Source organism: Triticum urartu, chromosome 4 (assembly GCF_003073215.2).
Source record: "Triticum urartu cultivar G1812 chromosome 4, Tu2.1, whole genome shotgun sequence".
Classification (NCBI taxonomy): Eukaryota; Viridiplantae; Streptophyta; class Magnoliopsida; order Poales; family Poaceae; genus Triticum; species Triticum urartu.
This window is the reverse complement of record NC_053025.1, coordinates 141,450,047-141,522,135: the sequence shown is the minus strand read 5'-3', so window position 1 is coordinate 141,522,135 and position 72,089 is coordinate 141,450,047.

The window sequence follows — 72,089 nt, the reverse complement described above, 5'->3', positions numbered from 1 at the left end:
TAGTACTTGCTAGTATAGCCCTGTAAATCGGAAAGGAGTATTTGCCTTTCTAGATATTTCACCGCGTGCATTACTGGCTCAAATCTCAAACTCATCAACCAAGGCATTTTGTGATTGGAGGAATGTATCTCGTACTTTACAAAGAGTTGCTAGTGGTGTGGCCGTCATGACCCATCATATCACAAAACCCACCTTTACCAGCAATGGTAAAGTGGCCTCGAAGTGGCCACGAAGTTGGACTGGATGAAGCAACCATCATTTCACTGGAACGCTCATTAAAGCCCTTTCTCCCATGTCTTGAAGAAAACCTCACTTCAGGCTACTCACTTCTGCCATTTTTCTTCTATACCGACGAAGGAAAGGTGGGCGAATCAATGGTGCTGCTATATTTTCATTCCAAGAATCTTCTTTTTGCGAAGCACTGACCGATTCTCATAGCCTATTCTTTTCCCGTTTTCATTGTGGTTGTGGTTTCCTTTCGATTGCTTTTTGTTTGTCAGTTCATTGATGGATCCTGGAGCACTAGCCAAAGAGTTGCCGGCGGACAACCCATTGGAGACAACGATCTCCAGGAAGCGAGCACCGACCAATGAGTTGACCATGTTGGCGGGCCAACCCATGGAGACGAAGAACTCCAAGAAACAAGCACTGGCCAAAGATTTGACGACGTTGGTGGACGAACTCCTCAAAGAAAGTTGGAAGAACAGCAAGGGCCCCACCATGCCTACCCAGAAACTCTAATGGCCACCTATGCGAGGCTCAAGGCCGAGTTTGAGGAGATAGTCGCCGTTGAGAAGCAGTATTCCCCTGGAAAGGTGATGGCCCCCATTGAGGACGAGGAGATGGCCCCCGGAGGGATGGGATCCCCCGGTGAGTTGCACAACGTAAAAAATAATGGCTTACCATAGTTGTGGTTTTTGATTATTTGCAATGTGCTTGCTAATATGTTAGGGTTGTGCAGGTGCCGGTGGACGTCCTTGTTGATTCCAATGTCGCGGCCTGTCCTATGGACAACGCCCCAGAGATCGTTTTTGATGTCGCGGTCCGTCCTGTTGACATCGACCCGGAGATCGATTCCGTTGCCGTTGTCCATCTTGTGGAGAGCGCCCCAGAGATCGATTCCGATGTCGCAGTCAGTCCTTTGGACATCGCCCTAGAGATCGATTCCCATGGCGCCGTCCGTGATGTGGTCATTTCCCGAGAGATCGATGACAAGAAATAGTTGGTCACGCTAATCCTTCAGGGTAGTTTGCATTGCCCTGTGTTTAATTACCAGAACGATGCATGTTATCAAACCATCTTAGGGCTAGTGCACTGTCTTGTGTGGGCGGTACTTGCTACTTTTGTTTGATAGTGAATCATGCGAACCCTCTCCGAGTTATGGAAACAGATGTATCCTCACCAGCTTTTGATGTAATATATCGCATGCTTAGATGTAAGTTCGAACTGTTTATCATATCAGTAGGGCTTGCTTGATGATTCTTGGTGTTAGGAGGCTAGCTACTGTGCCAGCTATAGTACTTGCAAAACACTCACCAAAGAGAAACGTTGGGGCTGATGAGCTCGTGGTACGCTTATACTTATCTGTCATCGATCGGCCAATAGCCCAAGCTCCTAAAATTGTAGGCTTAGCGATCGATCAGACAATAGTCGACACAGATACATTCAGGCCTCATTTGGTTCATAGGGTAGGAAAATCGTAGCAAAAGTACAGAGACGTACAACACAAAATCATAGCAGTACAAAGACATACACCCTCCATTCCAAAATAGATGACTCAACTTTTTACTACTAACTTTGAAATGGAGGGAGTACAAATCCTAGTCGGGCTAGTTTGGCCTAGTGGGTTTCAGTGATATGACGTGGTACCGTGTTGTCCAGTCTTCGCGTGTGGTAGCAGTATTGCGGGTACGTACAGTAAGTTTTCTTGAAGAAGCGGAATTCAACGAAGTCATGATGGTTCCTTCGTCCGACCAATAGCGGGAAAGGTTGGGCTTGCGCTACGACCGGGGTGGACCAGGATAATTTTGGGCATGGCAGGTGGACCAGGATGGTCGACGTCCCACATGTCAGCGAATGGAAAGTATTCTTTTCTGATATAGAGGACGAGCAATGAGTATTCATTGTTTATTTTTTTATGGAAGCTATTGTCTCCACTGTTACGACGGAGGAGTGTGAAACACGGTAGCCCAGTGAACTTGGCATGTGCACCACTCCCTCCTTCCTCATGTAATACTACCATAGTGTTGACTATAAGGTTGGCTATAAAGGTTACAACTTTTTCTCACTTTCTCTCTATCTATTTCCTCTCAATTTTTTTTACCTTTCTTTTTTAGACACAATTGTTTTTTATGCCTCTTTTTTAGAATTAGTTCTTTTATACCTAGGAGCACGTGTAGAGACGGGCTCTTGCAGAGCCCACTCCTTGATTTTGTCAATGCCTCTCTCTCCTCCACATAAGCAGCCTTATAGGCCAGTATTTTACTGGTACTACTTGCTATGAATGCGGGCAGCTGGCGTCTGAGGGGGAGGGCTTGGAAGCAGTCCAGACTCCCGCATGGCCCACCTCACATTATCACCATATATTTCTTGGAGTCCGTGTGTGGCGGGCGGGCGATCTCTCCTCCCTCCCCAGTCTATCTCTTCTCAGCCGACGCCCGCCGAGCAATTAGATTTCGGCTATCGACGGTTTATTCAATTGCAGTCCCACATGTCAATGAAATTGCAAGACAACGCATGTCCCTTCTGCTGAGCGGTGTGCGAGCCGGACTGTTGGGGGTGCGACGCATACGAGTCGTAAGGGTGCCGCCTTTTCTTTTGAACTTGCAAAGCAAAACATTTTTGTGCGATCGATCGATAGAAATAGAGAACAAAATAGCAAGGGCGATGCTTTCCCGCGCGTTAGGCGAGATAGTTTGAGTGATATGACGTGCTATAGTGCCGTCCACTTGCTCCATTTTCATGTAAGCAAGAGTTTACACTCTTACGTGGGAGGAGTGCGAAACACGGCGGATCTGATTTTGATCGAGGGATAATTGTTCCCTGCTAAATAATGGAGCACTATTAATCTCCAGCGCTGGCCCACAAATTTACATCGGCATATGTCCGAGGACATGACGGATGCCATCCAATGCTACCCGCATACCTTTCGACAACTATATGAACTAACCGGACGAAATTTGTGCAAACAAAGCAAATTTCAAATTAACCAGATGAAATTCATTACATTTCGAAAACTTTTTCTATAAACTGGACGTAATTCATTACATACTTCGCACAAACCATACTAAAACCTAGTGTAAACCTAATCTAAACGATCGCCGGCGCCCGACCACCATGTCCGGCCATGAACCCGAGAAAGCCGGCCATTGCCTTTGCCTCCTCCTCATCCGCCTTGATAACCTCCTCCTCTGAAGCACAAGGTTCTGAACATTTCCGCCTCCACGTCACCGTCAAGCGGCTAATCGGCCGCCGATGTTTATCCCACAAAGCTTGGCTTCGACTGAGTGGAGGAGCGGTGGCCTTCCTGGGACCAGAGCGGCGGCGACCTACCATGTACTACTCTTCCTCGCTGCCGCTGCGCTCGCGCACTCACACCGGCTTTGTGGTAGTGGCGGCGGAGGGTGGCCGGGGGGGGGGGGGCAATCTACTTCGTCTGCTCCTGCGATAGTACGTCCAAGAGAGCTTTGGAGCGCGCCCGGAGCGGAGCTGCCGATGTCCTTCGTCTGCTCCTGTAACAGTACGTCCAAGAGAGCTTTGGAGCGCCAGGAGGCCATGGTTGGAGTGGTGCCGACAGAAGGAAGGGACCGGAGGAGAATGAGTGTGGGTCTTTGGCTATGGCTGGGAGCTGGGGCTCAAGTTAATACTAGCAATGTGCCCGTGCATTGCAACGGATCCAAAGTAGAATAGTACTTGTTCACAAACTTGAAATAAAACACTCTTGTTTTGATATACATATATACCACTAAAAATATGTTACATTTCACTCAAAATATATTTCTCAGGTTGTTTTGATGAGGCAAGGGAGGGACGTGGTTGCTTTCAAGATAATAAGGGGTTTTCTTCAAATTGGAGCAGAGAAGTGGGCTATTGTTGCAAAAATTCCACAACTTACCTCACAGCCATTAGATGTAGATCTAATGGTCAGAAATGACAGATGGCAGACACACCATCATCACCAACTAAGTCTTTTATAGGAGTAGAGATAGCGGGCCAATGTGAAAGTGCAACTATCCCCGGGTGGTTTTGGTAATTCCTAACAACATATAGCTCATTGAGCTAACATTATTCCAAGATTAATATTTCAGGAAAAGCTCAATGAATGGCATGGCATGGATGAGGAAAGTGGATCCCTCAAAATTCTAAGGACAAAAAGTTTGGCTCAAGCTTCAAGATCAAGACTCTACATTTTATATTTTAGTGATCCAAGATCACATTGAGTCTATAGGAAAAGCCAATACTATCAAGGAGGGATGAGGTGTTGCTTAATGGCTTGCTTGCTCAAAGTGCTTAGTGATATGCTCCAAAAACCCTCAACTACCTTCCCACATCCACATATGACCTAAACCAAAAGTCAAACTCGGCCCCACCGATTCTTTCTATCTGGCGCCACCGAGTTTCAAATGTCATAGCCACTGCCACAAACCCTAGCAATTCGGTTTCACCGATAGGGATCTCGGTCTCACCGAGATGGGATTGTAATCTCTCTGTTTCCCTTTTGTAACATTTCGGTCTCACCGAGATGAGCGAATCGGTCCCACCGAGTTTACATGACCAACTCTCTGGTTAGCTTATTACCAAAATCGGTCCCACCGAGTTTGTGTAATCGGTCACACCGAGATTACGTTATTCCCTAACCCTAACCATATCGGTCCTACCGAGTTGCATCTCAGTCCCACCGAAAATCCTAACGGTCACTAGGTTTGCTGAATCAGTCCAACCGAGTTTAACCATTCGGTCCCACCGAGTTTGGCAAATTGTGTGTAACGGTTAGATTCTGTGTGGAGGCTATATATACCCCTCCACCCACTCTTCATTCGAGGAGAGAGCCATCAGAACATACCTACACTTCCAATACACATTTTCTGAGAGAGAACCACCTAACTTGTGTTGAGGTCAAGATATTCCATTCCAACCATATGAATCTTGATCTCTAGCCTTCCCCAAGTTGCTTTCCACTCAAATCTTCTTTCACCAAATCCAAATCCTATGAGAGAGAGTTGAGTGTTGGGGAGACTATCATTTGAAGCACAAGAGCAAGGAGTTCATCATGAACACACCATTTGTTACTTCTTGGAGAGTGGTGTCTCCTAGATTGGCTAGGTGTCACTTGGGAGCCTCCGACAAGATTGTGGAGTTGAACCAAGGAGTTTGTAAGGGCAAGGAGATCGCCTACTTCGTGAAGATCCACCGCTAGTGAGGTAAGTCCTTCGTGGGCGACGGCCGTGATGGAATAGACAAGGTTGCTTCTTCGTGGACCCTTCGTGGGTGGAGCCCTCCGTGGACTCGCGCAACCGTTACCCTCCGTGGGTTGAAGTCTCCATCAACGTGGATGTACGATAGCACCACCTATCGGAACCACGACAAAAACATTCGTGTCTCCAATTGCGTTTGAATTCTCCAAACCCTTCCCTTTACATTCTTGCAAGTTGCATGCTTTACTTTCCGCTACTCATATACTCTTTTGCATGCTTGCTTGAATTGTGTGGAGATTGCTTGACTTGTGCTAAGATAGCTAAAATCTGCCAAGAACTAAAATTGGGAAAAGGCTAGATTTTTATTTGGTCAAGTAGTCTAATCACCCCCCTCTAGACATACTTTCGATCCTACAAGTGGTATCTGAGATTTGGTCTCCATTTACTTTGATTTCCATAGCTTTTGGTGGTCATAGCCTTGGTTTCACAACCTTGGAGAGTATGGCGTCTAGTGAGGGAAATTATCACCGTAGAGGTCCTTACTTTGATGGTACTAATTTTGCTAGTTGGAAGCATAAGATGAAAATGCATATTCTTGGACATAACCCCGCCGTTTGGGCTATTATGTGTGTTGGCTTGCAAGGTGAATTCTTTGATGGGAGAGAACCGAATCGTGAAGCTACCGCGGATGAGTTGAAGATGCTACAATACAATGCTCAAGTTTGTGATATCCTCTTCAACGGATTGTGCCCCGAAGAATTCAACAAAATCAGCCGTCTTGAGAATACAAAGGAAATTTGGGATACTTTGATTGACATGCATGAAGGTACTGACTCCATCAAGGAATCCAAGTTGGATGTGCTTCAAAGTCAACTTGACAAGTTCAAAATGAAGGATGGTGAAGGTGTCGCTGAAATGTACTCTAGGCTTGCTCTTATCACAAATGAGATTGCCGGCTTAGGGAGTGAAGAGATGACCGATAGATTCATCATCAAGAAGATCCTAAGAGCCTTGGATGGAAAATATGATACCGTGTGCACATTGATCCAAATGATGCCCAATTACAAAGATCTCAAGCCAACGGAAGTTATCGGAAGAATTGTTGCTCATGAGATGTCACTCAAGGATAAAGAGGAACTTCACAACAAATCAAGTGGTGCTTACAAAGCCTCATGTGAAGCCTCCACATCATTGAGTGAGAAACAAAACTTCAATGAAGAATTGAGCTTAATGGTGAAGAACTTCAACAAGTTCTACAAGAGTAGAAGCAAAGAGAGAAGCTCCAAGTCAAGGTCCTACAATGACAAAAGATCTTCTAGTCGAGAGAGAAACTGCTACAATTGTGGAAGGCCCGGAAACTATTCCAATGAGTGTACGGCCCCCTATAAGAGAAGAGAAGATTCTCCCAAGAGAATAAGTAGAAGAGAAGAATCACCATCTAGAGAAAGAAGGAGTAGAGATGATCGTTATGAACGAAGACCCTCACGGAGAAGCAAGGATTCGGAAAGAAAGGACAAGTCATCAAGGAGCTACACAAAACGAAGACACCAAGATCATGTTGGTGAATGGGTATCCGGCTCACTCCGACAACCACTCCGAGAGAAGCTATCACTCCGAATCCGAATATACTCAAGATGAAGGTGTTGCCAGTCTAGCACTTGTGACAACCAACTCCTACGACTTATTTGATTAACCAAATGAAGGAGTTGGAACATGCTTCATGGCTAAAGGCCCAAAGGTATCACACCCCGAGTATGTTGATTTCAATAGTGATGAAGATGACTTTTTAGGTGATGATTTACTTGTTGACAATTCTAGTGATGAATACTATGATGAAACGTCAATTAATCATGCTAATCAAGATAAAACGAATGACAATGATAAGGAGAATATTGAGTCTCTAACTAAAGAACTAAACACTCTTAAGTTAGCTCATGAAACTATCTTAGCAGATCATTGAGAACTTTTAAGGACTCATGAGAAATTACGCTTTGAAAAGCTCAACCTTGAGCAAGAGCATGAGTTCTTAAAAGCAATCAATGATGATCTTCGCAAGAAAAGTTCTTCTTACATTGCCAAACGTTTACTCTTATCCACTTACATGCCTCAAGTCAAGTCTAGTAACAAGAAAGATTCTTCCTCTAGTAGTAACAATAATCATGCTAAATCCAATATTGTTGCTTCTAGTAGTTCTCTTGATTCCACTAATGATTCTCTTAGCCAAGTCACACTTGAGCAAGAAAATAGCTTATTGAAGGGAATTATAGAGAAAGGTGTTTACAAGAGCCTTGCCGGAAGTAAGCAATTCGAGGAAATTGTACGCAAGCAAGGAATGCACCGGAAGAATCAAGGTGTTGGTTTTGAACGAAAGTTCAATGCCAATGGAGTGGAGTGGGAAGAAGATCAATACCCCAAGACGAAGTTTGTTCCTCAACAAGAGAAGTATGATCCTACTTCTCTCAAAGGGACACAAGCTCAAGATGATCTTCCACCACAAGATCACAAGCAAAAAGGCAAGGATATCCTTGTTTGTTCCTTGTGGGACTAACCCGTGTAGGTATTGAAAGTGCAACTCACTCCAATGGATAGCTCCAAATGATCTACATCAACATTGAGCATCCACATCTTCAACATCTACATGAAGTCATCATCGACAAAACCCAATGAGGGAGTCTTGGATTAGGGGGTGTCCGGATGGCCGGACTATACCTTCAGTCGGACTCCTGGACTATGAAGATACAAGATTGAAGACTTCGTCCCGTGTCCGGAAGGGACTTTCCTTGGCGTGGAAGGCAAGCTTGGCGATATAGATATGCAGATCTCCTACCATTGTAACCGACTTTGTGTAACCCTAACCCTCTCCGGTGTCTATATAAACCGGAGGGTTTTAGTCCGTATGACAACATACACATCAACAATCATACCATAGGCTAGCTTCTAGGGTTTAGCCTCTCCGATCTCGTGGTAGATCTACTCTTGTACTACCCATATCATCAATATTAATCAAGCAGGACATAGGGTTTTACCTCCATCGAGAGGGCCCGAACCTGGGTAAAACTTCGTGTCCCTTGCCTCCTGTTACCATCCGGCCTAGACGCACAGTTCGGGACCCCCTACCCGAGATCCGCCGGTTTTGACACCGACACCCAAGGTTAGTTCATCCCTCTTAGGGGGTATCTCACATCTAGGGGGAGCTTTACTCTAAGAATTGAGCTAAAGCAACTCTAATGGTGTGAACACAACAATGCTTTATGTAAAAGTGGTAACCCCACTTGTGCTTAAACGATGAGTATGACCTATGATCAAATGTTCTCATTTGACTCCTAAGTCAATATACTCATATATAGATGACCTAGTCATCGCAAATTGTTTGATAGATGCTAGAATTGGTTGTGCATGCTTTGCCACATATTTCAATTGCCAGTTTATTATGTGAGCATGTTGATTGCATATTTTACTCATTCGAGGACATCCACTTGTTGTTTTGATTGATTGGTTTTCTTTTCTTTTGCCAAGTGGATGGACAAGAATGCCTAAGAACCCTCTCTAGATATCTATGCTTTTCTCGTCTCAAACTCTATTCATGCTACATCACAAAATTTGATCAAGTCAGATTCGAACCACTCTGTGTGAGGAGCACTCGGAGTCCCCGATTCGTCATAGACTTAAACTTCCAAAACTTCTTTGTGCTTTTCGGTCTGACCCATTCCTCCATTTTGGTCATACCAAGATCACTAAGTCGATCTAGGTTTTCAATCTCGGTGCAACCGATTTGAACCTTTCGGTCACACCGAGTTGTTCCACTCGGTCACACCGACAGGGTCGGGCTATATATACTCACGGGATTTTTTTTGGAAATTTCTCCGAAACCCCTTCGCCCGCGCATAGCTCGCTCTGCCTCCTGGGTCTCCGGATCGTCTTCCTCGTCGCCAGCCGCCTCCTGTCGCTGGTCTCCGCCGCTGTCAACGGAATTCTTCCCCCCCGTTGCCGCCATAGCGAGTTCATCGCCGAACTAGGGTATGGACTCGATCACAGTGCTATCCCCGTCTGATTCCTAGCACATTGTGTTCATTATGATTCTTACCATGATTGAAACGCTTCTATCTAGTCAAAACACTCCGTAGATTAGAGTTGAATCGAAAATTTAGGGTTAGGTTTCCTTCGAAACCATCTCGGACCCACCGGGTTGCAGAACTCGGTTCCACTGATTCGGCCAAGGCCATTGCACATGTGGTTCTCGGTCTGACCGAGAATTGCAAATCGGTGTGACCGAGTTTAGGACTTTGTGAAACCCTAGCAGTCTCTGTGCCACCGAACTGTGACTCGGTCTGACCGAGTTCACTAGTTTAGGTTCCAACAGCTGCTTCGGTATCACCGAGTTTCCAAATCAGTTGATCCGAAATGCTTTCTGTGGAAAACTAAAACTAAGTTTTTGACTCATTCTTTTGCAAAAATATCTATATTTTGTGATGCTCATCCACTCTATCTCATCTACAATCTATTCACAGGGTCTACAGTTAGTGTTTGCAACATGTCTGACCAGAGTGACAGCCAGAACAGGTCAGAGGAGCAGGTTCACCTGAGTGAGGGCACTAGTCCCTCTAGCAGTTCAGATGATGGTAGCAGGAGCACCCCAAGCAATTTGCCAAAGGCTGCCACTAGAGCAAGCAAGAAGAAAACTTCAGAGTCTGAGGATGAAGACTATGTGGCCACTGAGGATGAGGCCACATCAAAGAAGAAAGTGGTTAAGAAGGAGTACAGCTCACCTACAATTAAGCCAGGGATGAAGATCAAAAGGCCAGCAGGAAGACAACCAATGTCTAAGGCCAGAGCATCCACTCAAGCATCTTTGGAATCTGAACCCAAAGAGCCTGCTACAGAAGGAAAGAAAAGGAAGGAAAGGGTCAAGAAGACCATGGCCAGAGTGATTGGAAAGGCTTCCATGATGGAAGAAGAAGAGGAAGAAGAGGTTGGTGCACCAGCACCCAAGGCATAGAAGCTTATGGGTGATGCTATCAGGACAGGGGCTGCATCATCAAAGCCCAAAGAAGCAGCCAAAGCTGCCTCCAAGCCCAAGACTGCACCAAAGAGGAATACCAGGAGTATACCAGCTGCTGAGAAGAACAAGGCCCCAGTGCCTGAAGTTGCTGCTGATGAAGATGATGAAGGACAAGTCCTGAGGAAGCTCAAACCCAAGATTCCAGACCACAATGATGCTCATCCTGTGGCTGAGAACATGAAGATCAGGAGAGACTCTAGACTGAGGAAATGGAGATAGACAGATCCATATGCTACCAGGAGAAGGACTGTTGTTGATTACAGGTTCCACACAAAGGAACAACAAGATTTCTATGAGACAGTGCTGCTGGACAAGAAACCTATAATGTGTGATATGAGGTGGGTCAACTGGACCTACATGAAGGAAAATGAGAAAAACTATCCTGGTGTGTTTGACAGCTTCCGTGCTTGTGGAGTTGCAGACTTTGTTGGGCAGAAGCTCACAAAGTGGAATGAGGAGCTCATAATGCAATTCTACTCCACAACACACTTCTATCCAGATGGCAGGATAGTATGGATGTCTGAAGGTACGAGATACCAATCAACTATTGAGGAATGGGCCAATCTGATCAATGCCCCAAAGGAAAGTGAAGATGACTTGGATGTTTATGCCAAGAAGAAGATGGATCACAACTCTATGGCAAACATGTACAAGGAGATTCCTGAAGAAGCTCTTGAGACTTTCAAGTTTGGGTCCGTCCATTTTCTTCTGTGAGGACTGCCAACGATCAACTGGATCCTAAGGCACACTCTTTTTCCCAAGTCAGGTGACCACAACATGATCAGAGGGCATGCAATTAACTTGCTACATATATTTGATGTGCCATAGAAGTTCAAGGTCATGAGCCTTATAGTTGAGACTATCAAGAGGACTGCAGCAGACCAGAAAAGAAGTTGTGGATATGCCCCACAGATCCAGGAGTTGATAAACTCAAAGATGGGCACAGGCACATACTTGTTGGATAAGGAACACTTGCCTATCTATCCTGACTTCAAGGACAACCAAGTTGTGATGAATGAAGATGAACCCTCCTCAGTGCAAGCACAAGCAAAGAAGGAGAAGGCAAAGAAAGAGAAGGCTGCCAAGATGCCAACTCAAGAGGAGGCATCTGAGTACTTTTTGAAAAGAAAGCAGGACCAGCTTGGTTACTTGATAGCATCATCTCTAAGGATTGAGAACGGGTTGGCCACCCTAACTCAAAACCAGGAGAGCCTGGAAAGAATCGTGGAACAAAAATTCTATGATTTAGATGTCAAAGTAACTGAGATTCAGTCTGTTGTGGAGCAGCTACAGGATGACATGTAGGAGAGGAAGGGCAAGTGTAGGATCAAAAGTATGTCTAGAGGGGGGTGATTAGACTACTTGACCAAATAAAAGCTTAACCTTTTCCCAATTTTAGTTCTTGGCAGATTTTAGCTAATTTAGGACAAGTTAAGCAATCATCACATGATTCAAGCAAGCATGCAAAGAGTATATAGGCAGCGGAAAGTAAAGCATGCAACTTGCAACAATGTAAAGGGAAGGGTTTGGAGAATTCAAACGCAATTGGAGACACGGATGTTTTTCCCGTGGTTCGGATAGGTGGTGCTATCCTACATCCACATTGATGGAGACTTAAACCCACGAAGGGTAACGGTTGCGCGAGTCCACACAGGGCTCCACCCAAGGGTAACGGTTGCGCGAGTCCACACAGGGCTCCACCCACGAAGGGTCCACGAAGAAGCAACCACCCACAAAGGGTCCACGAAGAAGCAACCTTGTCTATCCCACCATGGCCATCGCCCACACAGGACTTGCCTCACTAGCGGTAGATCTTCACGAAGTAGGCGATCTCCTTGCCCTTACAAACTCCTTGGTTCAACTCCACAATCTTGTCGTAGGCTCCCAAGTGACACCTAGCCAATCTAGGAGACACCACTCTCCAAGAAGTAACAAATGGTGTGTAGGTAATGAACTCCTTGCTCTTGTGCTTCAAATGAAAGTCTCCCCAACACTCAACTCTCTCTCATAGGATTGGATTTGGTAGAAAGAAGATTTGAGTGGAAAGCAACTTGGGAAGGCTAGAGATCAAGATTCATATGGTAGGAATGGAATATCTTGGTCTCAACACATGAGTAGGTGGTTCTCTCTCAAAACATATGAGTTGGAATGGTGTATGTGTTCTGATGGCTCTCTGCACGAATGAAGAGGAGGTGGAGGGGTATATATAGCCTCCACACAAAATCCAACCGTTACACAGTTTTCCAATCTCGGTGGGACCGAATCAATAAACTCGGTCGGACCGAAAATGTAAACCTAGTGACCGTTAGAGATTTTCGGTGGGACTGACATGCAACTCGGTAGGACCGATATGGTTAGGGTTTGGGCATAACGTAATCTCGGTGAGACTGATTACACAAACTCGGTGAGACCGAATTTGGTAATTAGCTAACCAGAGAGTTGGTCAGGCAAACTCGGTGGGACCGATTTTCTCTTTTGGTGAGACCGAGTGGAACTCGGTGAGACCGAAAAGTTACAAAGGGGAAACACTGAGTTTACATTGCAATCTCGGTGGGACCGATTCGCTCTTTCGGTGAGACCGAAAAGTTATGAAAGGGAAACAGAGAGTTTGCAATCCCATCTCGGTGAGACCGAAATCGTTATCGGTAGAACCGAATTGCTAGGGTTTGGCAGTGGCTAATGACAAGTGAAACTCAGTGGCGCCGGATAGGAAGAATCGGTAGGACCGAGTTTGGCTTAGGGTTTAGGTCATATGTGGATATGGGAAAGTAGTTGAGGGTTTTGGAGCATATCACTAAGCACATGAAGCAAGAGGCTCATTAAGCAACACCTCATCCCTCCTTGATATTATTGGCTTTTCCTATGGACTCAATGTGATCTTGGATCACTAAAAAATAAAATGAAGAGTCTTGAGCTTTTGGGCTTGAGCCAATCCTTTGTCCTTAGCATTTTGAGGGTTCCACTTTCACATCCATGCCATGCCAATCATTGAGCTTTCCTGAAATAATCATCTTGGAATAGCATTAGCTCAATGAGCTATATGTTGTTATGAATTACCAAAACCACCTAGGGGAAGGCTAGAGATCAAGATTCATATGGTAGGAATGGAATATCTTGGTCTCAACACATGAGTAGGTGGTTCTCTCTCAGAACATATGAGTTGGAATGGTGTATGTGTTCTGATGGCTCTCTTCTGAATGAAGAGGAGGTGGAGGGGTATATATAGCCTCCACACAAAATCCAACCGTTACACAGTTTTCCAATCTCGGTGGGACCGAATCAACAAACTCGGTCGGACCGAAAATGTAAACCTAGTGACCGTTAGAGATTTTCGGTGGGACTGACATGCAACTCGGTAGGACCGATATGGTTAGGGTTTGGGCATAACGTAATCTCGGTGAGACCGATTACACAAACTCGGTGAGACCGAATTTGGTAATTAGCTAACCAGAGAGTTGGTCAGGCAAACTCGGTGGGACCGATTTGCTCTCGGTGAGACCGAAAAGTTACAAAGGGGAAACACTGATTTACATTGCAATCTCGGTGGGACCGATTCGCTCTTTCGGTGAGACCGAAAAGTTACGAAAGGGAAACAGAGAGTTTGCAACCCCATCTCGGTGAGACCGAGATCCCTATCGGTAGAACCGAATTGCTAGGGTTTGGCAGTGGCTAATGACAAGTGAAACTCGGTGGCGCCGGATAGGAAGAATCGGTAGGACCGAGTTTGGCTTAGGGTTTAGGTCATATGTGGATATGGGAAAGTAGTTGAGGGTTTTGGAGCATATCACTAAGCACATGAAGCAAGAGGCTCATTAAGCAACACCTCATCCCTCCTTGATAGTATTGGCTTTTCCTAAAGACTCAATGTGATCTTGGATCACTAAAATATAAAATGAAGAGTCTTGAGCTTTTGAGCTTGAGCCAATCCTTTGTCCTTAGCATTTTGAGGGTTCCACTTTCACATCCATGCCATGCCAATCATTGAGCTTTCCTGAAATAATCATCTTGGAATAGCATTAGCTCAATGAGCTATATGTTGTTATGAATTACCAAAACCACCTAGGGATAGTTGCACTTTCAACCTAGGGATAGTTGCACTTTCAATCTCCCCCTTTTTGGTAATTGATGACAACATATAGATCAAAGCTTCGACAAATGATAATAAGCATGAAATATATCGTCGCTTTGAGATGTATGTGATAAGTAAGAGCTCCCCTAAATTTGTGCATATTTAAAATTTTCTTTGGACTACAAATGCACAAGGAGTTAGAGTCATGGGTTACTCTTCCATGTCACATACATCTTGGTGGAGCGCTTAAAATGATAAGAATGAAATACATGCACTCATCACCAAGAATAGTGAATGATCACATAAGATAGATAAGATAATAGCATTAAGCAAGCATTAAGTGTAGCTTATGATCAAACACATGATCATCAATGTCTCACAAGCATAGTATCTCAAGCACTCAAAAGCAAACAAGTTTGAAAAACCACCAAATAAAGCAAGAGAGAAAAGCAACACTCTCTCTCTCTCGAAGCCTATGATCTATACATCTTCTCCCCCTTTGGCAACAAGTTACCAAAAGGTTCCTAGAAAATGCATAGTGCTAGATCGACGCTCAGGCTTGATCTTCTGGTGGTGGTGGAGTCCGGATCACTCCAAGGACGAAGGCTTTGGTAGATGCTGAAGTAGACGCTGGAGTTGGAGCTGAAGTAGATGCTGGAGCTGGTGGAACTGAGGCTGTGGCTGGTGCTGAGGTGGTGGCTCTGGTGTCAGCAACTGGCACGGCAGATGACCTCGGGCCTCGTGGCACTCTGGCAAAGGCATGAGTGGTAGTCCTGCCTCTCCTCTCCTGCATGTCCTCCTGGAGCTGCTCCACTGCAGACTGAACTTCCATTACTTTGACATCCAAGTCATAGAACTTCTGTTCCATGATTCTCTCTAGGCTCTGCTGATTTTGAGTGAGGGTGGCCAGACTTTGCTCAATCCTCAGCGTGGATGCAATCAAGTAACCAAGCTGCTCTTGTTTGGTCTTCAAGAAGTATTCAGATGCCTCCTCTTGAATTGGCATCTTGGCAGCTTTCTCCTTCCTTGCCTTCTCCTTCTTTGCAAATGCTTGGGCAGATGACGTTTCATTTTCAGTCATGACAACTTCATTGTCCTCAAAATCTGGACGGATGGGAAAATGTTCCTTGTCCAATAAATATATGCCCGTGCCCATCTTGGAGTTGATGAGCTCCTGAATTTGGGGGGTATATCCGCAACTCCTCTTCTGATCTGCTGCAGTCCTCTTGATTGTTTCCACTATGAGGCTCATCACCTTGAACTTCTGAGGCACATCAAACACATGTAGCAAGTTGATAGCGTGGCCTCTGATCATCTTGTGATCTCCAGACTTGGGCAGTATGGTGTGCCTTAGTATCCAATTGATCGTAGGCAGACCTGACAGAAGATAATGCACTGAGCCAAACTTGAAAGTATCAAGTGCTTCATTTGGGATCTCCTTGTACATATTGGACATTGAGTTGTGGTCCATCTTCTTCTTGGCATATATGTCCATGTCATCATCATGCTCCTCTGGGGCATTAATTAACTTTGCCCATTCCTCAACAGTGGATTGGTACCTCGTACCCTCAGACATCCATGTGATCCTCCCATCTGGATAAAAGTGTGCTGTGGAGTAGAATTGCATGATCAGCTCCTCGTTCCACTTTGTGAGCTTCTGCCCAACAAAGTCAGCTACTCCACAAGCTATGAAGCTGTCTTGCACTCCAGGATAGTGCTCTTCGTTGTCCTTGATATATTGCCAATCAACCCATCGCATATCACAGACAATTGGCTTCTTATCTAGCAGCACTGTCTCATAAAAATCCTGCTGCTCCTTGGTGTGAAATCTGTAATCCACGGCAGTCCTTCTCCTTGAAGCATACGGGTCTGCTTCTCTCCACTTCCTCAGCCCTGAATCTCTCCTGAGCTTCATATCCTCAGCCACAGGATGAGCATCGTTGTGGTCTGGGATCTTGGGCTTTAGCTTTCTCAGGACATTCTCTTCCTCTTCTTCAGCAACAGTCTCAGGCACTGGGGCCTTGTTCTTCTCAGCTGCAGGAATGCTCCTTGTATTCCTCTTGGGTTTTGGCTTGGAGGCAGCTTTGGGCTTAGATGCAGTAGCCCCTGATCTATGGCATCTCCCATTAGCTTGGGTGCCTTGGGTGCTGGTGCAGCTACCTATTCTTCTTCTTCCTCTTCCATGATGGAAGCTTTGCCAAGCACTCTAGCCACAGTCTTCTTCACCCTTTCCTTTCTTTTCTTGCCCTCAGCTGCAACTGGTTCTATGGGCTTCTCAGTTGACATTCTGGCCTTTGACATTGGCTGCCTGCCTGCTGGCCTTTTGATTTTCAGCCCTGGCTTTGTGCCTTGAGCTGGCTCAACTCTCTTGGAAGTGGCCTCTTCCTCTGCCACATAGTCCTCATCTTCGGAATCTGAAGTCCTCTTCTTCCTTTGTCTCATGGCAGCCTTTGGCAAGTTGCTAGGGGTGCTCCTGCTGCCTTCATCTGAAGAACTTGAGGGACTAGTGCCCTCACTCATGTGCACCTGCTGCTCTGACATGTTTTGGCTATCACTTTGATCAGACATGCTGCAAACTGACTGCTGACCCTGTGAACAGATTATAGATGAGGTAGAAAGGATGAGCATCACAAAATGCAGAGATTTTTGCAAAAGAATGATCCAAAAACTTAGTTTTAGTTTCCCACTGAAATCATCTCGGATCTACCGATTTTTAAACTCGGTGATACCGAAGCAGTTTTGGAACCTAAACTAGTGAACTTGGTTGGACCGAGTCACAGTTCGGTGGCACCGAGACTGCTAGGGTTTCACAGAGTTCCAAAATCGGTCACACCGATAAGTAATTCTTGGTCAGACCGAGTCTCACTTGTGCAATGGCATAAGCCAAATCGGTGGGACCGAGTTTTTCAACTCGGTGGGTCCGAGATGGTTTCGGCGGAAACCTAACCCTAAAATTTTCGAATCAAAGCTAATCTACGGGCGCATTGACTGGATAGGAGTGTTTCAATCGTGGCAAGAATCATGAAGAACACAATGTGCTAGGAATTGGACGGGGAATAGCACTGTGATCAAGTCCATACCCTAGTTCGGCGGGGACTTGCTACGGCGGCAACGGCGGGGCAGAATTCCCGTTGACGGCGACGGAGACCAGCTACTGGAGGCGGATGGCGGCGAGAAGACGATCCGGAGACCACGAAGGCAGAGCAGGCTATCACGCGGGCGAAGGGGTTCGGAGAAATTTCCAAAATTTTGCCCGTGACTATATATAGCCTGACCCTGTCGGTGTGACCGAGTGGAACAACTCGGTGGCACCGAGATTCATAACTGCGTGCAGTTACTGAAACTCGGTGTGACCGAAAGGTTCAAATCGGTTGCACCGAGATCGAAAACCTAGACCAACTTAATGATCTCGGTAGGACCGAAAGTGGGGTATCGGTCAGGCCGAGAATCATAAAGAGGTTTTGGAAGTTTAAGTCTATGACGAATCGGGGACTCCGAGCGCTCCTCACATAGAGTGGTTCGAATCTGACTTGATCAAATTTTGTGATGCAGCATGAATAGAATTTGAGACGAGAAAAGCATAGATAGCTAGAGGAGGTTCTTAGGCATTCTTGTCCATCCACTTGGCAAAAAGAAATAAAACCGAACAATCAAAGCAACAAGTGGATGTCCTCGAATGAGTAAAATATGCAACCAGCATGCTCACACAATAAGATGGCAAATGAAATATGTGACAAGGCATGCACAACCAATTCTAGCATCTATCAAGCAATTTGCGATGACTAGGTCATCTATATATGAGTATATTGACTTAGGAGTCAAGTGAGAACACTTGATCATAGGTCATACTCATCGTTTAAGCTCAAGTGGGGTTACCACTTTTACATAAAGCATTGTTTTGTTCACATCTTTAGAGTTGCTTTAGCTCAAGTCTTAGAGTAAAGCTCCCCCTAGATGTGATATCCCCCCTAAGAGGGATGAACTAACCTTGGGTTTTGTCGATGATGACTTCATGTAGATATTGAAGATGCGGACGCTCAATGTTGATGTAGATCTCTTGGAGCTATCCATTTGAGTGAATTGCACTTTCAATACCTACATGGGTTAGTCCCACAAGGAACAAACAAGGATATCCATAGACATAGAGTGATGCACACACAAGATGATGTCCATGAAAACTTTTAGGTTACCTTGTCCCTTGTCTTACCAACAAGAGGGTTTGTGACTCCTTGAACTAGTGCAAGATGTGGAAGTTGATTGCACTTGTTCTTGCCAAAATGATAAGAGTGAAGTATGTTGGCGGAGTCACCCTCGAGAACTCTCTAGTTCTTCTTCTTTTGGATCCACATCATCTTGATGGGAATCCTTGGAGTTGTAGTCATACTTGATGAAGTGGAACTTGAAGTAGTCTTGGGAATCCACTTGACTAAGGTCTTTGGAGCTTCTTCAAATGCGTCAATTTCCTCTTGAAGCTTGTCCTTGCCTCTTTGCTTGTAGTCTTGTGGTGGAAGATCATCTTGAGCTCGTGTCCCCTTGAAAGAAGTATCATACTTCTCTTGTTGAGGAATAAACTTTGTCTTGGGGTATTGATCTTCTTCCCACTCAACTCCATTGGCATTGAACTTTCGTTCAAAACCAACACCTTGATTCTTCCGGTGCATTCCTTGCTTGCGCACAATTTCCTCGAATTGCTTACTCCCGGCAAGGCTTTTGTGCACTCCTTTCTCTATAATTCCCTTCAATAAGCTATTTTCTTGCTCAAGTGTAACTTGGCTAAGAGAATCATTAGTGAAATCAAGAGAACTACTAGAAGCAACAATATTGGATTTAGCATGATCATTGTTACTACTAGAGGAAGAATCTTTCTTGTTCTTGTTACTAGACTTGACTTGAGGCATGTAAGTAGATAAGAGTAAACGCTTGGCAATGTAAGAAGAACTTTTCTTACGGAGATCATCATTGATTGCTTTTAAGAACTCATGCTCTTGCTCAAGATTGAGCTTCTCAAAGCGTAATTTCTCATGAGCTCTTAAAAGTTCTCGATGATCTTCGAAGATGGTTTCATGAGCTAACTTAAGAGTGTTTAGTTCTTTAGTTAGGGCCTCAATCTTCTCCTTATCATTGTCATTCGTTTTATCTTGATTAGCATGTTTAATTGACATTTCATCATAGTATTCATCACTAGAGTTTTCAATAAGCAAATCATCACCTAACAAGTCATCTACATCACTATTGAAATCAACATACTCGGGGTGTGTTACCTCAGAACCTTTGGCCATGAAGCATCTTCCAATTCCTTCATTTGGTGAGTCAAATATGTCGTAGGAGTTGGTTGACACAAGTGCTAGACCGGCAACACCTTCATCTTGAGTATCTTCGGATTCGGAGTGATAACTTCTTTCGGAGTGGCTGTCGGAGTCGGAGCCGGATACCCATTCACCAACATGAGCTTGATGTCTTCGTCTTGTATAGCTCCTTGATGATTTTTCCTTCCTTTCCGAATCCTTGCTTCTCCGTGAGTATCTTCGTTCATAATGATCATCTCTACTCCTTCTCTCTCTTGGTGGTGATCCTTTGCTTCTTCTTTTTGGAGAATCTTCTCTTCTCTTGTAGGGAGCCGTACACTCATTGGAGAAGTGTCCGGGTCTTCCACAGTTGTAGCAGTTTCGCTCTCGACTAGAAGATCTTTTGTCATTGTAGGACCTTGACTTGAAGCTTCTATCTTTGCTTCTACTCTTGTAGAACTTGTTGAAGTTCTTCACCATTAAGCTCAATTCTTCATTGAAGTCTTGTTTCTCACTCGACGATGTAGGGGCTTCACATGAGGCTTTATAGGCACCACTTGATTTGTTGTGAAGTTCCTCTTTATCCTTAAGTGACATCTCATGAGCAACTATTCTTCCAATCACCTCCGTTGGCTTGAGATCTTTGTAATTGGGCATCATTTGGATCAATGTGCACACGGAATCATATTTTCCATCCAAGGCTCTTAGAATCTTCTTGATGATGAATCTATCGGTCATCTCTTCACTTCCTAAGCCGGCAATCTCATTTGTGATGAGAGCAAGCCTAGAGTACATTTAAGCGACACCTTCACCATCCTTCATCTTGAACTTGTCAAGTTGGCTTTGGAGCACATCCAACTTGGATTCCTTGACGGAGTCGGTACCTTCGTGCATATCAATCAAAGTGTCCCAAATTTCCTTTGCATTCTCAAGACGGCTGATTTTGTTGAATTCTTCCGGGCACAATCCGTTGAAGAGAATATCACAAGCTTGAGCATTGTATTGCAACATCTACAACTCATCCACGGTAGCTTCACGGTTTGGTTCTCTCCCATCAAAGAAGTCACCTTGCAAACCAACACACACAATAGCCCAAACGGCGGGGTTATGTCCAAGAATATGCATATTCATTTTATGCTTCCAACTAGCAAAATTAGTACCATCAAAGTAAGGACCTCTACGGTGATAATTTCCCTCGCTAGACGCCATACTCTCCTAGGTTGTGAAACCAAGGCTATGACCACCAAAAGCTATGGAGATCAAAGCAAATGCAGACCAAAGCTCTGATACCACTTGTAGGATCGAAAGTATGTCTAGAGGGGGGTGATTAGACTACTTGACCAAATAAAAGCTTAACCTTTTCCCAATTTTAGTTCTTGGCAGATTTTAGCTAATTTAGGACAAGTCAAGCAATCATCACATGATTCAAGCAAGCATGCAAAGAGTATATAGGTAGCGGAAAGTAAAGCATGCAACTTGCAAGAATGTAAAGGGAAGGGTTTGGAGAATTCAAACGCAATTGGAGACACGGATGTTTTTCCCGTGGTTCGGATAGGTGGTGCTATCCTACATCCACGTTGATGGAGACTTCAACCCATGAAGGGTAACAGTTGCGCGAGTCCACACAGGGCTCCACCCAAGGGTAACGGTTGCGCGAGTCCACACAGGGCTCCACCCATGAAGGGTCCACGAAGAAGCAACCACCCACAAAGGGTCCACGAAGAAGCAACCTTGGCTATCCCACCATGGCCATCGCCCACACAGGACTTGCCTCACTAGCGGTAGATCTTCACGAAGTAGGCGATCTCCTTGCCCTTACAAACTCCTTGGTTCAACTCCACAATCTTGTCGGAGGCTCCCAAGTGACACCTAGCCAATCTAGGAGACACCACTCTCCAAGAAGTAACAAATGGTGTGTAGGTAATGAACTCCTTGCTCTTGTGCTTCAAATGACAGTCTCCCCAACACTCAACTCTCTCTCATAGGATTGGATTTGGTAGAAAGAAGATTTGAGTGGAAAGCAACTTGGGAAGGCTAGAGATCAAGATTCATATTGGTAGGAATGGAATATCTTGGTCTCAACACATGAGTAGGTGGTTCTCTCTCAGAACATATGAGTTGGAATGGTGTGTGTGTTCTGATGGCTCTCTCTCACGATGAAGAGGAGGTGGAGGGGTATATATAGCCTCCACACAAAATCCAACCGTTACACAGTTTTCCAATCTCGGTGGGACCGAATCAATAAACTCGGTCGGACCGAAAATGTAAACCTAGTGACCGTTAGAGATTTTCGGTGGGACTGACATGCAACTCGGTAGGACCGATATGGTTAGGGTTTGGGCATAACGTAATCTCGGTGAGACCGATTACACAAACTCGGTGAGACCGAATTTGGTAATTAGCTAACCAGAGAGTTGGTCAGGCAAACTCGGTGGGACCGATTTGCTCTTTCGGTGAGACCGAGTGGAACTCGGTGAGACCGAAAAGTTACAAAGGGGAAACACTGAGTTTACATTGCAATCTCGGTGGGACCGATTCGCTCTTTCGGTGAGACCGAAAAGTTATGAAAGGGAAACAGAGAGTTTGCAAATCCCCATCTCGGTGAGACCGAAATCGTTATCGGTAGAACCGAATTGCTAGGGTTTGGCAGTGGCTAATGACAAGTGAAACTCAGTGGCGCCGGATAGGAAGAATCGGTAGGACCGAGTTTGGCTTAGGGTTTAGGTCATATGTGGATATGGGAAAGTAGTTGAGGGTTTTGGAGCATATCACTAAGCACATGAAGCAAGAGGCTCATTAAGCAACACCTCATCCCTCCTTGATAGTATTGGCTTTTCCTAAAGACTCAATGTGATCTTGGATCACTAAAATATAAAATGAAGAGTCTTGAGCTTTTGAGCTTGAGCCAATCCTTTGTCCTTAGCATTTTGAGGGTTCCACTTTCACATCCATGCCATGCCAATCATTGAGCTTTCCTGAAATAATCATCTTGGAATAGCATTAGCTCAATGAGCTATATGTTGTTATGAATTACCAAAACCACCTAGGGATAGTTGCACTTTCAGCAAGACAACCACTGATGCATTTTCCAGAGTGCCTCGAGCTCAGAGATCTGCTGCAGTGCCTGTACCAGACACTAGAGCCACTTCATCTGCACCAGCTACAGCTTCAGTGCCACCAGCTCCAGCACCTACCCCATCAGCTCCATCTACTCCGACTGAAGCCTTCGTCCTTGGAGTTCTCCGGACACCACCACCTGAAGACCAAGCCTGAGAGACGTTCTAGTGCTATGCATTTTCTATGAACTTTTTGGTAACTTGTTGCCAAAGGGGGAGAAAAATGTATAGATCATAGGCTTCGAGAGAGAGAGAGAGTTTGCTTTTGTTCTCTCTTGTCTTCTTGGTTGAACTTTGTTTGCTTTTGATTGCTTGAGATACTACGCTATTATCTTGAGACATTGATGATCATGTGGTTGATCATAAGCTACACTTATGCTTGTTAGATGATATTATCTTATTTATCCTTATATGATCATTCACTTTGCTTGGTGATGAGTGCATGTATTTAATTCTTATCATTTTGAGCGCTCCACCAAGATGTATGTGACATGGAAGAGTAACCCATGATCCTAACTCATTGTGCATTTGCAGTCCAAAGCAAATCTTAAGATATGCACAAATTTAGGGGGAGCTATTGCTTTTCACATACTTCTCAAAGCGACAATATCTTTCACTCTTATTATCATTTGTTGAAGCTTTGATCTATATGTTGTCATCAATTACCAAAAAGGGGGAGATTGAAAGTGCAACTATCCCCGGGTGGTTTTGGTAATTCCTAACAACATATAGCTCATTGAGCTAACATTATTCCAAGATTAATATTTCAGGAAAAGCTCAATGAATGGTATGGCATGGATGAGGAAAGTGGATCCCTCAAAATTCAAGGACAAAAAGTTTCGCTCAAGCTTCAAGATCAAGACTCTACATTTTATATTTTAGTGATCCAAGATCACATTGAGTCTATAGGAAAAGCCAATACTATCAAGGAGGGATGAGGTGTTGCTTAATGGCTTGCTTGCTCAAAGTGCTTAGTGATATGCTCCAAAAACCCTCAACTACCTTCCCACATCCACATATGACCTAAACCAAAAGTCAAACTCGGCCCCACCGGTTCTTTCTATCCGGCGCCACCGAGTTTCAAATGTCATAGCCACTGCCACAAACCCTAGCAATTCGGTTTCACCGATAGGGATCTCGGTCTCACCGAGATGGGATTGTAATCTCTCTGTTTCCCTTTTGTAACATTTCGGTCTCACCGAGATGAGCGAATCAGTCCCACCGAGTTTACATGACCAACTCTCTGGTTAGCTTATTACCAAAATCGGTCCCACCGAGTTTGTGTAATCGGTCACACCGAGATTACGTTATGCCCTAACCCTAACCATATCGGTCCTACCGAGTTGCATCTCAGTCCCACCGAAAATCCTAACGGTCACTAGGTTCTGAATCGGTCGACCGAGTTTAACCATTCGGTCCCACCGAGTTTGGCAATTGTGTGTAACGGTTAGATTTGTGTGGAGGCTATATATACCCCTCCACCCACTCTTCATTCGTGGAGAGAGCCATCAGAACACTCTACACTTCACATACACATTTTCTGAGAGAGAACCACCTACTCATGTGTTGAGGTCAAGATATTCCATTCCAACCATATGAATCTTGATCTCTAGCCTTCCCCAAGTTGCTTTCCACTCAAATCTTCTTTCCACCAAATCCAAATCCTGTGAGAGAGAGTTGAGTGTTGGGGAGACTATCATTTGAAGCACAAGAGCAAGGAGTTCATCATCAACACACCATTTGTTACTTCTTGGAGAGTGGTGTCTCCTAGATTGGCTAGGTGTCACTTGGGAGCCTCCGACAAGATTGTGGAGTTGAACCAAGGAGTTTGTAAGGGCAAGGAGATCGCCTACTTCGTGAAGATCTACCGCTAGTGAGGCTAGTCCTTCGTGGGCGACGGCCGTGATGGAATAGACAAGGTTGCTTCTTCGTGGACCCTTCGTGGGTGGAGCCCTCCGTGGACTCGCGCAACCGTTACCCTCCGTGGGTTGAAGTCTCCATCAACGTGGATGTACGATAGCACCACCTATCGGAACCACGACAAAAACATTCGTGTCTCCAATTGCGTTTGAATTCTCCAAACCCTTCCCTTTACATTCTTGCAAGTTGCATGCTTTACTTTCCGCTACTCATATACTCTTTTGCATGCTTGCTTGAATTGTGTGGAGATTGCTTGACTTGTGCTAAGATAGCTAAAATCTGCCAAGAACTAAAATTGGGAAAAGGCTAGATTTTTATTTGGTCAGGTAGTCTAATCACCCCCCTCTGGACATACTTTCGATCCTACACAATGGCAATGAGCCGCGGCAGACGGATGGACGGCTGGCGCCGGAGTAGGTTCGTCGGGCATGAATGCGGACGCTGCTTCAGTGACTTAACTGCAGGTGCGTTGGGTCACTGAAATGCAGGCCCAATGGGCATCTGGCCCGCATGTCAGTGACACACCAACTGCACCTGCAGTTAAGTCCGGTGAATGTGGCATTGACGTTCTGGAGAGACAGTGACCGTTTCAGGCGGGAAGTGCGTGCTAGCGATGGAAGGGGTTTTGGTAGGCCAGGGCGGTCAGACTCTAGCGTGGTGGTAAAATTTTAACTCATGGTTGACGAGCGTTTGAAGTGTATGCGACACGTATTGACAACCAGGCGTCCATGCAACAGCGGTCTTGTCGCCAGCTCGCCTTCGACGACCACGACACCACACAACCATGCATAAATTACGAATAATGGATGAATTGATCAGACACACACTTATGTGCAGTGGCACTATGATCGGTCGCTCACGATAGTACATACTCCGTACCATAGTACCCTCTCTAGCTAGGCTGTTTTATATATTGTCGTTGTGATGGACGATATACATGAGCAAGGCGCCGAGTCCCGAGTATGACTGTTGGTGTTGAGCTAGGTGAATACATGCTCGGCGTTCACAGAGGCCTCCATCAAACGTCTAAACAGTAATGTCAGGCACCGCCGAGGCGCGCAGGTGACGGGCTCGCCGTTTGCGTTGCACCGTGAGCAGGACTTTGATTGAGAGGGCGACGTGCATGCATTAGCATGGTTTGACAGCGTGAGTGTGAGTGTCTGCATGCGTACATGCTACTTGCCTCTATGGACGGTGTGCGCTAATGTGTGCATCACGTATAATATAATGATCAAAGTGAGCTATCAACACAAGTTCGATGACCGCCAATGCATTTTACTCGGTAATAAATGACCAGGATTGAAGGGGAATCCAAATTTCCTTCATATTCTGTCCTTGAGCTCTTAACAAACCAATGCACTATACGGTTGTCCGGCCGCTCCACCCCAGAGCTCTCACCAAGCGTCGTTCATGCCACCACGCTGCACACTAACCAGTAAGGAAGCGATGGCATCCCGTCGTGCCGAGTTCATCGCCGCTCACGACCTCACATCTACTTGGGCGGAATTTGAAGCTGCCAAGGTCGAATGGGCGATAGAGCAAGAGGCGGCCAAAGCTGCACAGAGGCAGCGGAGAAGTCAGAAAGCACTCAAGAAAAGAGAGGCCCGCCGCCGCAAGAAAGAAGAGGACACACGCGGTGCTGCGGAGAGGTCGGCGGAGATCCAAGCATGGTGGGGTGTTGCCGTCAAAGCCGAGAAGGAGAACGATGACGTCTGGCCAGCATGTGTGATGACCCACAAGTATAGGGGATCTATCGTATTCCTTTCGATAAGTAAGAGTGTCGAACCCAACGAGGAGCAGAAGGAAATGATAAGCGGTTTTCAGCAAGGTATTCTCTGCAAGCACTGAAATTATCGGTAACAGATAGTTTTGTGATAAGGTAATTGGTAACGAGTAACAAGTAACAAAAGTAAATAAGGTGCAGCAAGATGGCCCAATACTTTTTGTAGCAAAGGACAAGCCTAGACAAACTCTTATATGAAGGAAAGCGCTCCTGAGGACACATGGCAATTATCGTCAAGCTAGTTTTCATCACGATCATATGATTCGGCGTTCGGTACTTTGATAATTTGATATGTGGGTGGACCGGTGCTTGGGTGTTGTCCTTACTTGGACAGACATCCCACTTATGATTAACCCCCATTGCAAGCATCCGCAACTACAACAGAAGTATTAAGATAAACCTAACCATAGCATGAAACATATGGATCCAAATCAGCACCTTACGAAGCAACGCATAAACTAGGGTTTAAGCTTCAGTCACTCTAGCAACCCATCATCTACTTATTATTCCCAATGCCTCCCTCTAGGTCCAAACAATGGTGAAGTGTCATGTAATAGACGTTCACATGACACGACTAGAGGGATGACAACCTACATCTCATCAAAATATCGAACCAATACCAAATTCACATGACTACTAATAGAAAGACTTCTCCTATGCCCTCAGGAACAAACATAACTACTCACAAAGCATATTCATGTTCATAATCAGAGGGGTATTAATATGCATAATGGATCTGAACATATGATCTTCCACCAAGTAAACCAACTAGCATCAACTACAAGGAGTAATCAACACTACTAGCAACCCACAGGTACCAATCTGAGGTTTGGATACAAAGATTGGATAGAAGAGATGAACTAGGGTTTGAGATGAGATGGTGCTGGTGAAGATGTTGATGGAGATTGACCCCCTCCTGATGAGAGGATCGTTGGTGATGATGATGGTGATGATTTCCCCCTCCCGGAGGGAAGTTTCCCCGACAGAACAGCTCCGCCGGAGCCCTAGATTGGTTCCGCCAAGGTTCCGCCTCGTGGTGGCGGAGTCTCGTCCCGAAAGCTTTCTTATGATTTTTTCCTCAACGAAAAACTCCATATAGAAGAAGACGGGCATCGGAGGGCCACCAAGGGGCCCACGAGGCAGGGGGCACGCCCAGGGGGGTAGGGCGCGCCCCCACCCTCGTGGCTGGTGGGTGGCCCCCCTCTGGTACTTCTTGCGCTTAGTATTTTTTATATATTCTGGAAATAACTTCCGTGGAGTTTTAGGACTTTTGGAGCTGTGTAGAATAGGTCTCTAATATTTGCTCCTTTTCCAGCCCAGAATTCCAGCTGCCGGCATTCTCCCTCTTTATGTAAACCTTGTAAAATAAGAGAGAATAGACATAAGTATTGTGACATAATGTGTAATAACAGCCCATAATGCAATAAATATTGATATAAAAGCATGATGCAAAATGGACGTATCAACTCCCCCAAGCTTAGATGTCGCTTGTCCTTAAGCGAAAGCCGAAATTGAAAAATATGTCCACATGTTTAGAGATAGAGGTGTCGATAAAAAAATAAAATACGGACATGAGGGCATCATGATCATTCTTAGTAAAACAACATATATATATATTGTCAAGTATGAATCATAAGCTTCACCGTGAACCAACAAACTCTAATCTCAGTCATTGAGGCAATTGCAATTTATCATAACATAGGAAAGAGTCAATATAAGAGCTTTTCAGCAAGTCCACATACTCAACCATATTTTAGTCTTTCACAATTGCTAACACTCACGCAATATTTATGGGTATAGAGTTTTAATCGGACACAGAGAAAGATAGGGGCTTATAGTTTTGCCTCCCAACGTTTCACCTCAAGGGTAATGTCAACCATAATAGTTCATGAAAACTCACATCCAATTAGCTATATATATCTGGATCTTTCCAACACATTGTGCTTGTCAAAGGATAAAATGTAAAAGGAAAGGTGAAGATCACCATGACTCTTATATAAGGTAGAAGATAAAAGTAAAAGATAGGCCCTTCGCAGAGGGAAGCAGAGGTTGTCATGTGCTTTTTTTGGTTGGATGCACAAAATCTTAATGCAAAAGAACGTCACTTTATATTGCCAATTGTGATATGGACCTTTATTATGCAGTCCGTCGCTTTTATTTCTTCCATATCACAAGATCGTATAAAGCTTATTTTCTCCGCACTAATAAGTCATACATATTTAGAGAGCAATTTTTATTGCTTGCACCGATGACAACTTACTTGAAGGATCTTACTCAATCCATAGGTAGATATGGTGGACTCTCATGGCAAAAACGGGTTTAGGGATATTTGGAAGCACAAGTAGTATCACTACTTGGTGCAAAGAAATTGGCTAGCATGAGAGGGAAAGGCAAGCTCAACATGTTGGATGATACATGACAATATAATTTATCTCAGATGTAAGCAAACATAACCCATTATGTTGTCTTCCTTGTCCAACGTCAACTCTTAGCATGTCATACTTTAATGAGTGCTCACAATCATAAAAGATGTCCAAGATAGTATATTTATATGTGAACCTCTCTTTCTTTATTACTTCCTATTAATTGCAACGATGACCAAAACTATGTTTGTCAACTCTCAACAACTTCTATTCATCATACTCTTTATATGTGAGCTCATTACTCTCCATAAGATCCATATGATCTCTTTGTTTCTTTTTATTTCTTCTCTTTTATTTTATTTAATCAAGATCATAGCAAAATAATCAAGCCCTTGACTCAACACTAATCTTTATTATATAACTCATGGACTCGATTACATAGAAGGATCATAAAGCAAAACTCACAACTAGATCATACTAAAACTTCATTCTACTAGATCAAGATATTATGAAAAGGATCGAACTAAGAAAAATGGTAAAGATAAAAGTTGTGATGGTGATACGATACCGGGGCACTCCCCCAAGCTTGGCAGTTGCCAAGGGGAGTGCCCATACTAGATACTCAGTTCTTTTTTTTGGTGAAGAATGTGGAGTTGTTGATGATGGATAGTCGCACATCGAGCGTAGGAGGTCCTCCAACTTGCGGATAATGCCCTTGAGTGCGATGATATGCTCCTTCAACAAAATATTTTCACGCGTGAGATACTTGTTTTGCATACGAGCTAACTCAATCATCTTGAAAGCTTCGATCTCAGTTGGGGTAAGAAGATTGTGATCAAGTTGAAGGATGTCTTCTGCTTCCGGAACTTGGTCCTCCGTGGCCTTCTTGATCCCTTCATCCTTATTGATCTCCATAGGTTCTCCCCTCTTCAGTCCTATCTTCATTAGCCCAACATCGTTGTCACCATTGTTGGAGGAGGGGGACGACATGATGCCTGGCCTTGACAACCCTGACAGAAAACAGCTCGAAACAAAGAAAATATATATTTGCGTGATAAGGTGGTCAAAACCTTCGGGAGATTATATAATGAATTTTTACTGACTAAAAGAAGCATCGTGCAAGAAAACAGAGTCTGGAGGGCACACGAGGTGCCCACGAGGCAGGGGGCGCGCCCAGGGGGTAGGGTGCGCCCTCCACCCTCGTGGAAGCCTCGTGTCCTTTCCGGTCTGCTTCTTATTTTCCTAGTTTTCTAAATATTCCAAAACGAAGAAATATTGCCATTAGAACTGTTTTGGAGTCGGTTTACTTACCGTACCACGTACCTATTCCTTTTCAGAGTCTGAAACGTTCTGGAAAGTGTCCCTTATGTATTCCTCCGGGGTTACGGTTTCAATAATATGGTTTCAACATTTATGGGATTACCTGAGATATAGTGTTTGATTCTTTGACCGTTCACCACCTTTGGATTTGTGCCTTCGAAGTTGTTGATTTTTATGGCACCAGAATGATAGACCTCCTCGATAACGTAAGGACCTTCCCATTTAGAGAGGAGTTTGCCTGTAAAAAATCTTTAAATGAGAGTTGTATAACAATACATAATCACCTACATTGAACTCACACTTCTGTATCCTTTTATCATGCCATCTTTTAACTTTTTCTTTAAACAGCTTAGCATTTTCATAAGCCTGGGTTCTCCATTCATCAAGTGAGCTAATGTCAAAAAGCCTCTTCTCACCAGCAAGTTTGAAGTCATAGTTGAGCTCTTTAATAGCCCAATATGCCTTATGTTCTAATTCAAGAGGTAAATGACATGCTTTACCATAAACCATTTTATACGGAGACATACCCATAGGATTTTTATATGCAGTTCTATAGGCCCATAATGCATCATAAAGTTTCTTCGACCAATTCTTTCTAGATATATTAACAGTCTTTTGCAAAATTAATTTGAGCTCTCTGTTACTTAATTCTACTTGACCACTAGACTGTGGGTGATAAGGAGATGCAATTCTATGATTAACGTCATACTTAGCAAGCATTTTACGAAAGGCACCATGAATAAAATGTGAACCACCATCAGTCATTAAATATCTAGGGACTCCAAACCTCAGGAAAATAACTTCTTTAAGCATCTTAATAGAGGTGTTATGATCAGCACTACTAGTTGGAATAGCTTCTACCCACTTAGTAACGTAATAAACAGCAACTAAAATATGTGTATACCCGTTAGAGGAGGGAAAAGGTCCCATATAATAAAAGCCCCAAACATCAAATGGTTCAATGACAAGTGAATAATTCATAGGCATTTCTTGACGTCTACTAATATTACCAATTCTTTGGCATTCTTCACAAGACAAGACAAACTTACGGGCATCCTTGAAGAGAGTAGGCCAATACAAACTGGATTGCAATACCTTGTGTGCAGTTCTATCTCCAGCATGGTGTCCTCCATAAGCCTCGGAGTGACACTTGCGTAGGATCTGTTCCCGTTCATGCTCAGGTACACAACGTCTAATAATACCATCTACTCCTTCTTTATAAAGATGTGGTTCATCCCAAAAGTAATGTCTCAAATCATAGAAGAACTTTTTCTTTTGCTGGTATGTGAAACTAGGTGGTATAAATTTAGCAACAATATAATTAGCATAATCAGCATACCATGGAGCAGTACGAGAAGCATTTATGACATTTAATTGTTCATTAGGAAAGCTATCATCAATAGGTAGTGGGTCATCAAGAACATTCTCTAACCTAGACAAGTTGTCTGCAACGGGGTTCTCAGCTCCCTTTCTATCAATAATATGCAAATCAAATTCTTGTAGCAGGAGAACCCATCTAATAAGTCTAGGTTTAGCATCTTTCATTTCCATAAGGTATTTAATAGCAGCATGATCAGTGTGAATAGTTACTTTAGAATCAACAATATAAGGTCTAAACTTATCACAAGCAAAAACAACTGCTAAAAATTCTTTTTCAGTAGTAGCATAATTTCTCTCGGCATTGTCTAGATTTTTACTAGCATATTGAATAACATTTAATTTCTTATCAACTCTTTGCCCTAGAACAACACCTACAGCATAATCACTAGCATCACACATAATTTAAAAGGGTAAATTCCAATCAGGTGGCTGAACAATAGGTGCAGAAATCAATGCTTTCTTAAGTATTTCAAATGCTTCTACGCAATCATCATCAAAGACAAAAGGAATATCTTTTTGTAATAGATTAGTCAGAGGCCGAGAAATTTTTGAGAAGTCCTTAATGAACCTCCTATAAAAACCGGCGTGACCGAGGAAGCTTCTTATACCTTTAATGTCCTTGGGACATGGCATCTTTTCAATAGCATTGACTTTAGCTTTATCAACTTCAATACCTCTTTTAGAAATTTTATGCCCCATGACAATACCTTCATTAACCATAAAGTGGCACTTCTCCCGGTTCAAGACAAGATTAGTTTCTTCACATCTCAGCAAAACTCGATCAAGGTTGCTCAAGCAATCATCAAAAGAGGATCCATAAACGGAGAAATCGTCCATGAAAACCTCACAAATCTTTTCGCAAAAGTCAGAGAATATAGCCATCATGCATCTTTGAAAGGTAGCAGGTGCATTACATAAACCAAAAGGCATACGTATATAAGCAAAAGTACCGAAAGGGCAAGTAAAAGTGGTCTTTGCTTGATCATCAGCTGACACGGGTATTTGAGAGAAGCCAGAGTAACCATCTAGAAAGCAAAAATGTGTATGTTTGGATAATATTTCTAGCATTTGATCCATAAAAGGCAAAGGGTAATGATCTTTTTAGTAGCTTTATTTAATTTGCAGAAATCAAATTACCATCCTATAACCTGTAATAATTCTTTGTGGAATCAATTCATCTTTATCATTAGGAACAACAGTAATACCTCCCTTCTTAGGGACACAATGGACATGACTTACCCACTGACTATCAGCAACGGGATAAATTATACCTGCCTCAAGGAGCTTTAATATTTCCTTTCTTACCACTTCTTTCATCTTAGGATTCAGCCGTCGTTGGTGATCAATAACTGGTTTGGTGTCTTTCTCCAAATTTATTTTGTGTTGACATAGAGTGGGACTAATGCCCTTAAGATCATCAAGAGTATATCCAATAGCAGCACGGTGCTTCTTCAGAGTTTCAATAATTTTTATTCCTCCTTCTCTGAAAGGTTAGCACTAATAATAACCGGATATATCTTCTTTTCATCAAGATAAGCATATTTAAGAGTATCAGGTAATGGTTTAAGCTCAAACACGGGATCACCCTTGGGAGGAGGAGGATCCCCTAGGATTTCAATAGGCAAATTGTGTTTCAGAATAGGTCCTTGTTTAAAGAATACTTCATCTATTTCCCTTCTTTCATTCATAAACATATCATTGTCATGGTCTAGCAAATATTGTTCTAAAGGATCATTAGGAGGCACGTCAATAGAAGCAAGACCAATAATTTCATCTTTGCTAGGCAATTCTTCATCACGGGGTTGTTTATGAAATTTAGAAAAATTAAACTCGTGAGACATATCATCCAAACCAATAGTAACAACATCCTTCTTGCAACCTATCTTAGCATTAATAATATTCAATAAGGGTCTACCAAATATAATGGGACAAAGCTATCTTGAGGGGAACCAAGAACAAGAAAATCAGTAGGATATTTAACTTTCCCACACAAGACTTCAACATCTCTAACAATCCCAACTGGTGAAATAGTGTCTCTATTGGCAAGCTTAATTGTGACATCAATCTCTTCTATCTCAGTAGGTGCAATATCATGCATAATTTCTTTGTATAAGGAATGAGGTATTGCGCTAGCACTAGCACCCATATCACATAAGCCATGATAGCAATGATCTCCTATTTTAACAGAAATAAAAGGCATGCCTACAACATGTCTATATTTATTTTTATTATCAGGCCTAGCAATTCTAGCAGCTTCATCACAGAAGTAAATAACATGCCCATCAATATTATCGGCCAAGAGATCTTTAACCATAGCAATACTAGATTCAACTTTAAATTGCTCAGGGGGTTTGTGTGTCCTAATATTACTTTTGTTGACTAAATTTGAAACTTTAGCATGATCCTTTATTCTATCAGGGAAAGGTGGTTTCTCAACATAAGCAGTAGGAATAACAGGATCATTATAAGTGATAGTCTTTTCTTGAACTTTAATAGGTGCAACTACTTTTGTTTCAATGGGAGGATTATATTTAAACCACTTCTCCTTAGGGAGATCAACATGAGCAGCAAAGGATTCACAGAAAGAAGCTACTATCTCAGAGTCAAGTCCATATTTAGTGCTAAATTTACGGAAAACATCGGTATCCATAAAAGATTTAACACAATCAAACTTAGGTGTTATACCTGACTCCTTACCTTCGTCGAGATCCCAATCTTCAGAGTTGCATTTAATTCTCTCCAATAAATTCCATTTGTATTCAATAGTCTTCATCATAAAGGAACCAGTACAAGAAGTATCGAGCATGGAGCGATTGTTGTCAGAAAGCCGAGCATAAATTTTTTGAATAATCATTTCTCTTGAGAGCTCATGATTGGGGCATGAATATAACATTGAATTAAGCCTCCCCCAAGCTTGAGAGATGCTTTCTCCTTCGCGAGGCCAAAAATTACATATATAATTACGATCACGATGAACAAGATGCATAGGATAAAACTTCTGGTGAAATTCCAATTTCAATCTCTTATAGTCCCATGATCCCATATCATCACATAGCCTATACCATGTCAATGCATCTCCCTTCAAAGATAAAGGGAAGAACTTCTTCTTGATAACATCATCGGGCATACCTGCAAGCTTAAATAATCCACAAACTTCATCCACATAAATTAAGTGTAAGTCGGGATGCAATGTTCCATCTCCTATAAAAGGATTAGCTAGCAGTTTCTCTATCATACCCGAAGGAATTTCGAAGTAAAAATTTTCATTTTCAGTAGGTCCAGTAGGTTGAGGAGCAACTATTTGCTCTACGGGTCGGGGTGAAGATACCCCGAACAAGCCCCTCAAAGGATTACTTTCCATAGTAACAAGTGACAGTAAATTTCAGCACACTATATAAAATTTTCCTTACCAAATTCCACCTACCAAAGGCGCTTCACTCCCCGGCAACGGCGCCAGAAAAGAGTCTTGATGACCCACAAGTATAGGGGATCTATCATAGTCCTTTCTATAAGTAAGAGTGTCGAACCCAACGAGGAGCAGAAGGAAATGATAAGTGGTTTTCAGCAAGGTATTCTCTGCAAGCACTGAAATTATCGGTAACAGATAGTTTTGTGATAAGGTAATTGGTAACAAGTAACAAGTAACAAAAGTAAATAAGGTGCAGCAAGATGGCCCAATCCTTTTTGTAGCAAAGGACAAGCCTGGACAAACTCTTATATGAAAGAAAGCGCTCCCGAGGACACATGGGAATTATCGTCAAGCTAGTTTTCATCATGATCATATGATTCATGTTCGGTACTTTGATAATTTGATATGTGGGTGGACCGGTGCTTGGGTGCTGTACTTACTTGGAAAAACATCCCACTTATGATTAACCCCCATTGCAAGCATTCACAACTACAACATAAGTATTAAGGTAAACCTAACCATAGCATGAAACATATGGATCCAAATCAGCCCCTTACAAAGCAACGCATAAACTAGGGTTTAAGCTTCTGTCACTCTAGCAACCCATCATCTACTTATTACTTCCCAATGCCTCCCTCTAGGCCCAAACAATGGTGAAGTGTCATGTAGTCGACGTTCACATGACACCACTAGAGGGATGACAACATACATCTCATCAAAATATCGAACGAATACCAAATTCACATGACTACTAATCGCAAGACTTCTCCCATGTCCTCAGGAACAAATGTAACTACTCATAAAGCATATTCATGTTCATAATCAGAGGGGTATTAATATGCATAATGGATCTAAACATATGAGCTTCCACCAAGTAAACCAACTAGCATCAACTACAAGGAGTAATCAACACTACTAGCAACCCACAGGTACCAATCTCAGGTTTGGATACAAAGATTGGATACAAGAGATGAACTTGGGTTTGAGATGAGATGGTGCTGGTGGAGATGTTGATGGTGATTGACCCCCTCCCGATGAGAGGATCGTTGGTGATGATGATGGTGATGATTTCCCCCTCCCAAAGGGAAGTTTCCCCGGCAGAACAGCTCCGTCAGAGCCCTAGATTGGTTCCATCAAGGTTCCGCCTCGTGGCGGCGGAGTCTCGTCCCGAAAGCTTTCTTATGATTTTTTCCTTGATGAAAGACTCCATATGGCAGAAGATGGGCATCAGAGGGCCACCAGGGGGCCCACAAGGCAGGGCGCGCCCAGGGGGTAGGGCGCGCCCCCACCCTCGTGGCTGGTGGGTGGCCCCCCTCTGGTACTTCTTGCGCTCAGTATTTTTTTTATATTCTGGAAATAACTTCCATGGAGTTTCAGGACTTTTGGAGCTGTGTAGAATAGGTCTCTAATATTTGCTCCTTTTCCAGCCCAGAATTCCAGCTGCCGACATTCTCCCTCTTTATGTAAACCTTGTAAAATAAGAGAGAATAGGCATAAGTATTGTGACATAATGTGTAATAACAGCCTATAATGCAATAAATATCGATATAAAAGCATGATGCAAAATGGATGTATCAATGTGAGAAGTAGCAGTACTAGTAGTAGTTATTGTGTGTGTCTGTGTCTGAGTACGAGCATGTACCGGTACTACTATTTACTACTATAGTTTTTAGAGAAAATTACCAGTACATTAGCCTGGACTCAATGGAAAATTCCTATCCTATGCATCAAATGGCATCTCTTTCTCTATAGGAATTGAGATGCATGTCATTTCACTTCCTATGATTTTCATATTCCTATAAAATTCCTATCCAATGAACGAAAGGAGGCCTCTGCTAGAGTAACTACTGTAGCTAGCAGTACTACTGGTATAGTAGTTTTCTTCAAGAAGCAGAATTCAACGAAGTCATGATGGTTCCTGAGGGAGTCCTGGATTAGGGGGTGTTCGGGTAGCCGGACTATACCTTCAGCCGGACTCCTGGACTATGAAGATACAAGATTGAAGACTTCGTCCCGTGTCCGGATGGGACTTTCCTTGGCGTGGAAGGCAAGCTTGGCGATGCGGATATTCAAGATCTCCTACCATTGTAAGCGACTCTATGTAACCCTAACCCTATCCGGTGTCTATATAAACCGGAGGGTTGTAGTCCGTAGGCAATCAACTCCATATACAACAATCATACCATAGGCTAGCCTCTAGGGTTTAGCCTCCTTGATCTCGTGGTAGATCTACTCTTGTACTACCCATATCATCAATATTAATCAAGCAGGACGTAGGGTTTTACCTCCATCAAGAGGGCCCGAACCTGGGTAAAACATCGTGTTCCCTGCCTCCTATTACCATCCGGCCTAGACGCACAGTTCGGGACCCCCTACCCGAGATCCGCCGGTTTTGACACCGACATTGGTGCTTTCATTGAGAGTTCCTCTATGTCATCACCTTTAGGCCCGGTGGCTCCTTTGATCATTAACAACGATACGGTCCAGGGTGAGACTTTTCTCCCCGGACAGATCTTCGTCTTCGGCGGCTTCGCTCTGCGGGCCAATTCGCTCGGCCACCTGGAGCAGATCGAAAGCTATGCCCCTGGCCATCAAGTTAGGTTTGGAAGCTTAAACTACACGGCTGACATCCGCGGAGACTTGATCTTCGACGGGTTCGAGCCACGGCCAAGCGCGCCGCACTATCTCGAGGGGCATGATCTAGCTCTGCCTCCGGACAGTGTCCTGGAGGCCGCACACGCATCGGTTCCGACCCCTAACTCGGAGCCTATTGCGCCAATCGAGGATGAGCGGTTGGACGTCACCTCGGGGGCTACGATCCCAAAAGCGATCGAGCCGAACGCTAGCCCCGCACTCTGCACGACCCGTGACTCCGAGGATTCGGACTCCTCCCCGGACTCTGAACCCCCCGCGCCCCTGCCAATCGAAGCCGATTGGGCGCCGATAATGGAGTTCACCGCCGCAGACATCTTTCAGCATTCGCCTTTTGGTGACATCCTGAATTCTCTTAAGTCTCTCTCTTTATCAGGAGAGCCCTGGCCGGACTACGGTCAGCGAGGGTGGGATACTGATGATGAGGAAATTCAAAACCCACCCACCACCCACTTTGTAGCCACTGTAGACGATCTAACCGACATGCTTGACTTCGGATCCGAAGACATCGACAGCATGGACGACGATGTAGGAGACGAACCGGAACCAGCACCTGTAGGGCGCTGGAAGGCCACCTCGTCATATGACATATATATGGTGGATACTCCAAAAGATGGAGATGGCGATGGAACAGTGGGGGATGACGCCCCCAAGAAACAGCCAAAGCGCTGGCGTCAGCGGCGCCGTTCTAAATCCCGCCAAAGCAAAAACGGTGATTCCGGCACGGGAGATAATACTACCCCGGATAGCGCCGAAGAACACCCACCTCAGCAAGATTCGGCACAGGAAGATGGAGAAGCTAGCCCTCATGAGAGAGCGGCAGACCGAGAGGTCGAGGACGATAACTATACGCCTCCCTCCGAAGATGAGGCAAGCCTCGATGACGACGAATTTGTCATACCATCAGACCCCGCCGAATAAGAGCGTTTTAAACGCAGGCTTTTAGCCACGGCAAGCAGCCTCAAGAAAAAGCAGCAACAGCTTAGAGCTGCCCAAGATTTGCTAGCTGACAGATGGACTGAAGTCCTTGCGGCCGAAGAGTATGAACTCGAACGCCCCTCCAAGAGTTACCCGAAGCGCAGGCCGCTACCCCGATCAGAGGAGGAAGCACCTACATCACCAGTGCATGACATGGCAGACCGGCCACCTCGCGGCCGCGACAGAGAGGCCTCTCAGCCCTCCACCCAAGCCATGCCCCGACGCCGCTCAACTAAGGCATGGGAAAATGCGCCCGACCTGCGAGACATACTGGAGGATAAGGCAAGACAAACAAGATCGATCTACAGATCGCGCAGGCGCCCTATGGCATGTGACAATGATCTTCACTCCGGATACAACAAATCCGGCCGGGCCGAACACAACATACATAGCTCTTCCGAGCCGTGTCGTGATATAGCCCAGTACAGAGGCACCGCACACCCGCTATGCTTCACGAACGAAGTAATGGATCATAAAATCCCAGAGGGTTTCAAACCCGTAAACATCGAATCATACGATGGCACAACAGATCCGGCGGTATGGATCGAGGATTATCTCCTTCACATCCACATGGCACGCGGCGATGATCTACACGCCATCAAATACCTCCCGCTCAAACTTAAAGGACCAGCCCGGCATTGGCTTAACAGCTTGCCAGTAGACTCAATTGGTTCTTGGGAGGACCTAGAAGCCACATTCCTCGACAACTTCCAGGGCACTTACGTGCGACCACCGGATGCCGACGACTTAAGCCACATAATTCAGCAGCCAGAAGAATCGGCTAGACAATTTTGGACACGGTTCCTAACAAAGAAAAACCAGATAGTCGACTGTCCGGACGCAGAGGCCCTAGCAGCCTTCAAGCATAACATCCGCGACAAGTGGCTTGCCCGGCACCTGGGACAGGAAAAGCCGAAATCCATGGCAGCCCTCACGACACTCATGACCCGCTTTTGCGCGGGAGAAGACAGCTGGCTAGCTTGCAGTAACAACTTATCAAAGAACCATGGTAATTCGGATACCAAGGACAAAAGTGGCAGGACACATCGGAATAAGCAAAAATGCCGCGTTAGTAGCGACAGCAATGAAGACACGGCAGTCAATGCCGGATTCAAAGGCTATAAATCCGGTCAGCAGAAAAAGCCATTCAAAAAGAATACTCAGGGCCCGTCTAGTTTGGACCGAATACTCGATTGCTTGTGCTAGATACATGGCACCCCCGAAAGGCCAGCCAATCACACTAACAGGGATTGTTGGGTGTTCAAGCAGGCAGGCAAGTTAAGGGCCGAAAACAGAGACAAGGGGCTGCACAGCGACGACGAGGAGCCCAAGCCGCCAAACAAAAATGGACAGAAGGGCTTTCCCCCACAAGTGCGGATGGTGAACATGATATACGCAACCCACATTCCCAAGCGGGAGTGGAAGCGTGCGCTACGGGACGTATACACGATGGAGCCAGTCACCCCAAAGTTCAACCCATGGTCCTCCTGCCCGATCACTTTTGATCGAAGGGACCATCCCACTAGCATCCGTCATGGCGGCTTCGCCGCATTGGTTCTCGACCCAATCATCGACGGATTTCATCTCACAAGAGTCCTCATGGACGGCGGCAGTAGCCTGAACCTGCTTTATCAGGATAAAGTGCGGAAAATGGGCATAGATCCCTCAAGGATTAAGCCCACAAGAACGACCTTTAAAGGCGTTATACTAGGTGTAGAAGCCAACTGTACAGGCTCAGTAACACTTGACGCGGTCTTCGGATCCCCGGACAATTTCCGAAGCGAAGAGTTAATCTTCGATATAGTCCCGTTTCGCAGTGGCTATCATGCCCTGCTCGGACGAACTGCATTTGCAAAGTTCAATGCAGTGCCGCACTATGCATATCTCAAGCTCAAGATGCCAGGCCCTCGAGGAGTAATTACGGTCAACGAAAACACCGAACGCTCCCTCCGTACGAAGGAGCATACGGCGGCTCTCGCAGCGGAGGTACAAAGTAGCCTTCTCAGGCAATTCTCCAGTCCGGCCATTAAAAAGCCAGACACTGCCAAGCGCGCCCGGAGTAACCCACAGCAGGACCGCCTGGCACACTCTGAGCAAGCGTAGCAATGCGGCCCCAACCCCAGCTTTCGCGACATAGCAAAACCAGTACCTTGCATACATAACTACGCCCTTGAAATACCATGGGCACAGGGGAAGGGGCACAATAACGGCACGCCCAAAATACGGCTTAAAACGTACTAGGGGCTGCCGGATTCTTTTTTAATTTTTTCTTACTTTCAGGACTCCATACTTCGGACGACCTATTCGGCAATTCGACTGCCGCACAAACGATGCAAGATCCAGGGAGGTAGACAAGCCATGCCGCATTATGGAACTCCCAGGTGGTCTCTGTTACGAGCGGTATACCTGTTTTAAATACAATTTCGCGGCCTGCCCCTGGTCAGGACATACTGAATAGTCCAATATCTTTTGCTTACCTCACTATTTGTATTGTTTGGCTTTGATAAATAGCCTCTCTATGAACAATGCTTAGCTTCTTGTCTATTTTTTGCATTATCTTCTTTTCACATTTATGTTTATTAAATGACATGATTGCACCCGTACACCATGGTACGGCAAACACGCCAGGGGCTTCAGTACCCCTCATAATGGTGTGAGAAGTCCGTACACTTTCACAAGTGCGGCACCCCGAACTTATAGCACTATATGCATCAGCTCCGAATCATGATTTGGGTCAATAGTTGGGTTTGCCCGGCTCCTATGTTTTGGTGCCTTACGTTCCGCTTTATCGGCTAAGGTAGCACTAGGAGAACCACTGCGATTGTGCCCCGGTTCAGCTGGGTTAAGCACCTCAGTGGAGAAAGCTAAAACTGACTGTCATGATGTGGCGAGAGACCTGTCGCTGTTCGAGAGGTTTTTTGAGTCCCTAAAGGCTTATGCCGCTTCGAGCGAGGAGCTGGCTTTGTCCGGCCAAGGCGTGGATAGCGCCCCGAAATCGGTCTTCCGAACTAGGGGCTTTGCCGAAATTTAAAATTATAGAGTTCTATGGCTAAGTGAGAGTGTTCAAGCATTATAGTCCGATTGCCTGGTTCGCTGTGCTGAGCGCCTCCCTTGAAGGACCCAACTATGGGAAAAAGAGCGCTCAGGTTTATCCCGAACACCCCAGCACTAGTGGCACGGGGGCAGAAGCCGACGACTGGCCATCTCTCAATTTTTGATAAATGGCCGCACAGAAAGTAATATTTTAAATTCAATAAGCATTGCTTAGCGCATATGAACAAGTTTTCAGCGCACAGGATAAACACGAGCGAGTTCATTCAAATATCACATCCTTGGTACATTCATCCGCCACAAGGCGAGCACTGGCAAGAACATCCTTGTAGTAGTTCTCGGGCTTGCGATGCTCCTTCCCCGGCGGCGGCCCGTCCTTCACAAGCTTCTCACCGTCCAGCTTACCCCAGTGCACCTTTGCACGGGCAAGGGGCTGACGGGCACCTTCGATGCAGACGGAGCGCTTGATGACCTCAAGCCTTGGACAGGCCTCCACCAGCCGCCGCACCAGCTCGAAATAGCTCCCAGGCAGGGCCTCTCCGGGCCACAGCCGAACTATGAAGCCCTTCATGGCCTGCTCGGCCGCCTTGTGGAGCTCGGCCAGCTGTTTCAGCTGGTCGCTCAAGGGCACAGGGTGTCCGGCCTCAGAATACTGAGACCAGAACACCTTCTCCGTCGAGCTACCCTCTTCAGCTCGGTAGAATGCGGCGGCGGCGGATACGCTGCGGGGAAGATCTGTGAATGCCCCTGGAGAGCTCTGGATTCGGGTAAGTAACAGGTAGTTCACTTTTATATTTCTGCTTTGCATAAAGAATGCCTTACCCGCTGCTATCTTCCTCATCTCTCCAACTCTTGGAGGACCTTTTGGGCTTCGGCCTTGGCAGACTTGGCAGCCTCTAGGGCCGTTGCAAGCTCGGATGCTTGCGCCTTTGACTCCAGCTCCAAACTCTCATGTTTTTTCATGAGAGCCTGAAGCTCTTGCTACACCTCGCCGACCTGAGCCCCTAGTCTGTCTCGCTCGGTGTGCTCCGCGGCCGTTTTCTTTTCGGCCGCAGACAGCGCCTGCTTAAGGGTCGCCACCTTAGTCGTGGCCCCTACAATAAGCAGTACAATCCTGTTACTCTTTTTGCAATCAAGCCTTTTTATAGGCACTTTTTCTGTAAGGTATTTCTTACCTTCTTCCTCCTCGAGCCACGCTTGGCAAGGCCGAGCTCTTGCTCGGTCCACTCGAGGTCCTGCTTCAGGACACCCACCTCCGCAGTCAGTGCGGCGGTGGATAGCAGCGAAGCCTGCATACGCATATTGACTCTTTTTTGTTAGACTCCTGCGATATTTAATAGATCCTCTATTCGGCTTTTCTTTCCGAACACCAAACAGAGCATCAGGGGCTACTGTCTATGCGGTAATATTTTTACATATTTTTACTTACCTCGAAGCCTGTTAGAAGGCTAGCGCAAGCTTCAGTCAGTCCGCTCTTGGCGGACTGAACCTTCTGGATCACCGTACTCATAATAGTACGGTGCCCCTCGTCGATGGAGGCGTCGTCAAGCACCTCCAGCAGATTGTCCGGCACCTCCAGTTGGACGGAGGCCGCCGGCTCAGAAGGCTTGCTCCTCTTGGAAGGAGTTCGCCTACCGCGGTCCGGAACTGTGGATGATTCCGGCGCGGTGTCCGGCACAAAGCCGGACTGAGAGCCCTGGGGAGCCTTATCCCCTTCACTCCCGGAGTCCGGGAGGTTGCCTTGCGGCTCCTCCGGGACCACCTCCTCCTGCCCCGGAGCTTGTCGCGACGCCACTTCGGTGTCATCTGCAGTGCGGGGGGAGACAGCGGGCGGAACTGAGTTCACGTCCGATGAGTCCAGGGAGCCGCCCGACGATTCGTCGAATTCGACCCGGGGCGGACTGCATAATTACATTCGACATTAGGGAAAGCTGTGCAACAAGGGAACATCATGAGTTTCTCTGATATCCGAACTTACGATTTCGTCTGATGCTTGGCCCTGTCTGGCCACTCCTCTTTGCCCTCTTCGGCGTTGGAGGCGTAGTCTGGCGGAGGGGTCTTCCTTTTCCTAGACCCCTCGGCCTCCCCCATTGGGGCGGCCTTCCTCTTCTCTCCTCCCTCCACTGGGGGGGAGAGTTTTCTTCTTCCTCCTCGTTTTCGCGGGAGGAGGGCATCTCGGACTCGTCAGATGACGAGTCCGACACCACCACATCGCGGGCACTCTTTCGAGTCCCCATGGTCTTCTTCTTCTTGGCCTTCTTCTCCGGCACCACATAAGGCGCCGGAACCAGCAGCTTCGTTAGTAGAGCTGGGGCTGGGTCTTCGGGCAGCGGAGCCGGACAGTTAATTGGTCCGGATATCGCCCGCCAAGCCTGTCAAAGGTAAGGGAGTTTAGATCCCGCATAGAGTCAAACTATGAAAAAAGCTTAACATCCTGTAAAAGGTGTAGATGGCATACCTCGCTAGCGTGATGCCGCGAGCTGTATCCGCGGTCCTCGGAAGCGGATGCGGGAGCCTCGGCGCCCTTGAATAGCAACTTCCAGGCGTCTTCGTATGTCGTGTCGAAAAGCCTCCTGAGGGTTTGATGCTGCGCCGGGTCGAACTCCCACAGATTAAAATCCCGTTGTTGGCACGGGAGGATCCGGCGGACGAGCATAACCTGGATTACATTAACAAGCTGGACTGGCTTGTTCACTAGGGACTGGATGCATGTTTGCAATCGGGTCACCTCTTTTTCGTCACCCCACGACAGGCCCGTCTCTTTCCAGGACATTAGCCGCGTGGGGGGTCCGGATCGGAACTCGGGGGCTGCGGTCCATTCCGGATCGCGCGGCTCGGTGATATAAAACCACCCGGATTGCCATCCCTTTAGGGTATCCACGAAAGAGCCCTCGAACCATAGGACGTTGGCCATCTTGCCCGCCATGGCGCCTCCGCACTCTGCCTGGCTGCCGCGCACCACCTTGGGCTTGACGCGGAGAAAAGCCTCGCACACGACGATAAACGCTGAGATGTTGAGGATGAAGTTCGGAGCCAGATCGTGGAAATCCAGGCCGTAGTAGAACATGAGCCCTCGGACAAATGGGTGGAGTGGAAAACCCAGTCCGCGGAGGAAGTGGGGGAGAAATACTACCCTCTCATGGGGCCCTGGGGTGGGGAGAAGCTGCCCCTCTTCGGGAAGCCGGTGCGCGATGTCCTTGGACAGGTATCCGGCCTTCCTTAGCTTCTTGACTTTACCCTCCGTGACGGAGGAGACCATCCACTTGCCTCCCGCTTCGGACATTGTTGTAGAAGGTTGAGGTGGGAAGTGAAGGCTTGGGCGCTGGAGCTCGGGTGCGCAGGAGATGGATAGGCAAGGGAGGAAGAAGGCGTAGGTAAAAAGGTGGATCCTTGTCCCCTTATATGGGCGGATGCGGTTGTGCGTCCCCACCTGCCTAGTAAAACTCGCTTGCCTCCCAAGCGCCATGAGGTGCGGTTGGGTTACCCACGTCCGTATTGATGAGAATCCCGTAAAAGGGGGGTACGCGATCTCTACCTTGACAAGACGTGCCAAGGAAACCGCCTCGCAAAACACGGTGAGGTGGAAAAGTGAAAACGATTCGAGTGAAGGACTTGGCTGTAGTGTGATGACGCACTGCGGAATACGTTAGCAGATTTGATTTGTGTTAATATTATTCTCTCTTTGGCAATATGTGGAAGCTTACTTTGCAGAGCCGAACACTACTCTTGGTGTTTACAATCTTCTATGAAGGACTTGGAGGAGGAACCCGCCTTGCAATGCCGAAGACAATTTGCGCCGGACTTGTCGTCATTGAAGCCTGGTTCAGGGGCTACTAAGGGAGTCCTGGATTAGGGGGTGTTCGGGTAGCCGGACTATACCTTCAGCCGGACTCCTGGACTATGAAGATACAAGATTGAAGACTTCGTCCCGTGTCCGGATGGGACTTTCCTTGGCATGGAAGGCAAGCTTGGCGATGCGGATATTCAAGATCTCCTACCATTGTAAGCGACTCTATGTAACCCTAACCCTATCCGGTGTCTATATAAACCGGAGGGTTGTAGTCCGTAGGCAATCAACTCCATATACAACAATCATACCATAGGCTAGCTTCTAGGGTTTAGCCTCCTTGATCTCGTGGTAGATCTACTCTTGTACTACCCATATCATCAATAGTAATCAAGCAGGACGTAGGGTTTTACCTCCATCAAGAGGGCCCGAACCTGGGTAAAACATCGTGTTCCCTGCCTCCTGTTACCATCCGGCCTAGACGCACAGTTCGGGATCCCCTACCCGAGATCCGCCGGTTTTGACACCGATAGTTCCTTCGTCCGAGAAACTTCACAGTTGGAAAGGTTGGGCCTGTTATTTGACGGCTCATTAGTCATTATTACTGCGGCGCAACAACCGGGGTGACGCTCCCTTGGAGTTCTGCGTGCATGGCAAGTGGACCAGGTTGGTCGACGTCCCACATGTTGGCGAACGGAAGTACTATTCTTTCCGATATCGAGGAGCAAGGAAACTGCGTTGTATAGTATCACTGCTGATTTTATTTTTTTCTGATGAATGATAGCATTTTGACTCTTACGACGAAGGAGTGCCAAACACGGCACGTGCTGGATGTCCCACACATCAGCGAAAGGAGTGGGACATGAACAGCGTGGTAGAACGTCTCAACTTCTTCCACTTCTGGGTCGGAGACCACACGTAGTAGTACTAGTGGTATGAACGATACAAAGTGCGACCCAGAGAGAAAGACACGTCTAGTTGGAAGGTCTTGGGGCATACACGTAAACAAATATAAAACCTAATATGTGCCTCCAATTAATATAGTAGTAGTAGAGTACTTAGCCACGTACTCCATAACATCACCGTGCATTGCACGTACAACATTTAGTGGTACGTAGTAGACAAATGCCTATATGCCACACATGTTCATACTATTTGTGCCTTTCTACTTCACTTACTGCGCTACATTACTCAGGTTCATACGTCCACTCCTGGGTACATGTCCGTCTCGTAGTTCCAATCCCACGTGTTCTTCATCGATGGAACGATCCATATCATCGCAGTTAGTGTGGCTCCCCATGATGGAGACTCATCCAAACTATGGCCAGCCTCGACGCAGAGCAGTCGCGTGCATCGGGAAGGGGCGCTCTCTCGGCCGTCGTGCTGCTTCAAAGCCGGTGCCAGTGAGAGGTCGCCTCCGCTCTGGCCGGGCATTAATGTGGCGCTGACGCTCCAGGGCGACGCTGACGTTTCACGCGGGAATCGCGTGCTGGCAAGGGAGTATAGGTTTGAACCATTTCAGGTGTAGTACTGGTAGTTCGCAAAACTACTCAATTATTGCACTCAGTTTCATAAGAAATTGTGGTAAAAACATTATTCCACAACCCGCTTCCCTTCTCCTTCCTCTTCCACCGCCCGCGCACGTCTGCGGGAAGCAACCGATCAACCCTTATATTTTTTTTGAAACAAGGTCAGCCCTTATATAGGAGTGCTAGCACAAAAAGATGCATGCATGACCACTAAAATTTCCAGATTAAAGCGCCGCTCCGGCAGGAGTATGGCGTATGTCGTTACCTTCGGCCGGGCCATGGCTACTGCCTACCGGGCGACGGAGACCAGAGAAGAGGCGGCGGGAGGGGAATGAATGCAGCTACTATTTGGGTTCGCCGTCCGGCTTATGCGCACCATCACGTGTACCCGCGGGTGCACAAATTGTAACATACGTGTCTGCTTAAGTGGACGTCACGTAGCTGGTGTGTGTGTGAGATTCTGAGAGACAGAGTGCATGTGTGCGACTCTACTCCTTGTACATGTACTCAACCTTTTGCATCGGGATATAAGTATAATGGCATTACACTTTAGCTAGTGATTTACGTGGCCATGTTAACGTGGTTGTGTAAAAAAATGTCACTTCCTACTCATGATTTGTGTTATATAATTACAAGCAAGATGCTCGTGCATTGCACGGAACATCAATATGCATTTTTTTTACAAAACACCTATTGTGATTGACCCATGCAGGAGTAATCCCATGTGTAAAAACTAATGATATCTCGAGAATTTTATCGAAAAACTGGTATCTCGAGAATTTCATCGAGAAAATGAAAGATGGGAGATAAGGTGAGGAGGAGTGGAGCGTGGTGGTGACTGGTGGTCGGACTGGGCGGAGGCTTGGGGATGGACGGCGCCGGCAGGCGGCAGCGGCCACCATGCTAGATTGTTCCAGAGACTTCCTTTTCTAATTGCTCAGCAATGAGTTTGTGGAGAGAGGTGCGGGTATCTTTTGTAAAATTATCATAGTTTGCTTTCTATCCGTTAGATATAGATCAGACGGTCTATATTACAAGATGGCAGGCACACCATCATCACCAACTCGGCTTTTTTTATAAGAGTAGAGATGATAAGTTTGCTAACTACTAAAGTAAAGTGGAATTTGTCCATGTTATACAAGTAAATTAAGGTGATTGTTTATCATATGGGTAAGGTTGGATGAAGGGTGGTAGGAACAAATGCTTTGCCTAGAGCATGTGTGTGTCAGATGGAGTCTTAGTGTGTGGGGGGGGGGGGGGGGGGGGGGGGGGGGGGGGGGGGTGCGTGCATGTGTGTGTGTGTGAGAGAGAGAGAGAGTCTTAGTGTGTGTGAGGTGGTGGGGTGCGCGCGCGTGTGTGTGATGCGGGGTCCTCGGTGGCGGATGTAATTTAAGTGTGCGTGGCTTCATCACAGAGAGGTGATGTGTATGGCAGAGGCCACCAATGATGGGGTGCGAGAGAGAAAAGGCCCGTAGAGAGGGAAGAGAAGGTGTGTGTGCGTGTGAGAGGAGTCGACATCGAGAGAATGTGTTTGTTCGAGAGACACCGAGGAAGACTACTATATATCGATGGTGCATGTAGGCGGGAATTAAACGAAGGGATGGTCTTATTAGTTTTGGGGATACAGGGGAAGAGTGAGAGGGGGGGTAGCTAGAAGGAGATTGTTAAGTGTGAGTGTGTGTTTTACCCATCCAGACGGAAGTTATGTGCACACAAGAAGAGAACGATTCGATGTGGCGTTAGGGTTGAGGGTAATTAACTACGTATGGAGACATAGAGACCTTCAACGTGCATGTGCGAGAGGTATACATGTATACGTGGATGTGTGTGTGTGTGTGCGCGTGCATGATCGAGATAAAAGAAAGAAGACATAAGTCATAAGATCAACGACATGGGAGAGACGGATCGGTATGACAATATGCATGCATGTGAGAGTGCAGGGAAGAAGGCCCGACAATTGAGCATGTGTTTTTGTCTCTAAGATATAGCGGCATGGGCTGGAGCATGCATCTATGGCGAGTAGAGGGAGTGAGACACAACGATTGTGCAAAAGAGATCAACCTATAAACGCATGTATGGATAGACATATATCGTGTGGGTGATAGGAAGCAAGAGTGCGTGCGGGAAAGAAATGTTGACGGAGAAACTACAGATATATACAGAGATGGAAATGCTAGCTAGAGGGACATCAGCTAGTTTGAGTGTTGGAGATGACCGCCGAGTGGTTCAGAGGGTGAAGTTATGTGTGTGCGAGAGAAAGATAAAAAGAGGGCACTTGACTGCATGTAGAGAGAAACATACATACTGTGCGTGATAGGAAGCAAGAGTGAGGGCGAGAAAGAAGGTTGATGGAGAAATAGATAAATAGAAAGATAAAGATGCTAGCTAGTGTGCGTTAGAGATAGGAGTCGAGTGGATCAGAAGGCTGAGTTATGTGTGTGGGTGTGAGAGAGATGAAGAAAGGGTGCATGTGACTCACATACAAACAAATATCGGAGAGAAATGAGATCCCGAGAGACAGAGTTTTGTATCTGCGAGAGAGAAAGATATTTCACAACGAGAGTGATAGCTAGAGAGACATATGAGGGAATGCAAGATATCTCTAGGGAGAGAGAGAGTGTGTGTGAGCGACATACAAGAGAATGGTGGAGAGATATGAGACCCTGGGAGACAGAGTTTGTGTTTGTGTGGGAGAAATAGATATTTAAGAGGAAGAGTCATAGCTTCACATACCTAAGGAGCGAAAGGCATCTCTATGTGAGAGGGTGTGTGCGAGTGGCACACAGGGGAATAGTAGAGAGAAATGAGACCCCGGGAGACGAATTTTGTGTTTGTGTGAGAGAAAGAGATTTCACATGGAGAATCATAGTTAGAGACACATAGCAGGGAGCGAGATATACTTACAGAGAGATAGAGTGATGGAGGTCGAGGGAGAGAGTACCGTCATTGTGTTACGAAGATAAAAGATCATTGCCGACATACAGGTAGCACGAGAGATACCCGAGAGACGATGAACGTGTATAGGTCTAGAGAGATACACTTATATAAGCATGAGTGATAGCTATATGAAACAAATATCTGGATTAAAGGGGATTCAAATATTTGAACTGGAGATCACGACATCGATAATATCATAACGCAAATTGGTCGCTTGATCAGACGAAGATCGCTTGATCGGACGCCCTGAATCGTCGCCATCATGGCCTTCTTCGTTGTTTGTAGTCGAGGACACTGTTGTCGATTCGTCGCCTACAACCCATCCCCGAGCTCCCTAATGTGCTCCACAACCTTACCGTGAGCTCCACATGTTTTCCCACTCTCCTTCTAAACATTTTAATGTCATAGTGCCATTGATCACGATCTCCCTTTGCTGATCCTGCATGAGCTCATGAAGATGCCTGGGTGACCATTTGGTTACATGGCCATGTCAAACTGCACCACAAGCAGTCGTAGAACAACACCAATTCAAAAAATCGTCCGGGTCCGTGCTATAGCTTTGTTGCCTACAAACTCTAGACATGATGGTACTCACCCACTGCCGTCGTCTTCATCCACCCCGGCTACCCTGGTGGCACCCCTCGATGTGGATGAGCACTTGCAAGTGGTAGAGGCCAAGATATCGTCCAACCGACACTGGAATCGGTCAGACAAGCACATCTGCTCTGCCCTGCTATGTGTAGGCGACTAATCGTCGGTTAGCTGACGTGGCCAGAGTTTATAGTGGCCCCACATGTCATTTGCTCAGAATCCCACTCATCCATGTAACAGTCAAAGGGGTTGACCCAACGGAAATGCTGTGTCTGGCCATATGTGAGGTTCAGCTAGACGGAGTAGGGAAAATGTTAGTACAACTTAGAGGGTTGGATAAAACTGAGCACAACTAAGGAACCTAGGGCATGAAAATATAAATCTCATAATAAAAACTTTCATGTAGATCACCGAATATGATGCGATTGATCAATGGTTTTGAAGTTATACTATGGAATTTTACTAGTTAATAAACATCAGTTAGTAAAAATTATCGGTGTTAAGGTTTGTGATTTCGACCTCATTAAAGTGTCAGTTGTGGTTTGCCTACGAAGTTGGAGCATAATTTATCCTTGATTGATATGCTTTGTATTGTATGGATCAGGGGCGCATGATGGTTAACTCCTCCCGACCTCCTCCCTAGGGGCATGCAGGTAGTACTTTCCTTCTAGGGCTAATAAACTTTCACAATAAGTATTTGAGTTCTTTATGACTAATGTGAGTTTGTGGACGAGAGCACTTCTGCCTATCCATATTTTGGTAGCCTCTTCGGTGTCGTGCATTGCCCATTCTCACCTCGAGACATGGTGCAAACTTCGCCAGTGCATCCAAACACCATGATATGACACGATCTATCACACACATGCCTTCCTATATCCTTCCTCAAAACGTCCACCATGCCCACCTATCATGGCATTTCCATAGCCATTTAGAGATATATTTCCATGCAACTTCCACCGTTACTATCCATATGACTTGAGCATCCATTGTCATTTTGCTTTGCATGATTATATAGAGCTGACATGATATTTTTGGCACAGCCACCATTCATCATTGTTATACATGTCATGCTAGATCATTGCACATCATGGTACACTACCAGAGGCATTCACACATAGTCATATCATTCAGTTTATCGAGTTGTAAGTAAATAGAAGTGTGATGATCATCATTGTTAGAGCATTGACCCAATGAGGAAAAGAATGATGGAGATTGATGAGTACTCAAAAAAGTGTGGATGAGGTTCATGAAATTGTTCTAAAAATGAGAAAAAAAGAAAAAGAGAGAAGGGGCAATGTTACTATCCTTTACTACACTTGTGCTTCAAAGTAGCACCATGCTCTTCATACAGAGAGTCTCCGTGATTTGTCACTTTCATATCTTAGTGGGATTTTTTTACATTATAGAACTTGACTTACATATTCAGATGACGAGATTCCTCAAATGCTTGAGGTCTTAATGAGCAATCAAGTTGGATGCACACCCATTTAGTTTCAATAGATAGGTTTCATACACTTATAGCTCTAATGCATCCGTTGCATGGCAATCCCTACTCCTCGCATTGATATCAACTGAAAGGCCTCTCCATTGCCTAACGATTCGCCAAGTTGGTGCGAGACTTTCTCAATTTTTGTCTTGTCTTATAAACCCCTACCATCATTCTCTTTGCCATTCAAAGTGTTAAGTCCATGGCTCACGCTCAGGTATTGAGTGGAGCTGAAAATGTTGAAGCGAGAAAATGTATGATAAAATTGCTAGGTTTGGCATCAGGGTGTTCATGATCTATACTGTATGCTAGGAAGACCGGGCTATTCCATGATCACATGATTAAATGAGTAGGAATAATGTTCATTGGCATTGTTTATTTTGAATAGTAATGATTATTTTCTAGCGTTATTTTATATTATTTTCTTGATATCTATTAAGTCTTCGCTTCTCAACCTTCATACCCAAAAGGATTACATGATTAAGACATGTTAGGTAGCATTTCACATAGAAATTTGTTTTTATCATTTACCTACTCGAGGACAAGCATGAATTAAGCTTGGGGATACTGATACATCTCCAACGTATCTATAATTTTTGACTATTTCATGCTATTATATTATCAATCTTGTATGCTTTATATGCCATTTTATACCTTTTTGGGGAATTAACCTATTAACTCAGTGGTCAGTACCAGTTCCTATATTTTTGCCCATTTCTTTGTTTCGCAAAAAACATACCAAACGAAGTCCAAACATGATGAGTTTTTATGGTGATTTTTTCTGGACCAGAAGGGACCCTAGAAGCTTCAGGGGAGTACAAGATGACATTTGAGGGAGGCACAAGCTTAGGTGGCGCGCCCCTAGGGGCCCGCCATGTGAGCTTGTGGGCCCCCCTGAGGCCTAGTCTGACCTAATTTGAGTGCTATAAATTCCCTAAAATCCAGAAACCCCCAGAGTGAGACCTGAAGCAATTTTCTCACCGTCACAAGCCTATATTCTTCTGTGATCCCATCTAGAGACCTCTACAAGTAGTTTGCCAAAGGGGGAATCGATCGTGGAGGCCATATTCATCAACCTTGCTGTCCATGATGATGATGTGTGAGTAGTTCCCACAGGACCTATGGGTCCATAACAGTAGCTAGATGGCTTTCTCTCTCTCTCTCTGACCATTAACACGATTATCTCCTCCGAGATCTATTTCATGTAATTCTTACGGTGTGTTTCTTGGGATCCAATGAACTATGGTTTTAGGATCAGATTATTCACTGAAAGTAATTGAATCTTCTCTGACATTTATTATGTGTGATATTGTAGCCTTGTATTTCTCTCTGATCTATCTATTTTCTTTGGACAATTAGATTCACTTATCTTCAGTGGGAGAGGTGCTTGGTAGTAGGTTCAATCTTGTAGTGTCCTTACTCTGTGACAGGAGGAGTTGCAAGGCACATATTTGTATTCTTGCTACTAAGGGTAAAACAACATGTTTCAATCATATTAATTGATTTTACTTTGTCTACATTATGACATCATGCTTCAAGCATTACTCTGTTTGTTATGAACTTAATACCTCAAGATGCATGTTGGATAGCGGTCGAGGGGTCACTACTGCAGGATGCTGCTAACGCAACACTATGATCATAGACCCTTCGACGAAACTGTGTGTGATGCAACAATCGCAAATGGTGGTGTGAAAACCCGTCGAAAAGGTGCTAAACGTTTGCGATGATGTATGCATCAGACATGGTTTGGATTTTAGTTGCGTGTGTGATGCAGGGCATACGGTTCAGTTCAATTAACTGTTTGTGATGAGGAAGAATAAAAGAAGCAGGCAGCCAGATGAAGGTGTGTGCGATATACAGCATACGGTTCACTCAGATGAACCGTTTGTGATTAGGAAACACAAAAGAAACAGGCAGCCAGATGAAGGTGTGTGCGATGTACATCATACAGTTCACTCGGATGAACTGTTTGTGATTAGGCAACACAAAAGAAACGGTCAGCCAGATCAAGGTGTGTGCGATATACGACATGCGGTTCACTCGGCCTTGTCGTCAGTGTTTGACCTCTGTGGCAACCGTTCGCTCCCCACTAGCCTGTTCTTGTACCGTGGCAACCGTCCACCGCCTCTTCGCCTTTCCCTCTCTATTTAGAACTGCTGTCGCATGTTCTTCCTTCCTCCATTTGCCTTCACCCTTCCTTCTACCATTGTTCGATCATCTTCTCCATGGAGGGAACAGGCCGGAAACGACCCCATTATTCTTGCGCCGATCTGAAAGATGACATGGTGGAGGAACTCATTGATCGGTGCGACGTCATCACCTCGGCTAGCATGGTAGGTTCGTTCAAGACCATTCTCGACTCAACTAATAACATCATTACAAGCAACCCAAGTGTCCAGGAGCGGTTTGATCTCCCCTATCTTCTTCGCCATGACCCTGCTGACTGGCACGGGGACAACGGAAGCCTCGCCTTGTGCAAGTTGATGCCGCTTGATAATGATACATGTGATGTTAAGATGCCATCGCTTGAGGGCAAGGCTTGGGCAGGCGCAAATGAAGATTGGGTTGTTTATATTGGGTACAACTGCGAGTGGGAACTTGTGAATGTGTACACTTATCACTGGGTTCCACTTCCAAAAATCTCAGACTGCCCAGAGGTTGAGCACACAGATGATCTACGTGAGTTCAAATACAATCATGGTGACTGTCATCTACGGAAGATATCAATTTGTCGAGTTCCCAACCGCTCTTGGGATTACACGAACTATTAAGTTGTTGCTATCTTCGACAAGCTTGTTGCCTTCCTTACTTCCACGCCTCGATGGATATTACTCAAAAATCAATTTCTATACACGGATGAGTACTGTGATGCAATTCAATACGAGGGTCTTGTGTTTACTGCCACCACTCGTGGCACTGTTTTTGCATGGAATCATCATGCTTTCAGTAGGTTTGTCTTCCACCGTAATTATAATTGTTTCATCCACATGCATGTGGGTTAGCTAGTTTCCCTTTACTAATTAACCTTCTTGTGTTTCCAAGGCCCTGTGAACATTCCACCACCTATACTTGAAAAAATTTATAACCAAGGGGGAGATGACGATGCTGATGATCACGAGCATGAGGACGAGCAAGACCCATATACTCGGTGGCACCTGGCAACTTATTCCGATGGATCACCTCTTCTTGTTTGTATATAGGGCACTGCTGATGTTACTAAGGAAGTAGGTGTTGTCTCGCATGGTCGCACTCTCCGGACCTATTCCAACATCCGTTGCAGGGTATTCGGGATGGATACTAGTGTACTAGCGCCAACACCTTCTCCGTGGTTCAGTATTGAAAGTCGAGGAAACTTGCTCTTCCTTGGATAAAACCATCCCATGATGGTGAAAGGCGATCCAGCTGTTGTTGACACAACGTTACTACCATTTATGAGAAGCAACTGTATCTATACCTCGGTCATTGCTATGCTTCCCTACCATCACAATATGGGTCCTGACATAGCCCGCTTCAGCCTAGATGATCAGTCCCGCGTTGGTCTCGAGATTGACAGTAGCTGGCCCTTCCCAGAGAATCACTTCTGGTTCAAAGCAAGCGTTTCCAACACCGACGAGTGGTTGAGCTGAAGTTCATTTTGTTGCTTTGTTATTTGTTGTGTGAGAAAAACTTCACTTTACTAGAATGTTTTGTTGGAAATTATCTATAATCCAATGTGTATCCTCGTAGTCATTATGGGTTGATGACTTGTTGTATGTAATCAATGGTACATTTGCATATGCGTCCATCAACTCACGCCTGCTAGTGGTGTCCATATGAACAGTGCTAGTGATTTTAGTTGCAAAAATTAGATATTGCTAGTGATTTTTAGCTGCATATTTTGACAAATTGCAGTGTTACAAGGTTGACAAATGGCAATGTTACTAGATAAACAAATGTCAATCTTTCCAGTTTGACAAATGGCAACATACCCAAAATGACAGATGCAAATCTTACCCAATTGTTTCTACATGGTTGCACACGGGTCATGCAAAACAACCGCTTGCGTTGAAGGGATGCACAAATCCTGCACCGCGAGGGAAGACCATAGCTCTCACTTTGCATACGGGTGTTCTATCTAAAACATTTGCGACCAAGAGCTGCAGAAATCCTGCTCTACACATTTTCCCTTGGCTTCCTGGGGAAGCTGTCGGTTTGCATACGGGTGTTCTAACTAAAATGTTTGCGATGAGTGTTTTATATTTAAATACCATTGATGTTTTTTTCAAAATAAAATCGTTTGATGAGTTTGTACATTAAGAGAGAAAAATGCAAGTTCATTCAAACCATATATTTCATTCAGTCACACTACGAATTTATATTCATATGATCGAGAATTCGAGATACAGTATTAAACCCCAAAAAACTATTTCCGGCGGCGGCGGAGGCAGCGTGTCGCGCCGTCGTTGTCGTTGTCGTCCTCCAGGACATCGTTGTTGAAGTCTTCAATGCAGCACAAAATGTTCTTCACTTGTAAATCAAACATCATGCCATCGCGCTATCGACGGGCGGGGCGCGGGAGGACGACACCTAGCGCCGCTGAGAGGTAGCGGTCGACGACAGCGTCCTATGCCGCTGAGGGGGGCGCGGGCACGAGCACGGCGGGTGTAGCCAAACGCACGGGGACCGGTGCCACAGTGGGTGGAGGGGGCGCACGGACAGGGGCACGAGTGCGGCAGGTGCATCCAAACGCACGGGGGCCGGGGCCACGGTGGGCAGAGGGGCGCACACGGACACGGGCACCGGCGCTGGCGCTGGCATGTACACGAGCTCGCGTGGGTCCATGGATACCTCGCTGACACCTACGGCTTCCATCTCTGGGATAGTGCTCGGCGACCAGCCCGTCAATGCTACGGGGATGGTTGGTGGCGCGGGCGTGGGGATGGGAGCTGGGACGGGAGCGATGGCAGCAACCGCCGCGGCCAGCTCGTTCTGGGCCATGTCCATGAGGCCCGATTCCTGCTTATTTTCTATCTCCTTCGGCTTGGAGTCGACTTCACCAAACTTGAAGACTAGTGGCACATGATCATTCTGGGCCATGGCGTTGGTGGAGGTCTATGGGAGGGAGGGGAATGTGAGGCGAATAGTAAGGCCGCCCATATTAAACAGCGGCTCGAGCGCCATTAATGGAGAGGAAGGCGGGCAGCCATGGAAGTCAAAGAGCATGCATAGCGTACAACTCGCACGCTTCCCAATGAGCCTACGCATTGGAGGACAGCTTGCACGCCTCTCGGTCAGCCTGCACACCGGACTCTGCTCGCACACCTCCTGTTCAGTCAAGGTTAAGCAGCTGTCCGCACGGTACCTCCTATAGCCATTAAAATGAAGACACGTGGCGTCACGTGAATGGTTAACAGAACGCACACGATTTGAATTATACAACCATTTGAGATATTAAAGTGGTAGTTGTTTTTTCAAAATGCCTTTGTTGGCTGTTATTCGAGTGCGCCTTCTCTCAAAACGGACATGACAAATACCACAACATGTCGGGTGCCATTCCATGAAAGCATGCCAAGTTTCATGAATTTCAGACGAGTTTTAGATTTACTAGAATTTAAAAACAAAGTATCTCAACGTTTTGTCGGCAATCAATGGTGCCCTGGTGTTTGAAATTCATTCCCATTTCCTGCATGGGACCTAAGAATGCACCCAAGGACAAATATTTGATTTTTCAACCAATTTATATGCATTAGAGCATGTGCTTGTAGTTCAAATTTGAATTATGCACATAAATGCATTGAAAACTCAATTAATGCATAAAAATGTCCAAACGAACCCGAACAATCCCAAAATTGACACAACACTCCTATTGTTCTATGTTAACACGAGAAATTTTTTGAAAGCTATAAGAGGCAATGGATATCGTTTCGTCCCCAAAGGTGGGACGTTCCCTACCGAAACCATCACGCTTGTTGTGAGAAGCTCTGGTTTGTGAGAAGCATATCCCCAAACCTGCCCCAAATGGGACAAAAAATTTACCACGGCATGTTGATGCCGCTCCATGAAAGCATGCCAAGTTTCATGAATTTCAGACGAGTTTTGGATTTACTAGAATTTAAAGACAAAGTATCTCAAAGTTTTGCCGGCAATCAACGGTGCCCTGGTGTTTGAAATTCATTCCCATTTCTTGCATGGGACCTAAGCATGCACCCAAGGACACAAATTTGATTTTTCAACTAATTTATATGCATTAGAGCATGTGCATGTAGTTCAAATTTGAATTATGCACATAAATGCATTGAAAACTCAATTAATGCAGAAAAATGTCCAAACAAACCCCGAAAAATCCCAAAAATTGACACAACACTCCTGTTGTTCTATGTTGACATGAGAAATTTTTTAAAAGCAACAAGAGGCAAGGGATAACATTTCATCCCCAAAGTTGGGACGTTTCGTACTGAAACCATCATGCTTGTTGTGAGAAGCTCTGGTTTGTGAGAAGCATATCCCCAAACCCGCCCCAAATGGGACAAAAAATTTACCACGGCATGTTGATGCCGCTCCATGATAGCATGCCAAGTTTCATGAATTTCACACGAGCTTTGGATTTACTAGAATTTAAAAACCAGGTATCTCAATGTTTGCGGCCGAGTGACCGTGGCAGGGTGTTCGACATTCATTCCCATTTCTTGCATGGGACCTAAGCATGCAACCAAGGACATAGATTTGGATTTTCAACCAATTTATATGCATTAGAGCATGTGCATGTAGTTCAAATTTGAATTATGCACATAAACGCATTGAAAAATCAGTTAATGCATAAAAATGTCCAGACGAACCCTGAAAAATCCCCAAAATTGACACAACACTCCTGTTGTTCTATGTTGACACGAGAATTTTTTTGAAAGCAATAAGAGGCAATGGATATCGTTTCGTCCCCAAAGGTGGGACGTTCCCTACCGAAACCACCAGGCTTGTTGTGAGAAGCTCTAGTTTGTGAGAAGCATATACCGAAACCTGCCCCAAATGGGACAAAACATTTACCACGTCATGTTGATGCTGCTCCATGATAGCATGCCAAGTTTCATGAATTTCAGACGAGCTTTGGATTTACTTGAATTTAAAAACTAGGTATCTCAATGTTTGCGGCCGAGTGACCGTGGCAGGGTGTTTGACACTCATTCCCTTTTCTTGCATGGGACCTAAGGATGCAACCAAGGACACATATTTGAATTTTTAACCAATTTATATGCATTGGAGCATGTGCATGTAGTTCAAATTTGAATTATGCACATAAATGCATTGAAAACTCAGTTAATGCATAAAAATGTCCAAACGTACCCCGAAAAATCCCTAAAATTGACACAACACTCCTGTTGTTCTATGTTGACACGAGAAATTTTTTGAAGCAATAAGAGGCAATGGATATCATTTCGTCCCCAAAGGAGGGACGTTCCCTACCGAAACCATCCAGCTTGTTGTGAGAAGCATATCCCAAACCTGCCCCAAATGGGACAAAAATTTTACCACGGCACGTTGATACCGCTCCATGATAGCATGCCAAGTTTCATGAATTTCAGATGAGCTTTGGATTTACTAGAATTTAAAAACCAGGTATCTCAATGTTTGCGGCCGAGTAACCGTGGCAGGGTGTTTGACATTCATTCCCATTTCTTGCATGAGGCCTAAGCATGCAACCAAGAACACGGATTTGAATTTTCAACCAATTTATATGCATTAGAGCATGTGCATGTAGTTCAAATTTGAATTATGCACATAAATGCATTGAAAACTCAGTTAATGCATAATAATGTCCAAACAAACCGAAAAATCCCAAAAATTGACACAAGACTCCTGTTGTTCTATGTTGACACGAGAAATTGTTTGAAAGCAATAAGAGGCGATCGATATCGTTTCATCCCCAAAGGTGGGACGTTCCCTACCGAAACCATCAGGCTTGTTGTGAGAAGCTCTGGTTTGCGAGAAGCATATCCCCAAACCTGCCCCAAATGGGACAAAAAATTTACCATGTCATGTTGATGTCGCTCCATGATAGCATGCCAAGTTTCATGAATTTCAGACGAGCTTTGGATTTACTAGAATTTAAAAACCAGGTATCTCAATGTTTGCGGCCGAGTAACCGTGGCGGGGTGTTTGACATTCATTCCCATTTCTTGCACGGGACCTAAGCATGCAACCAAGGACACATATTTGAATTTTCAACCAATTTATATTCATTAGAGCATGTGCATGTAGTTCAAATTTCAATTATGCACATGAATGCATAGAAAACTCAGTTAATTCCAATTCTTTTATGACACACATATAGTTGCATGTTCACTGTAGATAAAAGGTCTAGCAATTCAAACACTGTCCATTGCCGCTGTGACCCCATTATGTAATTCAAATCAAAATGAAAAATCAAGTAGATCAGACACAATTTATTATCACCAACCGTGTGAGATGCATCACAAAATTTCCTGGAGCACCGTCAGTGTATACTACGCCTATTTCTTATGCGAAAAGGTGTGTCGGCTACAGTCCACAACCGGCGTCTGAAGCACACTAGCTCGCTCCCCAAATATCATTTCACTGTTCAATCATCGCCGGTGAAAGATGGGTATGTGGACCCGCGTCGTGAGGGTAACTTCGGTGGCCCACTCTGGCGAGAGCGCGGCAGCAGCTGCCATGCGTGTGCTAACAAGGTGCATGAGTGCGGCCACAATCTGCGACCGGGCGGCCAAGGCAGCCCAAATGGCCGCTGTTGCTTCTTAGGTGGCGGCAGCAACATCTGCCTCGGGGATAGCAACTGGCGAGAGCGACACATCAGCTATCCGTTCTGTAGCGGTGGCCTTACCCTGATGGAGGCCGCCCACGACCATGTTGAGGCCGCCACGCCCAACTCCTAGCAGACACCACACAAATCGAACGAAGCTTCTCCGACAACGGTCGGCAACCCACCGCCAAGAGCTAGCAATCACCGAGAGTGTTCGAGCAGCCGTCCGTTCCTCCGCTGCATACCTTATGACAATGGAGCCCGTCCAAGCCCAGATCGTGACCACCCACGCCCAGCTGGTGGCGGCCTTTTCCAAAGAGATGGCAGATGCGGATGGCGAGATGCTTGCCGAGTATAGTGCGATGGATGCCATGGAGTCCCTTCCCCAGGAGACCGTCGGGCGCGAGCTGGACATGGAGGCGGTGGCGGAGATTGACGAGCACCAGCCGTAGTAGTACACTTTGTTTTGTTTAATTAAGAGCGCCGGTCTTTAATTTGTTAGAGTAATGTTTAGATCAGCTAGCTCTGTTTAATTGCTGAACTTGCTCGATTAAGAAGTGTGGGTGTGTTGTAGTCTCCTTTGTGTACCCAAATTATGCAATGACGTGGATGACCACTGTAACCATGGAAATTCGAACCAAAACTTTTGGCGTTCAAACTCATCACACATGGGTTAAGCTATCTGAATCGTTTGTGATGTTCATATATCGTACATAGTTCTGAATAAGAGACCGTGTCTGATGACACTTTGCGCGCCAGTTTTTTTGCAGAAGCGATTCCAAATTTTCGGCTTCCTCAGAAATATCTACCTCCCCGCCCCTCCCCCTTATCGAAATCCACATTTACCCTATTTCCGTCTTCCTTTCCAAGTTGAAACCTTCACTCCTTGCTTGCAGCACCGCCTCCTCACCGGCGACCCTCCTTCACGTTGCTCGCCCTCGCCTATCCAAGCAGGTAAACCACACCCGACTCCCATCCTCCTCCTCCTTCCACATCCCACATGCCCCGATCGCCGGCACGAGCGCGACACCTTCCACCCAAATCACCGACCCCTCCACCAAATATGCGCCTCCTAAGCCATGGTGCATGCAGTATAGCCAGGATCTCAAGGAGCATTTGGCAGCAGAGAAGCAAATCACGGTCGCACGCGCGAATGAGGTCGCGATGGCTGCCATTCGTGCCGACCCCCAGATCTTGGAGGAGCACCTCGCCGCCGAGGCCACCGTCGACGCCTCGCGCGCCACCGCATCGACGCGGTTGGTTGCTTTAAACGACAGTTTGTGGCATTTTCTCGAGGCCACTGTCGGTGCCTTCGACGAAGACTACGAGGTGTTTTCTTAGCGTGCATGTGCTTACCTCATCTCGAGAGCCAGCATGTTGGTGCCCGGAGTGGCTCAGGCAACTCACCACTATGATGAGGGCACCCACGAAGCGGAGGCCTCGCCCTCTTCCATGTCCAAGGAGCCAATCATCATCGATATCTCCGACAATGAGGAGTAGATTGTCTTATTAGCTCACTATAAGGACCCATGTTCAGTTTGCTAGCTACTGCCTTTCCTTAACAAATTCTAGTGAATTGTGCTATCTACTTTTACCATGCAATCTTCTGCTCTAGAGTATATGTTCTATATGTCGTGCAATGTGGTGTTCAGTTAACTATTTGGTTCAATTATGCAAATGTGATGTTCAATTCTTCAGGGTGCAATTTTCCAAGTTGTTTAGCATGCTTGGTTTGGTTAACTGTCCGATCTTATGTTAGGAGTATGCTATATTGTGCAACATGGTGCTCAGTTAATGTTTGGTTCATTTGTTGTGGTGTTTAGTTAACTATTTGGTTCAATTCTACAATGTGATGTTCAATTGTTGTGGGTGCATTCTGTTTTTGTATACCATGTGAGAAATAAATCGAATTTGGTTGTACTAAATACACGAGAAACAAATACAATTGCTATATTTCCAAGTTGTTAAGCATGCTTGGTTTGGTTAACTGTCTGATCTCCTATTAGGAGTATGTTATATTGTGCAATGTGGTGCTCAGTTAACATTTGGTTCATTTGTTGTGGTGTTTAGTTAACTGCACGTGCATGGTCCGTTGTCTAATAGCACATTATTGTGCAATTGCAGGAACCATTCTAATATTTAGGTTTTTAGCAATTTGGCCTTGCACATGTAGGTCCTGCTATCAGAGGCTTTGACCCATTGTTCGACCCTTTTTGCATATGGGGAAATGAGTTGTCCATGAATATCAATCAAGTCAAGAAACTCAGAAAGATTGTTAGGATAATGAGATTAGCGACAAAAAACAACAAGATCTTTGTCTGCACAATGAAGAAAACATCAGTTCACTACAAGATGGTACTAACTATTATACCTTGTCTTTTTTATTCCTTTGCATTCTAATATAGAGAAGATATTTATGCACATCCTTGTTTTCAGGCCTTTCCAAAGCCGTTCACTGATGATTACCTCTCAAACCACCTCTATGGCCAGGAGGCGAGGAAGGTTTTCATACAACACCCACGGTTCAATATTGAAGTGTTTCTGAAGAGGATGAAGGATGGACGGTCAATCCTCCACATGCACTAGCCTAAAGTTGCAAAGAATTTCAACATGAATGAAGGATCAATCTTCGCCTTCTGCTTTAGCAGTTTTCTAGATGAGATGCATTTGTCTATATACCGTCTATGATGCTAATTTCGAAAGGTTCTACATGTTGCATGTGAAACTTGGTGCTGGTGTAGTTGTGTAATGGGGTAGCTGAGTGGTGAAGCTATATCATGTTGTACTCTAATGTATTTCAATTATGAAATTCTGCTTCCTTAATATGAAAATGAAATATATTATGTGCTTAATATGAATGTCAATTAGATTAATAAATGGATTATTAATAATAGGGCAATTAGCCTGCTACTTGGGTTTTTCTATTGCAAACGGTTATTGAAAAAATACCGTGGGCGATGACCTCAGGCAACACACATATTTTCTAGGAATAAACCGTGTTGGATCAATGAACAATCACACACGACTTTCTCTTGAAAATTGTTTGTGTTAGGACACCTTGCGCAAACATTTACCACATAGAAACTATGTGTGACGGACAACCTTTGCCACACAGTTTCTTCTACGGACCGTGTGTGATGCATTCAATAAGGCAAACGATAAAATTGTTAATATCGTCTGCAATGGCAACACTATCAAAAATGATTTAACATGAAAAATTGTGTGTGTTGTACCTGTGAATGGAAACGTTTTCCTTGGAGCTACTGTGTGGGATGTGCATACGAACGGAAACGTTTAGCGGGGACTGCCTGTGTGGGATGTACTTGCAACCGGAAACAATTTCGCCTATATAATTGTATTTTTTAGCTCTACCGTACGTATTTCCGTATTTGAGCGCTCGCCGGTCGCACACGAACTTATTTTGCCGAGCGTGTGTGCCCAGGCCGGATGGTAACAGGAGGCAGGGGACACGATGTTTTACCCAGGTTCGGGCCCTCTTGATGGAGGTCAAACCCTACGTCCTGCTTGATTGATATTGATGATATGGGTAATACAAGAGTAGATCTACCACGAGATCAGAGCGGCTAAACCCTAGAAGCTAGCCTATGGTATGATTGTATGTTATGATTGTTGTCCTACGGACTAAAACCCTTCGGTTTATATAGACACCGGAGAGGGTTAGGGTTACACAAGGTCGGTTGCAAAGGAGGAGATATCCATATCCGTACTGCCTAGCTTGCCTTCCACGCCAAGTAGAGTCCCATCCGGACACGAGACGAAGTCTTCAATCTTGTATCTTCATAGTCTAATAGTCCGGCCAATGGAGATAGTCCAGTTGTCCGGAGACCCCCTAATCCAGGACTCCCTCTGTAGCCCCTGAACCAGGCTTCAATGACGATGAGTCCGGCGCGCAGTATTGTATTCGGCATTGCAAGGCGGGTTCCTTCTCCGAATACACTGCAGAAGAATTTGAATACGAGGATAGTGTCCGACCCTGCAAAATAAGTTCCACATTCCACCGTAGAGAGAATAATATTTTTGCAGATCTAATTTGCTGGCTTGTTTTGGCAGCATGACGTTACGCCATGGCCCGGTGATTATTCGAACCATTTCTTTTAACCAGCCCCGCACATAACGCGAGGCAGTTTTTCGACACGTCTTGTCAAAGCAGAGATCGTGTCCCCTTATTACGGGATTCTCACCAATACGGGCGTGGGTAACTCAACCGCGCCATTAATTGCGGCGCTTGGGGGATAAGCGAGTTTTACCAGGCAAGTGGGGATGCTTAGTTTCGTCCGCCCATATAAAGGGATAAGGATTCACCTTTCTATCCACACCTTCTTCCTCCCTTACCCATCCGTTTTCGCACACTCGAGCTCTAGCGCCCAAGTCCGCACTTCCCACCTCGACCTTCTCCAATCATGTCCGGAGCGGGAGGCAAGTGGATGGTCTCCTCCGTCACGGAGGGAGACATCAAGAAACTGAGGAGAGCCGGATACCTACCCGACAACATCGCGCACCGGCTCCCAGATGAGGGGCAGCTCATCCCCACCCCCAGGCCCCATGAGAGGGTAGTATTCCTCACCCATTTCCTCCGCGGACTAGGGTTCCCTCTCCATCCCTTCGTCCGGGGGCTCATGTTTTATTACGGCCTGGATTTCCACGATCTGGCCCCGAACTTCATCCTCAACATCTCGGCGTTTATCATCGTGTGCGAGGCCTTCCTCCGCATCAAGCCCCACTTCGGCTTATGGCTGAAGACCTTCAATGTCAAGCCGAAGGTGGTGGGTGGCCGCCAGGCGGAGTGCGGAGGCGCCATGGTGGGCAAGATGCCCAACATAACATGGCTCGAGGGCTCCTTTGTGGAAACCATAAAGGGGTGGCAATCGGGGTGGTTCTATGTCACCGAGCCGCGCGACCCTGCATGGGCAGCGGCCCCCGAGTTCCGATCTGGCATCCCCACGCGGCTCACTTCCTCGAAAGAGAAGGGCCTATCCTGGGGTAGTTCGAAAGAGCTGACCGGACTCCAAACATGTATTCAAAACATGGTGGACAAGAAGCTCAAGCTTGTCAACATAGTCCAAGTTATGCTCATCCGCCGGATACTCCCGTGCCAACAACAGGAGTTCAACTTGTGGGAGTTCAATCCGGCGCAGCATCGAACTCTGAACAGGCTCTGCGACACAACTCACGAAGACGCTTGGAGGGTGTTGTTCAAAAGTGCCGAGGTCCCCCCCCCCTATTACTGAGGATCACGGATTCAGTGCGAAGCGCCAAGCCAGTGCGGTAAGCTATTTTACCTTTCAAAGGATAATTATTTTTTATATAGATTGACTCTATGCGGGATCTAAACTCCTGTACCTTTGACAGGACTGGCAGAAGATGGCCGGACAGATCGACTGTCTAGCTCCCTTGCCCGAAGGCCCCGCAGACGCTCTTCTGGCGAAGATGCTGACTCCAGCCCCTTATAAGGTGTCGGAGAAGACCAAGAAGGCCAAGGGAACCCGAAAGAGTTCCCGACGCCAGGCGTCGTTGGACTGACCGTCCGATGACTCTGCGGCGCACTCTTCCCCTGAAGACGAGGAAGAGGAAGAAGAAGATGCTCCCCCACCGACTGGGGGAGACAAGAAAAGGAAGGCCGCCCCAACCGGGGAGGCCAGAGGGTCCAAGAAGGGAAGGACTCTCCTTCCGGACAGTTCCACTACCGCCAACAAAGGCGAAGGCGAGTGGTTGCCCAGGGTCAAGCCCCCGGGGAGATCGTAAGTGTTCGGATACCAGAGTAACTCCTAGGATTCCTTTGTCGCACTGCTTTCCCTAACGCCGAACGCAATTATGAAGGCCGCCACGAGCCAGTATCGATGTATCATCGGACAGCTCCTTGGGCTTGTCGGACATGGATAGTGATCCAGTCCCGACCGCACCTCCCCTCATCCTGCCGACGACGCCGAGGTGTTGTCTCAAGAGGCACCGGATCGAGGGGAGACAGTCCTCGAGGCGCCTCAAGGCGACCTTCCGGACTCCGGGAGCCACGGGGACGGGGCGCCCGAGAGCTCCGAGTTCGGCCCTCAGCCGAACACCATCCGGACCCTCCAGCGGTTCCAGGCTCAGGCAGGCGGCCTCCTTCTAAGAGGGGCAAGACGCCTGTGCTGGTGACCTCTGTCCATCCAGAGGCACCGGACAATCTGCTGGAAGCGCTTCGCAGTGCTTCCATCGACGAGGAGCACCGCACTATCATGAGTGCGGTGATCCAGAAGGTTCAGTCCGCCAAGAGCGGATTGACTGAAGCCTGTGCCAGCCTTCTAACAGGCTTTGAGGTAAGTGTTTTAAAATGTAGTAGAAATATTACCGCATAGACAATAGCCCCTGATGCTTTGTTCGGTGTTCACAAAGAAAAGCCGAACAGAGGATCAAATAATATCGCAGGAGTGTAATATAAGTATGTCAATATGCGTATGCAGGCTTCGCTACTGGCGTCCGCCGCACTAACTGCGGAGGTCTCCGTACTGAAGCAGGACCTCGAGGGGTCCAGGAAAGAGCTCGGCCTTGCCAAGAGGCAGCTCGAGGAGAACAAGGGTAAGTAATACCCTGTCTTATGTATATATAAAAGAGGACGCGATTTCAAAATGACAGGATCATCGTATGTTTGCCAGGGGCCACGACCGAGGTGGCGACCCTGAAGCAAGCACTAACCAAGGCCGAAGATACAGCGGCCAAGGAGTGCACCGAGCGAGAGAAGCACGAGGCTCGGGTGGGCGAGGTGCAGCAAGAGCTCCAGGCTCTTGTCGCGAAGCACGAGGCGTTGGAGCTTGCCTCCAAGACGCGGGAGTCTGAGCTTGCCGTGGCCCTCGAGGGTGTAAAAAGTGCCAAGGCCAAAGCCCAAAAGGCCCTCCAAGAGATCGACGCGATGAAGAATATAGCGGCGGGTAAGGCTTTCTATATGCAAAGCAAGCATGTAAAAGTAAATTACCGATTACTTACCCAGATCCGGAGCTCTTTAGGAGCATTCGTAGATTTTCCCCGCAGTGTGTCCGATGCCGCACAATTTTACCAGGCCAAGGACGGAAGCTCGACGGAGAAGCTGTTCTGGTCTCAGTATGCTGAGGCCGAACATCCGGTGCCAATGAGCGACCAGCTGAAGCAGATTGTCGAGCTACATAAGGCAGCCGATCAGGCCATGAAGAGCTTTATTGTCCGGTTGTGGCTTGGCGACGCCCTTCCGAATAGCTTCTTCGGCCTGGTGAGGCGGCTCGTGGATGCCTGCCCGCGGCTGGAGGTCATCAAGCGATCTATCTGCATTGATGGTGCACACCGGGCTTTCGCCCGTGTGAAATTGCAGTAGGTCAAGCTAGACACCGTGAAGCTGATCAAGGAGGGGCCGCCAGAGGGCAAGGAGCACCGCCACCCCGAGATGTACTACGAGGGTGTTCTGCCGGGCGCCCGTCTCATCGCGGACGAGTGTTCAAAAGATGTAATATTTGAATGAGACTTGCTCGTGTGATCCTGTATGATGAAAACTTGTTTCATATGCGCTATGCAACGCTTGTGTGAATTTAAAATATTACCTTCTGTTTGGCCTTTTATCCAACCTGAGAGATGGCGAGTCATCGACTTCTGCCCCCAAGCCACGAGTGCTGGGGTGTTCGGGATAAACCTGAGCACTCTTGTTCCCATATTTGGGTCCTTCGAGGGAGGTGCTCAGCACAACGAACAAGGCAACCGGACTAATAATGCTTTATCACTCTCACTTAGCCATAGAATTCTATAATTTTAAATTTTGGCGAAGCCCCTGGTATTCGGAAGGACGAATTCGGGGCGCAATACACGCCTATAAGCCGGACAGGGCCGGCCCCCCGCCCTAAGCGGCATAAGTCTTTAGGGACTCGAAAAACCTCGCCAAACAGCGACCAGTCTCTCGCCTTATCATGACAGTCAGTTTTAGCTTTCTCTACTGAGGTGTTAAACCCAGCAGAACCCGGGCACAATTGCAGTAGTTCTCCTAGCTCTACCTTAGCCGATAGAGCGGAACGTAAGGTACCAAAACATAGGAGCCGGGCAAACCCAACATTTGACCAAAGACATGATTCGGAGCTGATGCATATAATGTTATAAGTTCGGGGTGCCGCACTTGTGAAAGTGTTCGGACTTTTCACACCACATTGTGGGGTACGTAAGCCCTGGTGTATTGGTCGTACCAGAGTGTATGGTTGAAAGGCGTCATTAATGAACACACACACACACACACACATATATATAACAGGAAAAAATGCAATAATAGTCGTAATGTCATGCATTGTTTATTAAAAAATTGCGTTAAAGCAGAGTGATACAGATAGTGCGATAAGCAAAGAGTAGGACTATGTCCCTTCCAAGGGCAAGCTGAGGAATGATATTAAATAGAATATTTCACTCGTTACTGTAATCAACCTGGGAATTCCGTGGTATAACGTAGATGTCCGCCTCCTTGGTTGCTACATCATGTGTTCGGCAATAGTGCTGCCGGACAGTGTTTCCAGAGATTAAGGTCCTGAAAGAAAAAGAAAAATAACCGAATGGGAAGCCCCTAGTGCGGTATAGGCCGCGTCTTGGGGCGTGCCGCAGTTGTGCCCCCCTCCCCACCTGTGCCCATGGTATTTTTAATGCATAATTATGTACGCGTGGCACAAATATCGCCGTTGGGCTGGGATTGGGGTGGCCGTCATATTGCTATGCGAGCTCAGATCGCGCCAGGTGGTCTATTTGCCGATTGCCCCAAGCGCGCTTGAAGGTGTCCAGGCTTTGAAGCGCCGAACTGGTTGATTGCCTTGAGAGGCTGCTTTGCGCTTCTGCTGCGAGGGCCGCGATTGTCGGATTTCGGGTTCCGGCAGACCCTTGAGGTTCGAACACTGGGGTGCGCGCGGAGATTTCGCCTCCTACCTACCTGCACCCCTCCGCCTCGCTAAGATCTAAACTAAGGAGAGAACAGCACAAGAGACGCAGGGTTTATACTGGTTCGGGCCACCGTTGTGGTGTAATACCCTACTCCAGTGTGTGGTGTGGTGGATTGCCTCTTGGGCTGATGATGATGAACAATACAAGGAAGAACAGCCTCGCGAGGGTCTGTTCTTGGCTGGGCGATGAACTACTGGGAGGAGCTCAGTCACCCTTCTCTCTCTCTACCTGATCTTCTCTATCCTTCGGTCCCTCTCTTTTCTTCAGATCTCTCCGCCCCCTTTGCTCTGTGGGTGGCTGGTCCTATTTATAGAGGCCCTGGTCCTCTTCCGAAATATCGAGCGGGAAGGGAGCCAACAATGGCGGGCTAATTTGAAGGGGGACAGCTAGTATCAGCTATCCTCACAAAAGTAGTCTTCGCCTGCGCAAAGCTCTATTGATGACACCGTCTTGGGCTCCACGGTGACCCCCATCTCGTAGTCCTCCTGGTCTTGGTCTCGTTGCACCGAAATGGCAACCTTTGCCTGATGCCTCGGTACTCCGCGGCTGCGCTTGCCCCCTTTGCACCAAAGAGGAAGGGAGGACACTGCGCGGGCTGGCACCCGCCTGGCACCCCCGGTCGTCATGGCTTGCGTCACGGGCACCTCGTGAGGTACCCCGCCTTGATCTCTCCGCCTCCTCGTGAGCCAGCCTGACGAGGCCGCGCCAGAGGAAGCTCCGCGTCGTCCGCCCCGCGAGGCCTGGCCCCTCGCGAGGGTCTTGGGTTTGTGTTGGTGAAGATGGGCCGTGCTGGGCCCCCCTTTGAGCCACGCCGCAGGCCGCAGGTAGGCAAGTCTGGGGACCCCCGTTCCCAGAACGCCGACAGTAGCCCCCGGGCCCACGGCACGCCCGGACTTGGCCGTGCAGGGAGGCGGAAGGGCAAGAGCGAAGCGCCGCAGGCCCTAACAGCCTGCGGCCTTGGGCGCCGCGTGGCGGTTGATTGGACGTGGGCGCCTCCACTTCCCCATGGCGCCTCGGCAATTGCATGGATTGGACAAGTCCCCGCATGCAAAGCGGGTCATAATTACCTGCGATCGTGGGGGCCGTTTGTTGGCCATCGCCAGTTATAAGTATGGACCGGCGCGCGCCCTTCCAGTTCATCCCTCCTTGCATCTCCTTTTTCTTCATGGCCCCGTCGAGGAGGTTCTCGGCCACAGAGAAGGGGAAGGCTCGCCAGGTTGAGCCCGCCTCTACCCCACCCAAGCGCGGCCGAGGGCGCCCTCGCAAACATCCTGTGGCCACCACAGTGGCTCCTCGCGGCCGTGGAGGCGATCTTCAGCACAGCGACGGGCGGATTGCTGCGGCCGGGGGGCGCGCTCCGGCTGCACGCCCCCCTAGGCCGCGCTTACGCGCTGCTGAAGTGCTGACGGAGTTTGTCGTGTGGTCGGCGGGGCCGACCAGCACCCGGCTTCCACTTCCTCGCTTCCTCCTTGGCGAGTTCCCGGCCGGCGCCCCGGGCGGCCTCTGGCTCCAGGCCGACGTCTGCTGCAGCCGGGCCTCATGGGTCTCACTGGAGGTCTCCGCGGCCGGGAGCCTATTCTTGGCCCGCGGTTGGCAGACGTTTTCCCGCACGCGTGGCCTGAGCCGTCGGTGCACCCTACACTTCAAGTTCGACGGCGATGCCACCCTCTACGTGAGGGTGTTTGGGGAAGATGGTCGCCGCGCAGGGTGTTGCCCCGAGGGTGACGACCGCGGCTGGGAACCCAGCTCTGGCGATGATGGAGAGGGCAGCGCTCGCGCAGCTGGCGGCGCTCAGGGTTCCTCAAGCATCTCTGGTTCTTCTTCAGGCGGCGACTCTTCTAGCGGTGGCCGTGGTCAGCCTCCACGCCGTCGTATCTGCTTGGGAGGTGGCAACGTGTCTGCCCGCCGTCGCGCCCTGGTGAAGCGCGAGAGGGAGTCCGCCTGAGCTCCGAAGGCAGCTCGGGCCTTCCCTACGGGCCGGTGTGAGGCGAGTTGCACCAGATTTGTTCTTTCTTTTCCTTTTTCCTGCATAACAAAGACAATAGTGTGGAGCCCCGCGGGGGCGTGTTTGGGTTATTGCTGTTAATCATCGTTTTGCTTTCGTTATCGTACCTTCCGGCTACGTGCCCGAGCGTGGATAGTTCCCGGCCCCGGTCATGGGGCGGCGACCGACCCAGGCCCTTTGTTTGTGTCGCGGTGCCCGTGGGGCACGGACTGGAGGGGTGCTCCTGTAATGGGCCGAGGTCGCGAACTCTTTGAATGACTAGGATAGGAACACTC